This window comes from Danio rerio, chromosome 19, assembly GCF_049306965.1.
Source record: "Danio rerio strain Tuebingen ecotype United States chromosome 19, GRCz12tu, whole genome shotgun sequence".
In the NCBI taxonomy this organism is placed as follows: Eukaryota; Metazoa; Chordata; class Actinopteri; order Cypriniformes; family Danionidae; genus Danio; species Danio rerio.
In genome coordinates, this window is record NC_133194.1 from 51,656,638 (window position 1) to 51,725,288 (window position 68,651).

The 68,651-nt window shown below is 42.1% G+C and overlaps 9 long non-coding RNA genes across 18 annotated transcripts; all 9 read left to right on the plus strand.

Annotated features, from left to right (window-relative positions):
• Positions 1-9,481: 9,481 nt before the first annotated feature.
• On the plus strand, positions 9,482-11,180 carry LOC137489705 (uncharacterized). 2 transcript variants are annotated; one of them, XR_011009084.2, is made up of 2 exons: positions 9,482-9,620; positions 9,955-11,180. It is a non-coding gene; the product is annotated as an uncharacterized lncRNA (long non-coding RNA). The 2 variants fall into 2 exon arrangements; XR_011009085.2 differs by having other exon boundaries at positions 9,969-11,180.
• A 5,414-nt stretch (positions 11,181-16,594) lies between these two features.
• On the plus strand, positions 16,595-18,293 carry LOC141379203 (uncharacterized). Of its 2 annotated transcripts, none has more exons than XR_012395309.1 (2): positions 16,595-16,733; positions 17,068-18,293. It is a non-coding gene; the product is annotated as an uncharacterized lncRNA (long non-coding RNA). The 2 variants fall into 2 exon arrangements; XR_012395310.1 differs by having other exon boundaries at positions 17,082-18,293.
• Positions 18,294-23,707: 5,414 nt separating this feature from the next.
• LOC137489704 (uncharacterized) lies at positions 23,708-25,406 on the plus strand. Of its 2 annotated transcripts, none has more exons than XR_011009082.2 (2): positions 23,708-23,846; positions 24,181-25,406. It is a non-coding gene; the product is annotated as an uncharacterized lncRNA (long non-coding RNA). The 2 variants fall into 2 exon arrangements; XR_011009083.2 differs by having other exon boundaries at positions 24,195-25,406.
• A 5,414-nt stretch (positions 25,407-30,820) lies between these two features.
• LOC141379201 (uncharacterized) lies at positions 30,821-32,519 on the plus strand. 2 transcript variants are annotated; one of them, XR_012395305.1, is made up of 2 exons: positions 30,821-30,959; positions 31,294-32,519. It is a non-coding gene; the product is annotated as an uncharacterized lncRNA (long non-coding RNA). The 2 variants fall into 2 exon arrangements; XR_012395306.1 differs by having other exon boundaries at positions 31,308-32,519.
• Positions 32,520-37,933: 5,414 nt separating this feature from the next.
• On the plus strand, positions 37,934-39,632 carry LOC141379199 (uncharacterized). Of its 2 annotated transcripts, none has more exons than XR_012395301.1 (2): positions 37,934-38,072; positions 38,407-39,632. It is a non-coding gene; the product is annotated as an uncharacterized lncRNA (long non-coding RNA). The 2 variants fall into 2 exon arrangements; XR_012395302.1 differs by having other exon boundaries at positions 38,421-39,632.
• Positions 39,633-45,046: 5,414 nt separating this feature from the next.
• LOC141379202 (uncharacterized) lies at positions 45,047-46,745 on the plus strand. 2 transcript variants are annotated; one of them, XR_012395307.1, is made up of 2 exons: positions 45,047-45,185; positions 45,520-46,745. It is a non-coding gene; the product is annotated as an uncharacterized lncRNA (long non-coding RNA). The 2 variants fall into 2 exon arrangements; XR_012395308.1 differs by having other exon boundaries at positions 45,534-46,745.
• A 5,414-nt stretch (positions 46,746-52,159) lies between these two features.
• On the plus strand, positions 52,160-53,858 carry LOC141379198 (uncharacterized). 2 transcript variants are annotated; one of them, XR_012395299.1, is made up of 2 exons: positions 52,160-52,298; positions 52,633-53,858. It is a non-coding gene; the product is annotated as an uncharacterized lncRNA (long non-coding RNA). The 2 variants fall into 2 exon arrangements; XR_012395300.1 differs by having other exon boundaries at positions 52,647-53,858.
• Positions 53,859-59,272: 5,414 nt separating this feature from the next.
• On the plus strand, positions 59,273-60,971 carry LOC141379200 (uncharacterized). Of its 2 annotated transcripts, none has more exons than XR_012395303.1 (2): positions 59,273-59,411; positions 59,746-60,971. It is a non-coding gene; the product is annotated as an uncharacterized lncRNA (long non-coding RNA). The 2 variants fall into 2 exon arrangements; XR_012395304.1 differs by having other exon boundaries at positions 59,760-60,971.
• Positions 60,972-66,382: 5,411 nt separating this feature from the next.
• Positions 66,383-67,141, plus strand: LOC141379195 (uncharacterized). Of its 2 annotated transcripts, none has more exons than XR_012395293.1 (2): positions 66,383-66,521; positions 66,856-67,141. It is a non-coding gene; the product is annotated as an uncharacterized lncRNA (long non-coding RNA). The 2 variants fall into 2 exon arrangements; XR_012395294.1 differs by having other exon boundaries at positions 66,870-67,141.
• Positions 67,142-68,651: the final 1,510 nt, after the last annotated feature.

The following is a 68,651-nucleotide window of genomic DNA, read 5'->3' on the forward strand; positions in this document are numbered from 1 at the left end:
TTTAAATGAGTTTAGATGAAGCTTTGATCTATAGAAAGAAAAAAAAAGGCAATTTAATCTTAACTTAAAGATTAACCCTAACTCTTTGCTCACCTCCTGTGTCCTGTCCCATATGGACTGGTGATGGACTGAAGACTGGTGTGTGTGAAGCTGAAGGCCAGAAAGGCTGGGAGTGCAAGGCCTAAAAAGGCCAAACATCCTTGGGTTCCTCATTCCGAACTGTCAAGTAGAAAAATAGCAGCAAATATGGCCTAACATCGGTAGTAACTAAATTTAATGCGGATGAAACAGCCCTAACCAACCCCCACCCCTAAACAACAGTAAGCTTGGCATGTATTTGGATTATGTTCATACGTTTTATAAATTGAAACTGCTCTAACCCAACCAAAAGGAGTTTGATTATATGTATATTTTAATGTCAGATTATCTATTGGATCTTTCATATGCATTATGGTTTCATTTGTATCTACATCTTGGTCATCTGGATTCCCTTAGTGCAATCTTTGAAAACTATAATCCGTTTAACCATCTTTTTTTCTCTCTCTTCGAACACTAGCCTTATCTTGGATCAATGTCATCTACTTGGATACTATGTCACTTGAATCATCATTTATTCCCATCCACACACCAATCATGGATCTTTCACCAAGATTGTTCAATGTTCAGTTCTTTCTTGCATTCTTAACCAGCATTTTGAATCCTCTTCATCTACTTTTTTTGTAGACCAAAATATACCACTGTCTTACATGTAACACTAACCGCAATGGTTTCTTAACCAATCCTAAACAACTTAAGCAACAAATCATTTTTTAAAGCATTGAAGGGAAATTGGCTAAACCATGTCTACCCTTAAGTCAAACCTAATTGTATAACAACCTTCCCTCAAACTTAACCCTAAAACCAGATGTTTTGTAACTGAAGAACATAAAACTATTAACACACAACCCTAAACAAAATCTGGTCATTTCTTAAGTTGAGAACATTACCCCTACTGAACTACCCCAGTATACTGAATTAGTAGTTAATTATTAATATAATAATATTATAATATATAAATATTAATGTCAACTAGGGGTAGTCAACTAGGGGTAGTCAACTAGGGGTAGTCAACTAGGGGTAGTCAACTAGGGGTAGTCAACTAGGGGTAGTCAACTAGGGGTAGTCAACTAGGGGTAGTCAACTAGGGGTAGTCAACTAGGGGTAGTCAACTAGGGGTAGTCAACTAGGGGTAGTCAACTAGGGGTAGTCAACTAGGGGTAGTCAACTAGGGGTAGTCAACTAGGGGTAGTCAACTAGGGGTAGTCAACTAGGGGTAGTCAACTAGGGGTAGTCAACTAGGGGTAGTCAACTAGGGGTAGTCAACTAGGGGTAGTCAACTAGGGGTAGTCAACTAGGGGTAGTCAACTAGGGGTAGTCAACTAGGGGTAGTCAACTAGGGGTAGTCAACTAGGGGTAGTCAACTAGGGGTAGTCAACTAGGGGTAGTCAACTAGGGGTAGTCAACTAGGGGTAGTCAACTAGGGGTAGTCAACTAGGGGTAGTCAACTAGGGGTAGTCAACTAGGGGTAGTCAACTAGGGGTAGTCAACTAGGGGTAGTCAACTAGGGGTAGTCAACTAGGGGTAGTCAACTAGGGGTAGTCAACTAGGGGTAGTCAACTAGGGGTAGTCAACTAGGGGTAGTCAACTAGGGGTAGTCAACTAGGGGTAGTCAACTAGGGGTAGTCAACTAGGGGTAGTCAACTAGGGGTAGTCAACTAGGGGTAGTCAACTAGGGGTAGTCAACTAGGGGTAGTCAACTAGGGGTAGTCAACTAGGGGTAGTCAACTAGGGGTAGTCAACTAGGGGTAGTCAACTAGGGGTAGTCAACTAGGGGTAGTCAACTAGGGGTAGTCAACTAGGGGTAGTCAACTAGGGGTAGTCAACTAGGGGTAGTCAACTAGGGGTAGTCAACTAGGGGTAGTCAACTAGGGGTAGTCAACTAGGGGTAGTCAACTAGGGGTAGTCAACTAGGGGTAGTCAACTAGGGGTAGTCAACTAGGGGTAGTCAACTAGGGGTAGTCAACTAGGGGTAGTCAACTAGGGGTAGTCAACTAGGGGTAGTCAACTAGGGGTAGTCAACTAGGGGTAGTCAACTAGGGGTAGTCAACTAGGGGTAGTCAACTAGGGGTAGTCAACTAGGGGTAGTCAACTAGGGGTAGTCAACTAGGGGTAGTCAACTAGGGGTAGTCAACTAGGGGTAGTCAACTAGGGGTAGTCAACTAGGGGTAGTCAACTAGGGGTAGTCAACTAGGGGTAGTCAACTAGGGGTAGTCAACTAGGGGTAGTCAACTAGGGGTAGTCAACTAGGGGTAGTCAACTAGGGGTAGTCAACTAGGGGTAGTCAACTAGGGGTAGTCAACTAGGGGTAGTCAACTAGGGGTAGTCAACTAGGGGTAGTCAACTAGGGGTAGTCAACTAGGGGTAGTCAACTAGGGGTAGTCAACTAGGGGTAGTCAACTAGGGGTAGTCAACTAGGGGTAGTCAACTAGGGGTAGTCAACTAGGGGTAGTCAACTAGGGGTAGTCAACTAGGGGTAGTCAACTAGGGGTAGTCAACTAGGGGTAGTCAACTAGGGGTAGTCAACTAGGGGTAGTCAACTAGGGGTAGTCAACTAGGGGTAGTCAACTAGGGGTAGTCAACTAGGGGTAGTCAACTAGGGGTAGTCAACTAGGGGTAGTCAACTAGGGGTAGTCAACTAGGGGTAGTCAACTAGGGGTAGTCAACTAGGGGTAGTCAACTAGGGGTAGTCAACTAGGGGTAGTCAACTAGGGGTAGTCAACTAGGGGTAGTCAACTAGGGGTAGTCAACTAGGGGTAGTCAACTAGGGGTAGTCAACTAGGGGTAGTCAACTAGGGGTAGTCAACTAGGGGTAGTCAACTAGGGTTAGGGTTAGGGTTAGGGGAACGAAAAATCCAAAGGCCAGACTGTGTCCGGCCTTGGTTGTGCATTGTCCTACATTTCAACTGACCGCTTCGGATTCCATTTCGACTTCCTCCTTCGTCCAGACCCTCCTCCACTCCTGTTTCTCATTGTTGAATATCATGCTGTTTTATGTATTTTTTGTGAATAAATAAATAATTGTTTTATTTTTTGTTTTTTATTTTTTGATTACTTTGTTTATTTAATTTGTTTATTTGTTTAAAATTAGGTGTGTGTCTTTTATTTGTGTTTTTATTGTTTTATGTGTGCGTGTGTGTGCTTTTTTGTGTCCCTTCGTATATTTACTTTTGTGTTAAGATTCGAGTTAGGGTTTGTCGCGCCGTCCCCCGTGTTTGGGGTATGGTTCCTGTGATTTCAGGTCGTATTAAGAGGGGTTTTAGTGTCAGGGTTACTGACTTTAGGGTTAGGGTGAGTGTAGGGGTTGGGGTTGCATTTTAATTTTTGAAACTTAGGGTTAGTCGCGTAGTCCCCTGAGTCGCTGTGTTTTTAGGTATGATTCACGTAGTTCAGGGCTGCATAAAAATGAATTTTAATTTTAATGTTCAGAGCTGCATAAAAATGAATTTTAATTTTAATGTTAGGGTTACTGACCGTAGGGTTACTGACCGTAGGGTTCCTGGCCGTAGGGTTGGGGTGAGTGTTGGGGTTGCGTTTTGGTTTATGGGAATAGGGTTAGTGGTCGCGTCAGGGTTACCGTCTATGGGGTTGGGGTGAGTGTTGGTGTTGGGTTGTCGTAATCGAAAATTAGGGTTCATCCCGGAGCTCTCCGTGTTTTAGGTTTTGCTGTTTGTTTTTAGTTTTCATTTAGGCCCCTTGGATACACCGTGTCCAATCGCTTGATCCATATTCTTTCAAACCTTAACCTCTCCCGTAATGACCAAAAGGGGCTTGACTGTAAGGCGGTAACCCTGAGGGCTGAGAGTCCATGCATTACAAAATGCTTAACTAATAATTTGCGTTTTTCGATTTTGTTACGTATGTTGTATGTGTGTTGATATGTTCGTAATGAGAGTTGATTCTTAGTTTGTCCAACGTATTGTTTGTGGCATTTCGTACAATAAATTAAGTAGATGCAGTTGCATACCCCCGCCGATGTGTTGCGTTGTGTTTCGTAAATGTTTTTGTTTGTTTTGTTCTGGACCCACCGTCTCACCGTGTAGTGTTTGTGCGCTTCCGCTCTTGTCGGTTTTTGTTGTTGGCTGGTTTTGCTACTGACCAGTGTGTCTAGTAAGTTTTTGTTTCTCTTAAAGGCCGCGATTGGTCTGTGTTTCTGTATAAAACGTGTGGGTTCGATGAATTTGTTGAAGTTTTCTTTTGTTGCTCTATTAAGTTGTTTACTCTGTTGTGAGTAAAATGTGACGAGGGGGATTATTTTGTTGCGTGTGTTTGTTGTTGTTGTTGGGTTTGCGATAGATTGTTGAAATGTTTTGAAAATTTTCCGAAGGTATGTGCGTCCGTATCCCCGTTTTTTAAGTGCCTTAAAGAGGGTTTTAACTGCCATTTTAAAGTCTGTCTCTTGAGAAGATATTCTGTAAAATCTAAGGATTTGTGACTTGATTACTCCCCGAAATGTGTGCTTAGGGTGAAAGCTAGACTTGTGTAGTAGCGAGTGTGTGTCTGTGGGTTTGAAGTAAACTTTGTAGTCCAATTGGTTTTGTTTCTCAAATTTTGGTCCTTTGTATGTGACTACGTCCAAGAAGTTCACTTGTTGGTCGTTGATCTCAAACTTGATTGTGATGGAACTTTGATGATTGTTCAAGTGTGTTGTGAATCTTTGAAATTCCTCTCGGCCGTATGTCCATACTCCCCAAATATCGTCTAGGAATCTGTAATATGCGAATGGTTTTAAGGGAAAATTAGTTAGTGCGGAGTGCTCCCAAGCTGCCATGAATATGTTTGCGTAAGAGGGTGCGAATTTTTTGCCCATGGCGGTGCCCTTTGTTTGCAGATAGAATTTCGAGTTAAATTCAAAGTCGTTTTTGGTGAGATTGATTTCTAATAGTTTGATTATATACTCATCGGGTCTTTTGGGGTCCGGAAAACGCTTGAAGCAATCTTGCACAGCCGATATTCCGGCCTGTGTTTCGATGTTTGTGTAGAGACTGTCTATGTCGATAGTAAAAAGGAGGGCGTCCGTGGGGATTGTTAGATTTTTGGTCTTTTGTATGAAATCGTATGTGTCTCGTAAATAACTGGCGTGTCGCTGTGAGATGGGGTTTAAAAAATATTCTATATATTCGGCTGTATAGTATGATTCGCTATCACAGTCCGATACTATTGGACGGCCTGGTGGTATCTTATGTGGCCTACTCCAGTCTTTCGGGTCTTTGTGAATTTTGGGCAGTAGATAAAATCTCCTTGGCCTGGGAGTGCCCGATCCCATTAAATAAGTTTTTTGGTCCCCGCTGATAATCTTTTTTTCGCACATTTCTTCAAGTATTTCTTTGATTTCTAGTCTCGTTTGGGGGTATATGGGTTCGTTCAAGGGGCTATAGTGTTCTTGTTTGTTAAGTTGTCGATGCCCCTCCCATAAATAGTCCGTTTTGTCCATGAGTACGACCGCGTTTCCTTTGTCCGCAGGTTTGATTACCAACTGGTGATTGCCGTGTAGGTTTTTAATAGCTATTCTTTCATTCTTTGTGAGATTTTCTTCTTCTGACCGGCCCCAATCGAGATGTTTGTACGCGTAATAGTCTGCTTTGATCAATGAGTTGATTTGCGGGGGTAAACTGGATAGTGCTGGAGTCCAATCGGAGTTGTGCGTGAATGGTAGTTTCTGTTTTTGTCTTTTTTTGCCCTCAAAGTATACTTCTAATTTTATTCGTCTGTGATAAGTCTGTAAGCTATGTAATAATTCGATCTTTTGTGTGGTTCTTTTAGTTGAGGGAATGAACGAAAGGCCTTTCCGTAATGTTTCCGTTTGATCTTGGGTTAGTATTACCGTCGATAAATTGACTATGCGTTTGTCTGAGTCCCCTGTTGGGATATTTGGCCTTCCAAGTCTAAAAAATACATCCAGTGTTCTAAAAGTGCTCGGGCCGTACCGGCGGTCCAGTGGATCATGTCGTTCTCTACCCTGAAATCCCTGGATGGTAATGCTGATACATGATGAAGATTGTCCCTGATGTATTTGTTCATGGCCGTGAGATGTGCTTTTTCTTCTTCTGGTAGTGTTTGGCTAAAGTTAATGAGTGGTACGATGATCTCCGTGTGTGGTAAGCGAGCGCGTGCTGTTTTGTATGTTCTGAGTATTTCCTTTTCTGTGGTTGAGATGCACCTTTGTGTACGATTATTGATACCGAACGAGAGCATCAGTACTTCGGGTTCCATTGCGATCGTTGCTTTTTCCACCAAATAACCGGCGTGTTGGAATTTGGCTCCCGGGAAGCTATCCACCTGGAGCTCTACTATATCAAAAGACGGGATCCTTGCTACGTTAGAGTCGCCGATTATCACACATCTCTTTTTTAGGTTGAGGCTCCAGTCTATGTGTTTTTTGTCTGTCTTGATGTGTTTGTAAGGTCTGCCCACCGATTTTGGTGTGGAGGGGGTCACGAGTGTGTGTGTGTCCTTTCTTGGTGTGGCGAGCGCTGTCGATGTGTTCTCAGTGTCGTGTGTGGTATTTTCGGTTTCTTCGGTTCGTGTACTGTCTCTCTGTTCGTTTTCGGTCTCCAATGTAGGGGATGTTCTATGTGCTGCGTTGACTGTATATGTGGCGTAGTCGTCATCCGTTGAGTCCTCCGAGTATAAACTGGGGGAGGTGGCTCTGTCTACATGTGTAGTGGGAGGTCTTGTAGTCGCCGTCGTGTCTGAGGTGTGTCTAGACTGCCCAGTTGTGTCTTCCTTTTCGTTCGTTTTGTTCTTCTCGACAATTGTGTGTGTGCTAAGTTGTTCGTGGGTTGTTTTTGGCTGTTCGGTGGGGGCTTTTTGTTCGGCGGTCTGTTTGTTTTGTGGTGTTTCGATGTCCACCAAGAGGTCAGTGTTAAGTCTGCGTGCTGTTCTTTGTGGTAGTGGTTTTGTTGTGTGTATGATTGTAGGCGTAATGCCTGCTGGGGGTGCGAGTGGTGGGAATTCTTCGTCGAAAGACCAGTCGCCCCTGCTGGGAGGAGGGGCGGCTGGCGAAGTCTGTACATGTACGTGTTGTGCCCCTGATTTTGCCCTTGTCGCTGGCGGATCATCTTTACGTTTGTGTGTTCGTGCGTGCGTTTGATTTGTGTTTGGGGCTGGTGGATCTCCGTTTTCGGTGTCTCTCGATGTGTTGCGTTCGTTAGTTTCGGTAAGGAATGTTTCTATTTTTTCGAATGTTGTGGGTTGTATTTTATTTTGTAGGTTTTTGTTGGCCCATCTGGTCGCTATGTCGAGTGCGTGTGGCCAATCCGCTCTGTCGGTGTGCGCTATGAGCTCACGCTTCTTCTGTTGGATGAGGAGCTGGTAATGTTCTCGTAGGATAAGTTGTGTCGTGTACATCCAATTGCGTGCGTTGCCCGTCAATCTCTCGTTTACTCTTTCGTTGGGTAGTAATGGTTTAATCGTGGTGATCAGGTGTGTTTGCAGTCTTTTAAATGTGATGGGTGTGTCGCTTTCTTTTTGTACGTCAATGTTTTTTAATTGGTGTTCCAAGCGAAGGAGATCGTAAACCAGTTTAATCGTGTTTTTGAGCTTCGGTGTTGCGGGCGTATATGCAGATGGGGTAGGATCGCTCGGTTGTGTAAAATATCTCTGGGGTCTTGTTCGCGGTCCCTTTTGTGGCCGTTCTCTCTTGTTGTTTTGTTCGTTACGCCACCTTGGTGTATATTCTGTCCCGTTACCGTCCCTGGAGTAATGTTTGCGTTGAAGGGGACCGTCTGTGCGTGGAGTGTCATCGTGATAGTAAGTCGTTCTTTGTCTGTTTATGTTATGTGGAGTTTCGCGTCTCGTGAAGACCGGGCGAGGCGGTTGGGCGTTTCTGTTGTAGGGAACCCCCTGTGTGTCGTATTGAACGTTTCTGAATTGTCTTTGTCTCTGTGGGAAGTTTGTGTTTTTAGAGTGCGTGTTATTATTATTTCTGTATCTCCACGTATCGTTGTCTAATTCTACTCTATTTTCTTGTCTTTTGTATTGGGAATTTATAAATTGTCTTTCTCTGTATGGGAGTTCTGCGTTTTTGTAGTGATGTGTGTCACTTCTTGTGTATCTCCATGTGTCGTCGTCTTCACGTGTGATCAGTGCACGTGGTCTGATGTCTTGTCTAGGTTGGGTGTTGTTGTATTGTCTGTACTGATATGTGAAATTGTTGAAACGATGGTGCTCGTCTTGGGCCCCATCGTTTATCCATCTAGTATCTCTAGTAGTCCGGAAACGGACTGTTGGGTGGAAATCATTGTCATGAACACGGTGCGGGCCGGCGTGAACGTCCCACCGCAAGCGGTTGGTGTTCTCACTCCGTTGCTCGTGACTTTGATTTCGAGTACTTTGTTGTACTGCATTGTTCCTAGAAATATATTGGTGTGCTGTGTTAGTGGGATAATCCCAGATCCTAACTCGTTCTCTTGGAGTTAGTCTGGCTCTGTATTCATTAAAGTATCTGTACATCTTTTTTTGTTTTTTGAAAGCTTTGTAGTTTTCTATTTTTTTCTAAATATTTTTTCCTAATTCTATTTTCTAAATCTATAAGGAATTCCTAAAAATCGACGTTCAATGCGTAGCTACGTTTCGAAGTGTATATTTCTTCCTCAGGCTGTGTGCAAGAACGTCGGATTTGTATAGAAGATCAGTGTCTGTGAGTGTCCAAAGAGAGCAGCTTCACAAATGGTGAGCTGGTGAGTGTTCCCTCCCTATTTATAGTCCTGCTGTGAGGGAGAGGGGAGGGGGGAGTGGGGGAGTGGCTATGATCAGTGTGTGAGCTGGTTTGTTCAAATGGTGTTTTAATCGTATTTTAATGTGTATTTTTTGCTTTTAATATATTTAATCATCCTGTTGAAATAATTAAGCGTTTGTTTTGTTAGAAAAATTATTTGTTATGAGTATTTATTATCAAACTTATTTATTTGACTTCCTATGTGGTTTGGATGTTACTTCAAGTGTGTTTGTTCAAGTTGTTTTATAAGTAACTATTTAAGTCATATCTGCGTGGGTTTATTATTTTTATAAGTGTGTAAGGAGTAATTGTTGGTGTCCTTATGGAGTGTTTGTTATTTTGCTGAGTCATTTTGGGTCTAAAATGTTATGACAGGCTGTGTTATTCGAGATAAATTGTATTCCTCATTTTTAATCCTCTTATTAAATGAGTTGGATTATTTCTGTAAGATATAAATCAGTGTGTTGAATCGTCTTAAGCCTCAAATAATGTTAGCAATGTTATTAATTGTCAGATAATCCTGGTTTTTAAGTTGTGTTTGTATGGATTCCTTTGATCCTGCTTTAGATAAATGTTAGAAATGAATTGGCTGTGTTTGAAGTAGTTTTAAACGCGAGGGTGTGTGACGTCATCGTCGCGGTGCTTCCGCGATTTACTTCCTGTTTTGTTCGTGGCTCCGGTGACGTCATCATCTCGGCAAACTCCGTCTCTCTGCTTTGTTTTTCGAGCTGGAGTGATTGAATTAACTGGTATGCAGCCCTGTGAATTCCCCTGTTGATCCAGAGGTGTTGGGATAGGATGTTAGGTAAGTATTGTGTGTTTGTTTTGGATGTTAGTCTGAGAATCATGTAAAGTTGTGGATAAGTGTGCCCCTTTGTTTACAAATCGTCCTTTGAGTCTTTGTAACTAATGTTAGAGTGATGAGAGAGGAGGGGAGCTATTATGTATCAGATATTCTCTAAGTTTGTATCGAGTTTTCCTTTTTTGTATCATTATTCACTCCACTCTCTGTGGGGGATTTATATCTGTGTTGAGAGGATCTTGTATGTATGTATGAGTGTGTAGATATAGTCTGGGCTTACTTTTAATTAGGTTTTATGTGATGGGGACTGTATTAAGCATTAAAATTATGTTATTAGTTGTGTATTTACAGGACTGTGTCGTGGTGGAGAGTCGGATTTCGGGATTTCATCTCATCGGACCCAAAGTTCAGAGACGTGGCACGAGCTTGGTTAGGGGAACGAAAAATCCAAAGGCCAGACTGTGTCCGGCCTTGGTTGTGCATTGTCCTACATTTCAACTGACCGCTTCGGATTCCATTTCGACTTCCTCCTTCGTCCAGACCCTCCTCCACTCCTGTTTCTCATTGTTGAATATCATGCTGTTTTATGTATTTTTTGTGAATAAATAAATAATTGTTTTATTTTTTGTTTTTTATTTTTTGATTACTTTGTTTATTTAATTTGTTTATTTGTTTAAAATTAGGTGTGTGTCTTTTATTTGTGTTTTTATTGTTTTATGTGTGCGTGTGTGTGCTTTTTTGTGTCCCTTCGTATATTTACTTTTGTGTTAAGATTCGAGTTAGGGTTTGTCGCGCCGTCCCCCGTGTTTGGGGTATGGTTCCTGTGATTTCAGGTCGTATTAAGAGGGGTTTTAGTGTCAGGGTTACTGACTTTAGGGTTAGGGTGAGTGTAGGGGTTGGGGTTGCATTTTAATTTTTGAAACTTAGGGTTAGTCGCGTAGTCCCCTGAGTCGCTGTGTTTTTAGGTATGATTCACGTAGTTCAGGGCTGCATAAAAATGAATTTTAATTTTAATGTTCAGAGCTGCATAAAAATGAATTTTAATTTTAATGTTAGGGTTACTGACCGTAGGGTTACTGACCGTAGGGTTCCTGGCCGTAGGGTTGGGGTGAGTGTTGGGGTTGCGTTTTGGTTTATGGGAATAGGGTTAGTGGTCGCGTCAGGGTTACCGTCTATGGGGTTGGGGTGAGTGTTGGTGTTGGGTTGTCGTAATCGAAAATTAGGGTTCATCCCGGAGCTCTCCGTGTTTTAGGTTTTGCTGTTTGTTTTTAGTTTTCATTTAGGCCCCTTGGATACACCGTGTCCAATCGCTTGATCCATATTCTTTCAAACCTTAACCTCTCCCGTAATGACCAAAAGGGGCTTGACTGTAAGGCGGTAACCCTGAGGGCTGAGAGTCCATGCATTACAAAATGCTTAACTAATAATTTGCGTTTTTCGATTTTGTTACGTATGTTGTATGTGTGTTGATATGTTCGTAATGAGAGTTGATTCTTAGTTTGTCCAACGTATTGTTTGTGGCATTTCGTACAATAAATTAAGTAGATGCAGTTGCATACCCCCGCCGATGTGTTGCGTTGTGTTTCGTAAATGTTTTTGTTTGTTTTGTTCTGGACCCACCGTCTCACCGTGTAGTGTTTGTGCGCTTCCGCTCTTGTCGGTTTTTGTTGTTGGCTGGTTTTGCTACTGACCAGTGTGTCTAGTAAGTTTTTGTTTCTCTTAAAGGCCGCGATTGGTCTGTGTTTCTGTATAAAACGTGTGGGTTCGATGAATTTGTTGAAGTTTTCTTTTGTTGCTCTATTAAGTTGTTTACTCTGTTGTGAGTAAAATGTGACGAGGGGGATTATTTTGTTGCGTGTGTTTGTTGTTGTTGTTGGGTTTGCGATAGATTGTTGAAATGTTTTGAAAATTTTCCGAAGGTATGTGCGTCCGTATCCCCGTTTTTTAAGTGCCTTAAAGAGGGTTTTAACTGCCATTTTAAAGTCTGTCTCTTGAGAAGATATTCTGTAAAATCTAAGGATTTGTGACTTGATTACTCCCCGAAATGTGTGCTTAGGGTGAAAGCTAGACTTGTGTAGTAGCGAGTGTGTGTCTGTGGGTTTGAAGTAAACTTTGTAGTCCAATTGGTTTTGTTTCTCAAATTTTGGTCCTTTGTATGTGACTACGTCCAAGAAGTTCACTTGTTGGTCGTTGATCTCAAACTTGATTGTGATGGAACTTTGATGATTGTTCAAGTGTGTTGTGAATCTTTGAAATTCCTCTCGGCCGTATGTCCATACTCCCCAAATATCGTCTAGGAATCTGTAATATGCGAATGGTTTTAAGGGAAAATTAGTTAGTGCGGAGTGCTCCCAAGCTGCCATGAATATGTTTGCGTAAGAGGGTGCGAATTTTTTGCCCATGGCGGTGCCCTTTGTTTGCAGATAGAATTTCGAGTTAAATTCAAAGTCGTTTTTGGTGAGATTGATTTCTAATAGTTTGATTATATACTCATCGGGTCTTTTGGGGTCCGGAAAACGCTTGAAGCAATCTTGCACAGCCGATATTCCGGCCTGTGTTTCGATGTTTGTGTAGAGACTGTCTATGTCGATAGTAAAAAGGAGGGCGTCCGTGGGGATTGTTAGATTTTTGGTCTTTTGTATGAAATCGTATGTGTCTCGTAAATAACTGGCGTGTCGCTGTGAGATGGGGTTTAAAAAATATTCTATATATTCGGCTGTATAGTATGATTCGCTATCACAGTCCGATACTATTGGACGGCCTGGTGGTATCTTATGTGGCCTACTCCAGTCTTTCGGGTCTTTGTGAATTTTGGGCAGTAGATAAAATCTCCTTGGCCTGGGAGTGCCCGATCCCATTAAATAAGTTTTTTGGTCCCCGCTGATAATCTTTTTTTCGCACATTTCTTCAAGTATTTCTTTGATTTCTAGTCTCGTTTGGGGGTATATGGGTTCGTTCAAGGGGCTATAGTGTTCTTGTTTGTTAAGTTGTCGATGCCCCTCCCATAAATAGTCCGTTTTGTCCATGAGTACGACCGCGTTTCCTTTGTCCGCAGGTTTGATTACCAACTGGTGATTGCCGTGTAGGTTTTTAATAGCTATTCTTTCATTCTTTGTGAGATTTTCTTCTTCTGACCGGCCCCAATCGAGATGTTTGTACGCGTAATAGTCTGCTTTGATCAATGAGTTGATTTGCGGGGGTAAACTGGATAGTGCTGGAGTCCAATCGGAGTTGTGCGTGAATGGTAGTTTCTGTTTTTGTCTTTTTTTGCCCTCAAAGTATACTTCTAATTTTATTCGTCTGTGATAAGTCTGTAAGCTATGTAATAATTCGATCTTTTGTGTGGTTCTTTTAGTTGAGGGAATGAACGAAAGGCCTTTCCGTAATGTTTCCGTTTGATCTTGGGTTAGTATTACCGTCGATAAATTGACTATGCGTTTGTCTGAGTCCCCTGTTGGGATATTTGGCCTTCCAAGTCTAAAAAATACATCCAGTGTTCTAAAAGTGCTCGGGCCGTACCGGCGGTCCAGTGGATCATGTCGTTCTCTACCCTGAAATCCCTGGATGGTAATGCTGATACATGATGAAGATTGTCCCTGATGTATTTGTTCATGGCCGTGAGATGTGCTTTTTCTTCTTCTGGTAGTGTTTGGCTAAAGTTAATGAGTGGTACGATGATCTCCGTGTGTGGTAAGCGAGCGCGTGCTGTTTTGTATGTTCTGAGTATTTCCTTTTCTGTGGTTGAGATGCACCTTTGTGTACGATTATTGATACCGAACGAGAGCATCAGTACTTCGGGTTCCATTGCGATCGTTGCTTTTTCCACCAAATAACCGGCGTGTTGGAATTTGGCTCCCGGGAAGCTATCCACCTGGAGCTCTACTATATCAAAAGACGGGATCCTTGCTACGTTAGAGTCGCCGATTATCACACATCTCTTTTTTAGGTTGAGGCTCCAGTCTATGTGTTTTTTGTCTGTCTTGATGTGTTTGTAAGGTCTGCCCACCGATTTTGGTGTGGAGGGGGTCACGAGTGTGTGTGTGTCCTTTCTTGGTGTGGCGAGCGCTGTCGATGTGTTCTCAGTGTCGTGTGTGGTATTTTCGGTTTCTTCGGTTCGTGTACTGTCTCTCTGTTCGTTTTCGGTCTCCAATGTAGGGGATGTTCTATGTGCTGCGTTGACTGTATATGTGGCGTAGTCGTCATCCGTTGAGTCCTCCGAGTATAAACTGGGGGAGGTGGCTCTGTCTACATGTGTAGTGGGAGGTCTTGTAGTCGCCGTCGTGTCTGAGGTGTGTCTAGACTGCCCAGTTGTGTCTTCCTTTTCGTTCGTTTTGTTCTTCTCGACAATTGTGTGTGTGCTAAGTTGTTCGTGGGTTGTTTTTGGCTGTTCGGTGGGGGCTTTTTGTTCGGCGGTCTGTTTGTTTTGTGGTGTTTCGATGTCCACCAAGAGGTCAGTGTTAAGTCTGCGTGCTGTTCTTTGTGGTAGTGGTTTTGTTGTGTGTATGATTGTAGGCGTAATGCCTGCTGGGGGTGCGAGTGGTGGGAATTCTTCGTCGAAAGACCAGTCGCCCCTGCTGGGAGGAGGGGCGGCTGGCGAAGTCTGTACATGTACGTGTTGTGCCCCTGATTTTGCCCTTGTCGCTGGCGGATCATCTTTACGTTTGTGTGTTCGTGCGTGCGTTTGATTTGTGTTTGGGGCTGGTGGATCTCCGTTTTCGGTGTCTCTCGATGTGTTGCGTTCGTTAGTTTCGGTAAGGAATGTTTCTATTTTTTCGAATGTTGTGGGTTGTATTTTATTTTGTAGGTTTTTGTTGGCCCATCTGGTCGCTATGTCGAGTGCGTGTGGCCAATCCGCTCTGTCGGTGTGCGCTATGAGCTCACGCTTCTTCTGTTGGATGAGGAGCTGGTAATGTTCTCGTAGGATAAGTTGTGTCGTGTACATCCAATTGCGTGCGTTGCCCGTCAATCTCTCGTTTACTCTTTCGTTGGGTAGTAATGGTTTAATCGTGGTGATCAGGTGTGTTTGCAGTCTTTTAAATGTGATGGGTGTGTCGCTTTCTTTTTGTACGTCAATGTTTTTTAATTGGTGTTCCAAGCGAAGGAGATCGTAAACCAGTTTAATCGTGTTTTTGAGCTTCGGTGTTGCGGGCGTATATGCAGATGGGGTAGGATCGCTCGGTTGTGTAAAATATCTCTGGGGTCTTGTTCGCGGTCCCTTTTGTGGCCGTTCTCTCTTGTTGTTTTGTTCGTTACGCCACCTTGGTGTATATTCTGTCCCGTTACCGTCCCTGGAGTAATGTTTGCGTTGAAGGGGACCGTCTGTGCGTGGAGTGTCATCGTGATAGTAAGTCGTTCTTTGTCTGTTTATGTTATGTGGAGTTTCGCGTCTCGTGAAGACCGGGCGAGGCGGTTGGGCGTTTCTGTTGTAGGGAACCCCCTGTGTGTCGTATTGAACGTTTCTGAATTGTCTTTGTCTCTGTGGGAAGTTTGTGTTTTTAGAGTGCGTGTTATTATTATTTCTGTATCTCCACGTATCGTTGTCTAATTCTACTCTATTTTCTTGTCTTTTGTATTGGGAATTTATAAATTGTCTTTCTCTGTATGGGAGTTCTGCGTTTTTGTAGTGATGTGTGTCACTTCTTGTGTATCTCCATGTGTCGTCGTCTTCACGTGTGATCAGTGCACGTGGTCTGATGTCTTGTCTAGGTTGGGTGTTGTTGTATTGTCTGTACTGATATGTGAAATTGTTGAAACGATGGTGCTCGTCTTGGGCCCCATCGTTTATCCATCTAGTATCTCTAGTAGTCCGGAAACGGACTGTTGGGTGGAAATCATTGTCATGAACACGGTGCGGGCCGGCGTGAACGTCCCACCGCAAGCGGTTGGTGTTCTCACTCCGTTGCTCGTGACTTTGATTTCGAGTACTTTGTTGTACTGCATTGTTCCTAGAAATATATTGGTGTGCTGTGTTAGTGGGATAATCCCAGATCCTAACTCGTTCTCTTGGAGTTAGTCTGGCTCTGTATTCATTAAAGTATCTGTACATCTTTTTTTGTTTTTTGAAAGCTTTGTAGTTTTCTATTTTTTTCTAAATATTTTTTCCTAATTCTATTTTCTAAATCTATAAGGAATTCCTAAAAATCGACGTTCAATGCGTAGCTACGTTTCGAAGTGTATATTTCTTCCTCAGGCTGTGTGCAAGAACGTCGGATTTGTATAGAAGATCAGTGTCTGTGAGTGTCCAAAGAGAGCAGCTTCACAAATGGTGAGCTGGTGAGTGTTCCCTCCCTATTTATAGTCCTGCTGTGAGGGAGAGGGGAGGGGGGAGTGGGGGAGTGGCTATGATCAGTGTGTGAGCTGGTTTGTTCAAATGGTGTTTTAATCGTATTTTAATGTGTATTTTTTGCTTTTAATATATTTAATCATCCTGTTGAAATAATTAAGCGTTTGTTTTGTTAGAAAAATTATTTGTTATGAGTATTTATTATCAAACTTATTTATTTGACTTCCTATGTGGTTTGGATGTTACTTCAAGTGTGTTTGTTCAAGTTGTTTTATAAGTAACTATTTAAGTCATATCTGCGTGGGTTTATTATTTTTATAAGTGTGTAAGGAGTAATTGTTGGTGTCCTTATGGAGTGTTTGTTATTTTGCTGAGTCATTTTGGGTCTAAAATGTTATGACAGGCTGTGTTATTCGAGATAAATTGTATTCCTCATTTTTAATCCTCTTATTAAATGAGTTGGATTATTTCTGTAAGATATAAATCAGTGTGTTGAATCGTCTTAAGCCTCAAATAATGTTAGCAATGTTATTAATTGTCAGATAATCCTGGTTTTTAAGTTGTGTTTGTATGGATTCCTTTGATCCTGCTTTAGATAAATGTTAGAAATGAATTGGCTGTGTTTGAAGTAGTTTTAAACGCGAGGGTGTGTGACGTCATCGTCGCGGTGCTTCCGCGATTTACTTCCTGTTTTGTTCGTGGCTCCGGTGACGTCATCATCTCGGCAAACTCCGTCTCTCTGCTTTGTTTTTCGAGCTGGAGTGATTGAATTAACTGGTATGCAGCCCTGTGAATTCCCCTGTTGATCCAGAGGTGTTGGGATAGGATGTTAGGTAAGTATTGTGTGTTTGTTTTGGATGTTAGTCTGAGAATCATGTAAAGTTGTGGATAAGTGTGCCCCTTTGTTTACAAATCGTCCTTTGAGTCTTTGTAACTAATGTTAGAGTGATGAGAGAGGAGGGGAGCTATTATGTATCAGATATTCTCTAAGTTTGTATCGAGTTTTCCTTTTTTGTATCATTATTCACTCCACTCTCTGTGGGGGATTTATATCTGTGTTGAGAGGATCTTGTATGTATGTATGAGTGTGTAGATATAGTCTGGGCTTACTTTTAATTAGGTTTTATGTGATGGGGACTGTATTAAGCATTAAAATTATGTTATTAGTTGTGTATTTACAGGACTGTGTCGTGGTGGAGAGTCGGATTTCGGGATTTCATCTCATCGGACCCAAAGTTCAGAGACGTGGCACGAGCTTGGTTAGGGGAACGAAAAATCCAAAGGCCAGACTGTGTCCGGCCTTGGTTGTGCATTGTCCTACATTTCAACTGACCGCTTCGGATTCCATTTCGACTTCCTCCTTCGTCCAGACCCTCCTCCACTCCTGTTTCTCATTGTTGAATATCATGCTGTTTTATGTATTTTTTGTGAATAAATAAATAATTGTTTTATTTTTTGTTTTTTATTTTTTGATTACTTTGTTTATTTAATTTGTTTATTTGTTTAAAATTAGGTGTGTGTCTTTTATTTGTGTTTTTATTGTTTTATGTGTGCGTGTGTGTGCTTTTTTGTGTCCCTTCGTATATTTACTTTTGTGTTAAGATTCGAGTTAGGGTTTGTCGCGCCGTCCCCCGTGTTTGGGGTATGGTTCCTGTGATTTCAGGTCGTATTAAGAGGGGTTTTAGTGTCAGGGTTACTGACTTTAGGGTTAGGGTGAGTGTAGGGGTTGGGGTTGCATTTTAATTTTTGAAACTTAGGGTTAGTCGCGTAGTCCCCTGAGTCGCTGTGTTTTTAGGTATGATTCACGTAGTTCAGGGCTGCATAAAAATGAATTTTAATTTTAATGTTCAGAGCTGCATAAAAATGAATTTTAATTTTAATGTTAGGGTTACTGACCGTAGGGTTACTGACCGTAGGGTTCCTGGCCGTAGGGTTGGGGTGAGTGTTGGGGTTGCGTTTTGGTTTATGGGAATAGGGTTAGTGGTCGCGTCAGGGTTACCGTCTATGGGGTTGGGGTGAGTGTTGGTGTTGGGTTGTCGTAATCGAAAATTAGGGTTCATCCCGGAGCTCTCCGTGTTTTAGGTTTTGCTGTTTGTTTTTAGTTTTCATTTAGGCCCCTTGGATACACCGTGTCCAATCGCTTGATCCATATTCTTTCAAACCTTAACCTCTCCCGTAATGACCAAAAGGGGCTTGACTGTAAGGCGGTAACCCTGAGGGCTGAGAGTCCATGCATTACAAAATGCTTAACTAATAATTTGCGTTTTTCGATTTTGTTACGTATGTTGTATGTGTGTTGATATGTTCGTAATGAGAGTTGATTCTTAGTTTGTCCAACGTATTGTTTGTGGCATTTCGTACAATAAATTAAGTAGATGCAGTTGCATACCCCCGCCGATGTGTTGCGTTGTGTTTCGTAAATGTTTTTGTTTGTTTTGTTCTGGACCCACCGTCTCACCGTGTAGTGTTTGTGCGCTTCCGCTCTTGTCGGTTTTTGTTGTTGGCTGGTTTTGCTACTGACCAGTGTGTCTAGTAAGTTTTTGTTTCTCTTAAAGGCCGCGATTGGTCTGTGTTTCTGTATAAAACGTGTGGGTTCGATGAATTTGTTGAAGTTTTCTTTTGTTGCTCTATTAAGTTGTTTACTCTGTTGTGAGTAAAATGTGACGAGGGGGATTATTTTGTTGCGTGTGTTTGTTGTTGTTGTTGGGTTTGCGATAGATTGTTGAAATGTTTTGAAAATTTTCCGAAGGTATGTGCGTCCGTATCCCCGTTTTTTAAGTGCCTTAAAGAGGGTTTTAACTGCCATTTTAAAGTCTGTCTCTTGAGAAGATATTCTGTAAAATCTAAGGATTTGTGACTTGATTACTCCCCGAAATGTGTGCTTAGGGTGAAAGCTAGACTTGTGTAGTAGCGAGTGTGTGTCTGTGGGTTTGAAGTAAACTTTGTAGTCCAATTGGTTTTGTTTCTCAAATTTTGGTCCTTTGTATGTGACTACGTCCAAGAAGTTCACTTGTTGGTCGTTGATCTCAAACTTGATTGTGATGGAACTTTGATGATTGTTCAAGTGTGTTGTGAATCTTTGAAATTCCTCTCGGCCGTATGTCCATACTCCCCAAATATCGTCTAGGAATCTGTAATATGCGAATGGTTTTAAGGGAAAATTAGTTAGTGCGGAGTGCTCCCAAGCTGCCCTGAATATGTTTGCGTAAGAGGGTGCGAATTTTTTGCCCATGGCGGTGCCCTTTGTTTGCAGATAGAATTTCGAGTTAAATTCAAAGTCGTTTTTGGTGAGATTGATTTCTAATAGTTTGATTATATACTCATCGGGTCTTTTGGGGTCCGGAAAACGCTTGAAGCAATCTTGCACAGCCGATATTCCGGCCTGTGTTTCGATGTTTGTGTAGAGACTGTCTATGTCGATAGTAAAAAGGAGGGCGTCCGTGGGGATTGTTAGATTTTTGGTCTTTTGTATGAAATCGTATGTGTCTCGTAAATAACTGGCGTGTCGCTGTGAGATGGGGTTTAAAAAATATTCTATATATTCGGCTGTATAGTATGATTCGCTATCACAGTCCGATACTATTGGACGGCCTGGTGGTATCTTATGTGGCCTACTCCAGTCTTTCGGGTCTTTGTGAATTTTGGGCAGTAGATAAAATCTCCTTGGCCTGGGAGTGCCCGATCCCATTAAATAAGTTTTTTGGTCCCCGCTGATAATCTTTTTTTCGCACATTTCTTCAAGTATTTCTTTGATTTCTAGTCTCGTTTGGGGGTATATGGGTTCGTTCAAGGGGCTATAGTGTTCTTGTTTGTTAAGTTGTCGATGCCCCTCCCATAAATAGTCCGTTTTGTCCATGAGTACGACCGCGTTTCCTTTGTCCGCAGGTTTGATTACCAACTGGTGATTGCCGTGTAGGTTTTTAATAGCTATTCTTTCATTCTTTGTGAGATTTTCTTCTTCTGACCGGCCCCAATCGAGATGTTTGTACGCGTAATAGTCTGCTTTGATCAATGAGTTGATTTGCGGGGGTAAACTGGATAGTGCTGGAGTCCAATCGGAGTTGTGCGTGAATGGTAGTTTCTGTTTTTGTCTTTTTTTGCCCTCAAAGTATACTTCTAATTTTATTCGTCTGTGATAAGTCTGTAAGCTATGTAATAATTCGATCTTTTGTGTGGTTCTTTTAGTTGAGGGAATGAACGAAAGGCCTTTCCGTAATGTTTCCGTTTGATCTTGGGTTAGTATTACCGTCGATAAATTGACTATGCGTTTGTCTGAGTCCCCTGTTGGGATATTTGGCCTTCCAAGTCTAAAAAATACATCCAGTGTTCTAAAAGTGCTCGGGCCGTACCGGCGGTCCAGTGGATCATGTCGTTCTCTACCCTGAAATCCCTGGATGGTAATGCTGATACATGATGAAGATTGTCCCTGATGTATTTGTTCATGGCCGTGAGATGTGCTTTTTCTTCTTCTGGTAGTGTTTGGCTAAAGTTAATGAGTGGTACGATGATCTCCGTGTGTGGTAAGCGAGCGCGTGCTGTTTTGTATGTTCTGAGTATTTCCTTTTCTGTGGTTGAGATGCACCTTTGTGTACGATTATTGATACCGAACGAGAGCATCAGTACTTCGGGTTCCATTGCGATCGTTGCTTTTTCCACCAAATAACCGGCGTGTTGGAATTTGGCTCCCGGGAAGCTATCCACCTGGAGCTCTACTATATCAAAAGACGGGATCCTTGCTACGTTAGAGTCGCCGATTATCACACATCTCTTTTTTAGGTTGAGGCTCCAGTCTATGTGTTTTTTGTCTGTCTTGATGTGTTTGTAAGGTCTGCCCACCGATTTTGGTGTGGAGGGGGTCACGAGTGTGTGTGTGTCCTTTCTTGGTGTGGCGAGCGCTGTCGATGTGTTCTCAGTGTCGTGTGTGGTATTTTCGGTTTCTTCGGTTCGTGTACTGTCTCTCTGTTCGTTTTCGGTCTCCAATGTAGGGGATGTTCTATGTGCTGCGTTGACTGTATATGTGGCGTAGTCGTCATCCGTTGAGTCCTCCGAGTATAAACTGGGGGAGGTGGCTCTGTCTACATGTGTAGTGGGAGGTCTTGTAGTCGCCGTCGTGTCTGAGGTGTGTCTAGACTGCCCAGTTGTGTCTTCCTTTTCGTTCGTTTTGTTCTTCTCGACAATTGTGTGTGTGCTAAGTTGTTCGTGGGTTGTTTTTGGCTGTTCGGTGGGGGCTTTTTGTTCGGCGGTCTGTTTGTTTTGTGGTGTTTCGATGTCCACCAAGAGGTCAGTGTTAAGTCTGCGTGCTGTTCTTTGTGGTAGTGGTTTTGTTGTGTGTATGATTGTAGGCGTAATGCCTGCTGGGGGTGCGAGTGGTGGGAATTCTTCGTCGAAAGACCAGTCGCCCCTGCTGGGAGGAGGGGCGGCTGGCGAAGTCTGTACATGTACGTGTTGTGCCCCTGATTTTGCCCTTGTCGCTGGCGGATCATCTTTACGTTTGTGTGTTCGTGCGTGCGTTTGATTTGTGTTTGGGGCTGGTGGATCTCCGTTTTCGGTGTCTCTCGATGTGTTGCGTTCGTTAGTTTCGGTAAGGAATGTTTCTATTTTTTCGAATGTTGTGGGTTGTATTTTATTTTGTAGGTTTTTGTTGGCCCATCTGGTCGCTATGTCGAGTGCGTGTGGCCAATCCGCTCTGTCGGTGTGCGCTATGAGCTCACGCTTCTTCTGTTGGATGAGGAGCTGGTAATGTTCTCGTAGGATAAGTTGTGTCGTGTACATCCAATTGCGTGCGTTGCCCGTCAATCTCTCGTTTACTCTTTCGTTGGGTAGTAATGGTTTAATCGTGGTGATCAGGTGTGTTTGCAGTCTTTTAAATGTGATGGGTGTGTCGCTTTCTTTTTGTACGTCAATGTTTTTTAATTGGTGTTCCAAGCGAAGGAGATCGTAAACCAGTTTAATCGTGTTTTTGAGCTTCGGTGTTGCGGGCGTATATGCAGATGGGGTAGGATCGCTCGGTTGTGTAAAATATCTCTGGGGTCTTGTTCGCGGTCCCTTTTGTGGCCGTTCTCTCTTGTTGTTTTGTTCGTTACGCCACCTTGGTGTATATTCTGTCCCGTTACCGTCCCTGGAGTAATGTTTGCGTTGAAGGGGACCGTCTGTGCGTGGAGTGTCATCGTGATAGTAAGTCGTTCTTTGTCTGTTTATGTTATGTGGAGTTTCGCGTCTCGTGAAGACCGGGCGAGGCGGTTGGGCGTTTCTGTTGTAGGGAACCCCCTGTGTGTCGTATTGAACGTTTCTGAATTGTCTTTGTCTCTGTGGGAAGTTTGTGTTTTTAGAGTGCGTGTTATTATTATTTCTGTATCTCCACGTATCGTTGTCTAATTCTACTCTATTTTCTTGTCTTTTGTATTGGGAATTTATAAATTGTCTTTCTCTGTATGGGAGTTCTGCGTTTTTGTAGTGATGTGTGTCACTTCTTGTGTATCTCCATGTGTCGTCGTCTTCACGTGTGATCAGTGCACGTGGTCTGATGTCTTGTCTAGGTTGGGTGTTGTTGTATTGTCTGTACTGATATGTGAAATTGTTGAAACGATGGTGCTCGTCTTGGGCCCCATCGTTTATCCATCTAGTATCTCTAGTAGTCCGGAAACGGACTGTTGGGTGGAAATCATTGTCATGAACACGGTGCGGGCCGGCGTGAACGTCCCACCGCAAGCGGTTGGTGTTCTCACTCCGTTGCTCGTGACTTTGATTTCGAGTACTTTGTTGTACTGCATTGTTCCTAGAAATATATTGGTGTGCTGTGTTAGTGGGATAATCCCAGATCCTAACTCGTTCTCTTGGAGTTAGTCTGGCTCTGTATTCATTAAAGTATCTGTACATCTTTTTTTGTTTTTTGAAAGCTTTGTAGTTTTCTATTTTTTTCTAAATATTTTTTCCTAATTCTATTTTCTAAATCTATAAGGAATTCCTAAAAATCGACGTTCAATGCGTAGCTACGTTTCGAAGTGTATATTTCTTCCTCAGGCTGTGTGCAAGAACGTCGGATTTGTATAGAAGATCAGTGTCTGTGAGTGTCCAAAGAGAGCAGCTTCACAAATGGTGAGCTGGTGAGTGTTCCCTCCCTATTTATAGTCCTGCTGTGAGGGAGAGGGGAGGGGGGAGTGGGGGAGTGGCTATGATCAGTGTGTGAGCTGGTTTGTTCAAATGGTGTTTTAATCGTATTTTAATGTGTATTTTTTGCTTTTAATATATTTAATCATCCTGTTGAAATAATTAAGCGTTTGTTTTGTTAGAAAAATTATTTGTTATGAGTATTTATTATCAAACTTATTTATTTGACTTCCTATGTGGTTTGGATGTTACTTCAAGTGTGTTTGTTCAAGTTGTTTTATAAGTAACTATTTAAGTCATATCTGCGTGGGTTTATTATTTTTATAAGTGTGTAAGGAGTAATTGTTGGTGTCCTTATGGAGTGTTTGTTATTTTGCTGAGTCATTTTGGGTCTAAAATGTTATGACAGGCTGTGTTATTCGAGATAAATTGTATTCCTCATTTTTAATCCTCTTATTAAATGAGTTGGATTATTTCTGTAAGATATAAATCAGTGTGTTGAATCGTCTTAAGCCTCAAATAATGTTAGCAATGTTATTAATTGTCAGATAATCCTGGTTTTTAAGTTGTGTTTGTATGGATTCCTTTGATCCTGCTTTAGATAAATGTTAGAAATGAATTGGCTGTGTTTGAAGTAGTTTTAAACGCGAGGGTGTGTGACGTCATCGTCGCGGTGCTTCCGCGATTTACTTCCTGTTTTGTTCGTGGCTCCGGTGACGTCATCATCTCGGCAAACTCCGTCTCTCTGCTTTGTTTTTCGAGCTGGAGTGATTGAATTAACTGGTATGCAGCCCTGTGAATTCCCCTGTTGATCCAGAGGTGTTGGGATAGGATGTTAGGTAAGTATTGTGTGTTTGTTTTGGATGTTAGTCTGAGAATCATGTAAAGTTGTGGATAAGTGTGCCCCTTTGTTTACAAATCGTCCTTTGAGTCTTTGTAACTAATGTTAGAGTGATGAGAGAGGAGGGGAGCTATTATGTATCAGATATTCTCTAAGTTTGTATCGAGTTTTCCTTTTTTGTATCATTATTCACTCCACTCTCTGTGGGGGATTTATATCTGTGTTGAGAGGATCTTGTATGTATGTATGAGTGTGTAGATATAGTCTGGGCTTACTTTTAATTAGGTTTTATGTGATGGGGACTGTATTAAGCATTAAAATTATGTTATTAGTTGTGTATTTACAGGACTGTGTCGTGGTGGAGAGTCGGATTTCGGGATTTCATCTCATCGGACCCAAAGTTCAGAGACGTGGCACGAGCTTGGTTAGGGGAACGAAAAATCCAAAGGCCAGACTGTGTCCGGCCTTGGTTGTGCATTGTCCTACATTTCAACTGACCGCTTCGGATTCCATTTCGACTTCCTCCTTCGTCCAGACCCTCCTCCACTCCTGTTTCTCATTGTTGAATATCATGCTGTTTTATGTATTTTTTGTGAATAAATAAATAATTGTTTTATTTTTTGTTTTTTATTTTTTGATTACTTTGTTTATTTAATTTGTTTATTTGTTTAAAATTAGGTGTGTGTCTTTTATTTGTGTTTTTATTGTTTTATGTGTGCGTGTGTGTGCTTTTTTGTGTCCCTTCGTATATTTACTTTTGTGTTAAGATTCGAGTTAGGGTTTGTCGCGCCGTCCCCCGTGTTTGGGGTATGGTTCCTGTGATTTCAGGTCGTATTAAGAGGGGTTTTAGTGTCAGGGTTACTGACTTTAGGGTTAGGGTGAGTGTAGGGGTTGGGGTTGCATTTTAATTTTTGAAACTTAGGGTTAGTCGCGTAGTCCCCTGAGTCGCTGTGTTTTTAGGTATGATTCACGTAGTTCAGGGCTGCATAAAAATGAATTTTAATTTTAATGTTCAGAGCTGCATAAAAATGAATTTTAATTTTAATGTTAGGGTTACTGACCGTAGGGTTACTGACCGTAGGGTTCCTGGCCGTAGGGTTGGGGTGAGTGTTGGGGTTGCGTTTTGGTTTATGGGAATAGGGTTAGTGGTCGCGTCAGGGTTACCGTCTATGGGGTTGGGGTGAGTGTTGGTGTTGGGTTGTCGTAATCGAAAATTAGGGTTCATCCCGGAGCTCTCCGTGTTTTAGGTTTTGCTGTTTGTTTTTAGTTTTCATTTAGGCCCCTTGGATACACCGTGTCCAATCGCTTGATCCATATTCTTTCAAACCTTAACCTCTCCCGTAATGACCAAAAGGGGCTTGACTGTAAGGCGGTAACCCTGAGGGCTGAGAGTCCATGCATTACAAAATGCTTAACTAATAATTTGCGTTTTTCGATTTTGTTACGTATGTTGTATGTGTGTTGATATGTTCGTAATGAGAGTTGATTCTTAGTTTGTCCAACGTATTGTTTGTGGCATTTCGTACAATAAATTAAGTAGATGCAGTTGCATACCCCCGCCGATGTGTTGCGTTGTGTTTCGTAAATGTTTTTGTTTGTTTTGTTCTGGACCCACCGTCTCACCGTGTAGTGTTTGTGCGCTTCCGCTCTTGTCGGTTTTTGTTGTTGGCTGGTTTTGCTACTGACCAGTGTGTCTAGTAAGTTTTTGTTTCTCTTAAAGGCCGCGATTGGTCTGTGTTTCTGTATAAAACGTGTGGGTTCGATGAATTTGTTGAAGTTTTCTTTTGTTGCTCTATTAAGTTGTTTACTCTGTTGTGAGTAAAATGTGACGAGGGGGATTATTTTGTTGCGTGTGTTTGTTGTTGTTGTTGGGTTTGCGATAGATTGTTGAAATGTTTTGAAAATTTTCCGAAGGTATGTGCGTCCGTATCCCCGTTTTTTAAGTGCCTTAAAGAGGGTTTTAACTGCCATTTTAAAGTCTGTCTCTTGAGAAGATATTCTGTAAAATCTAAGGATTTGTGACTTGATTACTCCCCGAAATGTGTGCTTAGGGTGAAAGCTAGACTTGTGTAGTAGCGAGTGTGTGTCTGTGGGTTTGAAGTAAACTTTGTAGTCCAATTGGTTTTGTTTCTCAAATTTTGGTCCTTTGTATGTGACTACGTCCAAGAAGTTCACTTGTTGGTCGTTGATCTCAAACTTGATTGTGATGGAACTTTGATGATTGTTCAAGTGTGTTGTGAATCTTTGAAATTCCTCTCGGCCGTATGTCCATACTCCCCAAATATCGTCTAGGAATCTGTAATATGCGAATGGTTTTAAGGGAAAATTAGTTAGTGCGGAGTGCTCCCAAGCTGCCMTGAATATGTTTGCGTAAGAGGGTGCGAATTTTTTGCCCATGGCGGTGCCCTTTGTTTGCAGATAGAATTTCGAGTTAAATTCAAAGTCGTTTTTGGTGAGATTGATTTCTAATAGTTTGATTATATACTCATCGGGTCTTTTGGGGTCCGGAAAACGCTTGAAGCAATCTTGCACAGCCGATATTCCGGCCTGTGTTTCGATGTTTGTGTAGAGACTGTCTATGTCGATAGTAAAAAGGAGGGCGTCCGTGGGGATTGTTAGATTTTTGGTCTTTTGTATGAAATCGTATGTGTCTCGTAAATAACTGGCGTGTCGCTGTGAGATGGGGTTTAAAAAATATTCTATATATTCGGCTGTATAGTATGATTCGCTATCACAGTCCGATACTATTGGACGGCCTGGTGGTATCTTATGTGGCCTACTCCAGTCTTTCGGGTCTTTGTGAATTTTGGGCAGTAGATAAAATCTCCTTGGCCTGGGAGTGCCCGATCCCATTAAATAAGTTTTTTGGTCCCCGCTGATAATCTTTTTTTCGCACATTTCTTCAAGTATTTCTTTGATTTCTAGTCTCGTTTGGGGGTATATGGGTTCGTTCAAGGGGCTATAGTGTTCTTGTTTGTTAAGTTGTCGATGCCCCTCCCATAAATAGTCCGTTTTGTCCATGAGTACGACCGCGTTTCCTTTGTCCGCAGGTTTGATTACCAACTGGTGATTGCCGTGTAGGTTTTTAATAGCTATTCTTTCATTCTTTGTGAGATTTTCTTCTTCTGACCGGCCCCAATCGAGATGTTTGTACGCGTAATAGTCTGCTTTGATCAATGAGTTGATTTGCGGGGGTAAACTGGATAGTGCTGGAGTCCAATCGGAGTTGTGCGTGAATGGTAGTTTCTGTTTTTGTCTTTTTTTGCCCTCAAAGTATACTTCTAATTTTATTCGTCTGTGATAAGTCTGTAAGCTATGTAATAATTCGATCTTTTGTGTGGTTCTTTTAGTTGAGGGAATGAACGAAAGGCCTTTCCGTAATGTTTCCGTTTGATCTTGGGTTAGTATTACCGTCGATAAATTGACTATGCGTTTGTCTGAGTCCCCTGTTGGGATATTTGGCCTTCCAAGTCTAAAAAATACATCCAGTGTTCTAAAAGTGCTCGGGCCGTACCGGCGGTCCAGTGGATCATGTCGTTCTCTACCCTGAAATCCCTGGATGGTAATGCTGATACATGATGAAGATTGTCCCTGATGTATTTGTTCATGGCCGTGAGATGTGCTTTTTCTTCTTCTGGTAGTGTTTGGCTAAAGTTAATGAGTGGTACGATGATCTCCGTGTGTGGTAAGCGAGCGCGTGCTGTTTTGTATGTTCTGAGTATTTCCTTTTCTGTGGTTGAGATGCACCTTTGTGTACGATTATTGATACCGAACGAGAGCATCAGTACTTCGGGTTCCATTGCGATCGTTGCTTTTTCCACCAAATAACCGGCGTGTTGGAATTTGGCTCCCGGGAAGCTATCCACCTGGAGCTCTACTATATCAAAAGACGGGATCCTTGCTACGTTAGAGTCGCCGATTATCACACATCTCTTTTTTAGGTTGAGGCTCCAGTCTATGTGTTTTTTGTCTGTCTTGATGTGTTTGTAAGGTCTGCCCACCGATTTTGGTGTGGAGGGGGTCACGAGTGTGTGTGTGTCCTTTCTTGGTGTGGCGAGCGCTGTCGATGTGTTCTCAGTGTCGTGTGTGGTATTTTCGGTTTCTTCGGTTCGTGTACTGTCTCTCTGTTCGTTTTCGGTCTCCAATGTAGGGGATGTTCTATGTGCTGCGTTGACTGTATATGTGGCGTAGTCGTCATCCGTTGAGTCCTCCGAGTATAAACTGGGGGAGGTGGCTCTGTCTACATGTGTAGTGGGAGGTCTTGTAGTCGCCGTCGTGTCTGAGGTGTGTCTAGACTGCCCAGTTGTGTCTTCCTTTTCGTTCGTTTTGTTCTTCTCGACAATTGTGTGTGTGCTAAGTTGTTCGTGGGTTGTTTTTGGCTGTTCGGTGGGGGCTTTTTGTTCGGCGGTCTGTTTGTTTTGTGGTGTTTCGATGTCCACCAAGAGGTCAGTGTTAAGTCTGCGTGCTGTTCTTTGTGGTAGTGGTTTTGTTGTGTGTATGATTGTAGGCGTAATGCCTGCTGGGGGTGCGAGTGGTGGGAATTCTTCGTCGAAAGACCAGTCGCCCCTGCTGGGAGGAGGGGCGGCTGGCGAAGTCTGTACATGTACGTGTTGTGCCCCTGATTTTGCCCTTGTCGCTGGCGGATCATCTTTACGTTTGTGTGTTCGTGCGTGCGTTTGATTTGTGTTTGGGGCTGGTGGATCTCCGTTTTCGGTGTCTCTCGATGTGTTGCGTTCGTTAGTTTCGGTAAGGAATGTTTCTATTTTTTCGAATGTTGTGGGTTGTATTTTATTTTGTAGGTTTTTGTTGGCCCATCTGGTCGCTATGTCGAGTGCGTGTGGCCAATCCGCTCTGTCGGTGTGCGCTATGAGCTCACGCTTCTTCTGTTGGATGAGGAGCTGGTAATGTTCTCGTAGGATAAGTTGTGTCGTGTACATCCAATTGCGTGCGTTGCCCGTCAATCTCTCGTTTACTCTTTCGTTGGGTAGTAATGGTTTAATCGTGGTGATCAGGTGTGTTTGCAGTCTTTTAAATGTGATGGGTGTGTCGCTTTCTTTTTGTACGTCAATGTTTTTTAATTGGTGTTCCAAGCGAAGGAGATCGTAAACCAGTTTAATCGTGTTTTTGAGCTTCGGTGTTGCGGGCGTATATGCAGATGGGGTAGGATCGCTCGGTTGTGTAAAATATCTCTGGGGTCTTGTTCGCGGTCCCTTTTGTGGCCGTTCTCTCTTGTTGTTTTGTTCGTTACGCCACCTTGGTGTATATTCTGTCCCGTTACCGTCCCTGGAGTAATGTTTGCGTTGAAGGGGACCGTCTGTGCGTGGAGTGTCATCGTGATAGTAAGTCGTTCTTTGTCTGTTTATGTTATGTGGAGTTTCGCGTCTCGTGAAGACCGGGCGAGGCGGTTGGGCGTTTCTGTTGTAGGGAACCCCCTGTGTGTCGTATTGAACGTTTCTGAATTGTCTTTGTCTCTGTGGGAAGTTTGTGTTTTTAGAGTGCGTGTTATTATTATTTCTGTATCTCCACGTATCGTTGTCTAATTCTACTCTATTTTCTTGTCTTTTGTATTGGGAATTTATAAATTGTCTTTCTCTGTATGGGAGTTCTGCGTTTTTGTAGTGATGTGTGTCACTTCTTGTGTATCTCCATGTGTCGTCGTCTTCACGTGTGATCAGTGCACGTGGTCTGATGTCTTGTCTAGGTTGGGTGTTGTTGTATTGTCTGTACTGATATGTGAAATTGTTGAAACGATGGTGCTCGTCTTGGGCCCCATCGTTTATCCATCTAGTATCTCTAGTAGTCCGGAAACGGACTGTTGGGTGGAAATCATTGTCATGAACACGGTGCGGGCCGGCGTGAACGTCCCACCGCAAGCGGTTGGTGTTCTCACTCCGTTGCTCGTGACTTTGATTTCGAGTACTTTGTTGTACTGCATTGTTCCTAGAAATATATTGGTGTGCTGTGTTAGTGGGATAATCCCAGATCCTAACTCGTTCTCTTGGAGTTAGTCTGGCTCTGTATTCATTAAAGTATCTGTACATCTTTTTTTGTTTTTTGAAAGCTTTGTAGTTTTCTATTTTTTTCTAAATATTTTTTCCTAATTCTATTTTCTAAATCTATAAGGAATTCCTAAAAATCGACGTTCAATGCGTAGCTACGTTTCGAAGTGTATATTTCTTCCTCAGGCTGTGTGCAAGAACGTCGGATTTGTATAGAAGATCAGTGTCTGTGAGTGTCCAAAGAGAGCAGCTTCACAAATGGTGAGCTGGTGAGTGTTCCCTCCCTATTTATAGTCCTGCTGTGAGGGAGAGGGGAGGGGGGAGTGGGGGAGTGGCTATGATCAGTGTGTGAGCTGGTTTGTTCAAATGGTGTTTTAATCGTATTTTAATGTGTATTTTTTGCTTTTAATATATTTAATCATCCTGTTGAAATAATTAAGCGTTTGTTTTGTTAGAAAAATTATTTGTTATGAGTATTTATTATCAAACTTATTTATTTGACTTCCTATGTGGTTTGGATGTTACTTCAAGTGTGTTTGTTCAAGTTGTTTTATAAGTAACTATTTAAGTCATATCTGCGTGGGTTTATTATTTTTATAAGTGTGTAAGGAGTAATTGTTGGTGTCCTTATGGAGTGTTTGTTATTTTGCTGAGTCATTTTGGGTCTAAAATGTTATGACAGGCTGTGTTATTCGAGATAAATTGTATTCCTCATTTTTAATCCTCTTATTAAATGAGTTGGATTATTTCTGTAAGATATAAATCAGTGTGTTGAATCGTCTTAAGCCTCAAATAATGTTAGCAATGTTATTAATTGTCAGATAATCCTGGTTTTTAAGTTGTGTTTGTATGGATTCCTTTGATCCTGCTTTAGATAAATGTTAGAAATGAATTGGCTGTGTTTGAAGTAGTTTTAAACGCGAGGGTGTGTGACGTCATCGTCGCGGTGCTTCCGCGATTTACTTCCTGTTTTGTTCGTGGCTCCGGTGACGTCATCATCTCGGCAAACTCCGTCTCTCTGCTTTGTTTTTCGAGCTGGAGTGATTGAATTAACTGGTATGCAGCCCTGTGAATTCCCCTGTTGATCCAGAGGTGTTGGGATAGGATGTTAGGTAAGTATTGTGTGTTTGTTTTGGATGTTAGTCTGAGAATCATGTAAAGTTGTGGATAAGTGTGCCCCTTTGTTTACAAATCGTCCTTTGAGTCTTTGTAACTAATGTTAGAGTGATGAGAGAGGAGGGGAGCTATTATGTATCAGATATTCTCTAAGTTTGTATCGAGTTTTCCTTTTTTGTATCATTATTCACTCCACTCTCTGTGGGGGATTTATATCTGTGTTGAGAGGATCTTGTATGTATGTATGAGTGTGTAGATATAGTCTGGGCTTACTTTTAATTAGGTTTTATGTGATGGGGACTGTATTAAGCATTAAAATTATGTTATTAGTTGTGTATTTACAGGACTGTGTCGTGGTGGAGAGTCGGATTTCGGGATTTCATCTCATCGGACCCAAAGTTCAGAGACGTGGCACGAGCTTGGTTAGGGGAACGAAAAATCCAAAGGCCAGACTGTGTCCGGCCTTGGTTGTGCATTGTCCTACATTTCAACTGACCGCTTCGGATTCCATTTCGACTTCCTCCTTCGTCCAGACCCTCCTCCACTCCTGTTTCTCATTGTTGAATATCATGCTGTTTTATGTATTTTTTGTGAATAAATAAATAATTGTTTTATTTTTTGTTTTTTATTTTTTGATTACTTTGTTTATTTAATTTGTTTATTTGTTTAAAATTAGGTGTGTGTCTTTTATTTGTGTTTTTATTGTTTTATGTGTGCGTGTGTGTGCTTTTTTGTGTCCCTTCGTATATTTACTTTTGTGTTAAGATTCGAGTTAGGGTTTGTCGCGCCGTCCCCCGTGTTTGGGGTATGGTTCCTGTGATTTCAGGTCGTATTAAGAGGGGTTTTAGTGTCAGGGTTACTGACTTTAGGGTTAGGGTGAGTGTAGGGGTTGGGGTTGCATTTTAATTTTTGAAACTTAGGGTTAGTCGCGTAGTCCCCTGAGTCGCTGTGTTTTTAGGTATGATTCACGTAGTTCAGGGCTGCATAAAAATGAATTTTAATTTTAATGTTCAGAGCTGCATAAAAATGAATTTTAATTTTAATGTTAGGGTTACTGACCGTAGGGTTACTGACCGTAGGGTTCCTGGCCGTAGGGTTGGGGTGAGTGTTGGGGTTGCGTTTTGGTTTATGGGAATAGGGTTAGTGGTCGCGTCAGGGTTACCGTCTATGGGGTTGGGGTGAGTGTTGGTGTTGGGTTGTCGTAATCGAAAATTAGGGTTCATCCCGGAGCTCTCCGTGTTTTAGGTTTTGCTGTTTGTTTTTAGTTTTCATTTAGGCCCCTTGGATACACCGTGTCCAATCGCTTGATCCATATTCTTTCAAACCTTAACCTCTCCCGTAATGACCAAAAGGGGCTTGACTGTAAGGCGGTAACCCTGAGGGCTGAGAGTCCATGCATTACAAAATGCTTAACTAATAATTTGCGTTTTTCGATTTTGTTACGTATGTTGTATGTGTGTTGATATGTTCGTAATGAGAGTTGATTCTTAGTTTGTCCAACGTATTGTTTGTGGCATTTCGTACAATAAATTAAGTAGATGCAGTTGCATACCCCCGCCGATGTGTTGCGTTGTGTTTCGTAAATGTTTTTGTTTGTTTTGTTCTGGACCCACCGTCTCACCGTGTAGTGTTTGTGCGCTTCCGCTCTTGTCGGTTTTTGTTGTTGGCTGGTTTTGCTACTGACCAGTGTGTCTAGTAAGTTTTTGTTTCTCTTAAAGGCCGCGATTGGTCTGTGTTTCTGTATAAAACGTGTGGGTTCGATGAATTTGTTGAAGTTTTCTTTTGTTGCTCTATTAAGTTGTTTACTCTGTTGTGAGTAAAATGTGACGAGGGGGATTATTTTGTTGCGTGTGTTTGTTGTTGTTGTTGGGTTTGCGATAGATTGTTGAAATGTTTTGAAAATTTTCCGAAGGTATGTGCGTCCGTATCCCCGTTTTTTAAGTGCCTTAAAGAGGGTTTTAACTGCCATTTTAAAGTCTGTCTCTTGAGAAGATATTCTGTAAAATCTAAGGATTTGTGACTTGATTACTCCCCGAAATGTGTGCTTAGGGTGAAAGCTAGACTTGTGTAGTAGCGAGTGTGTGTCTGTGGGTTTGAAGTAAACTTTGTAGTCCAATTGGTTTTGTTTCTCAAATTTTGGTCCTTTGTATGTGACTACGTCCAAGAAGTTCACTTGTTGGTCGTTGATCTCAAACTTGATTGTGATGGAACTTTGATGATTGTTCAAGTGTGTTGTGAATCTTTGAAATTCCTCTCGGCCGTATGTCCATACTCCCCAAATATCGTCTAGGAATCTGTAATATGCGAATGGTTTTAAGGGAAAATTAGTTAGTGCGGAGTGCTCCCAAGCTGCCATGAATATGTTTGCGTAAGAGGGTGCGAATTTTTTGCCCATGGCGGTGCCCTTTGTTTGCAGATAGAATTTCGAGTTAAATTCAAAGTCGTTTTTGGTGAGATTGATTTCTAATAGTTTGATTATATACTCATCGGGTCTTTTGGGGTCCGGAAAACGCTTGAAGCAATCTTGCACAGCCGATATTCCGGCCTGTGTTTCGATGTTTGTGTAGAGACTGTCTATGTCGATAGTAAAAAGGAGGGCGTCCGTGGGGATTGTTAGATTTTTGGTCTTTTGTATGAAATCGTATGTGTCTCGTAAATAACTGGCGTGTCGCTGTGAGATGGGGTTTAAAAAATATTCTATATATTCGGCTGTATAGTATGATTCGCTATCACAGTCCGATACTATTGGACGGCCTGGTGGTATCTTATGTGGCCTACTCCAGTCTTTCGGGTCTTTGTGAATTTTGGGCAGTAGATAAAATCTCCTTGGCCTGGGAGTGCCCGATCCCATTAAATAAGTTTTTTGGTCCCCGCTGATAATCTTTTTTTCGCACATTTCTTCAAGTATTTCTTTGATTTCTAGTCTCGTTTGGGGGTATATGGGTTCGTTCAAGGGGCTATAGTGTTCTTGTTTGTTAAGTTGTCGATGCCCCTCCCATAAATAGTCCGTTTTGTCCATGAGTACGACCGCGTTTCCTTTGTCCGCAGGTTTGATTACCAACTGGTGATTGCCGTGTAGGTTTTTAATAGCTATTCTTTCATTCTTTGTGAGATTTTCTTCTTCTGACCGGCCCCAATCGAGATGTTTGTACGCGTAATAGTCTGCTTTGATCAATGAGTTGATTTGCGGGGGTAAACTGGATAGTGCTGGAGTCCAATCGGAGTTGTGCGTGAATGGTAGTTTCTGTTTTTGTCTTTTTTTGCCCTCAAAGTATACTTCTAATTTTATTCGTCTGTGATAAGTCTGTAAGCTATGTAATAATTCGATCTTTTGTGTGGTTCTTTTAGTTGAGGGAATGAACGAAAGGCCTTTCCGTAATGTTTCCGTTTGATCTTGGGTTAGTATTACCGTCGATAAATTGACTATGCGTTTGTCTGAGTCCCCTGTTGGGATATTTGGCCTTCCAAGTCTAAAAAATACATCCAGTGTTCTAAAAGTGCTCGGGCCGTACCGGCGGTCCAGTGGATCATGTCGTTCTCTACCCTGAAATCCCTGGATGGTAATGCTGATACATGATGAAGATTGTCCCTGATGTATTTGTTCATGGCCGTGAGATGTGCTTTTTCTTCTTCTGGTAGTGTTTGGCTAAAGTTAATGAGTGGTACGATGATCTCCGTGTGTGGTAAGCGAGCGCGTGCTGTTTTGTATGTTCTGAGTATTTCCTTTTCTGTGGTTGAGATGCACCTTTGTGTACGATTATTGATACCGAACGAGAGCATCAGTACTTCGGGTTCCATTGCGATCGTTGCTTTTTCCACCAAATAACCGGCGTGTTGGAATTTGGCTCCCGGGAAGCTATCCACCTGGAGCTCTACTATATCAAAAGACGGGATCCTTGCTACGTTAGAGTCGCCGATTATCACACATCTCTTTTTTAGGTTGAGGCTCCAGTCTATGTGTTTTTTGTCTGTCTTGATGTGTTTGTAAGGTCTGCCCACCGATTTTGGTGTGGAGGGGGTCACGAGTGTGTGTGTGTCCTTTCTTGGTGTGGCGAGCGCTGTCGATGTGTTCTCAGTGTCGTGTGTGGTATTTTCGGTTTCTTCGGTTCGTGTACTGTCTCTCTGTTCGTTTTCGGTCTCCAATGTAGGGGATGTTCTATGTGCTGCGTTGACTGTATATGTGGCGTAGTCGTCATCCGTTGAGTCCTCCGAGTATAAACTGGGGGAGGTGGCTCTGTCTACATGTGTAGTGGGAGGTCTTGTAGTCGCCGTCGTGTCTGAGGTGTGTCTAGACTGCCCAGTTGTGTCTTCCTTTTCGTTCGTTTTGTTCTTCTCGACAATTGTGTGTGTGCTAAGTTGTTCGTGGGTTGTTTTTGGCTGTTCGGTGGGGGCTTTTTGTTCGGCGGTCTGTTTGTTTTGTGGTGTTTCGATGTCCACCAAGAGGTCAGTGTTAAGTCTGCGTGCTGTTCTTTGTGGTAGTGGTTTTGTTGTGTGTATGATTGTAGGCGTAATGCCTGCTGGGGGTGCGAGTGGTGGGAATTCTTCGTCGAAAGACCAGTCGCCCCTGCTGGGAGGAGGGGCGGCTGGCGAAGTCTGTACATGTACGTGTTGTGCCCCTGATTTTGCCCTTGTCGCTGGCGGATCATCTTTACGTTTGTGTGTTCGTGCGTGCGTTTGATTTGTGTTTGGGGCTGGTGGATCTCCGTTTTCGGTGTCTCTCGATGTGTTGCGTTCGTTAGTTTCGGTAAGGAATGTTTCTATTTTTTCGAATGTTGTGGGTTGTATTTTATTTTGTAGGTTTTTGTTGGCCCATCTGGTCGCTATGTCGAGTGCGTGTGGCCAATCCGCTCTGTCGGTGTGCGCTATGAGCTCACGCTTCTTCTGTTGGATGAGGAGCTGGTAATGTTCTCGTAGGATAAGTTGTGTCGTGTACATCCAATTGCGTGCGTTGCCCGTCAATCTCTCGTTTACTCTTTCGTTGGGTAGTAATGGTTTAATCGTGGTGATCAGGTGTGTTTGCAGTCTTTTAAATGTGATGGGTGTGTCGCTTTCTTTTTGTACGTCAATGTTTTTTAATTGGTGTTCCAAGCGAAGGAGATCGTAAACCAGTTTAATCGTGTTTTTGAGCTTCGGTGTTGCGGGCGTATATGCAGATGGGGTAGGATCGCTCGGTTGTGTAAAATATCTCTGGGGTCTTGTTCGCGGTCCCTTTTGTGGCCGTTCTCTCTTGTTGTTTTGTTCGTTACGCCACCTTGGTGTATATTCTGTCCCGTTACCGTCCCTGGAGTAATGTTTGCGTTGAAGGGGACCGTCTGTGCGTGGAGTGTCATCGTGATAGTAAGTCGTTCTTTGTCTGTTTATGTTATGTGGAGTTTCGCGTCTCGTGAAGACCGGGCGAGGCGGTTGGGCGTTTCTGTTGTAGGGAACCCCCTGTGTGTCGTATTGAACGTTTCTGAATTGTCTTTGTCTCTGTGGGAAGTTTGTGTTTTTAGAGTGCGTGTTATTATTATTTCTGTATCTCCACGTATCGTTGTCTAATTCTACTCTATTTTCTTGTCTTTTGTATTGGGAATTTATAAATTGTCTTTCTCTGTATGGGAGTTCTGCGTTTTTGTAGTGATGTGTGTCACTTCTTGTGTATCTCCATGTGTCGTCGTCTTCACGTGTGATCAGTGCACGTGGTCTGATGTCTTGTCTAGGTTGGGTGTTGTTGTATTGTCTGTACTGATATGTGAAATTGTTGAAACGATGGTGCTCGTCTTGGGCCCCATCGTTTATCCATCTAGTATCTCTAGTAGTCCGGAAACGGACTGTTGGGTGGAAATCATTGTCATGAACACGGTGCGGGCCGGCGTGAACGTCCCACCGCAAGCGGTTGGTGTTCTCACTCCGTTGCTCGTGACTTTGATTTCGAGTACTTTGTTGTACTGCATTGTTCCTAGAAATATATTGGTGTGCTGTGTTAGTGGGATAATCCCAGATCCTAACTCGTTCTCTTGGAGTTAGTCTGGCTCTGTATTCATTAAAGTATCTGTACATCTTTTTTTGTTTTTTGAAAGCTTTGTAGTTTTCTATTTTTTTCTAAATATTTTTTCCTAATTCTATTTTCTAAATCTATAAGGAATTCCTAAAAATCGACGTTCAATGCGTAGCTACGTTTCGAAGTGTATATTTCTTCCTCAGGCTGTGTGCAAGAACGTCGGATTTGTATAGAAGATCAGTGTCTGTGAGTGTCCAAAGAGAGCAGCTTCACAAATGGTGAGCTGGTGAGTGTTCCCTCCCTATTTATAGTCCTGCTGTGAGGGAGAGGGGAGGGGGGAGTGGGGGAGTGGCTATGATCAGTGTGTGAGCTGGTTTGTTCAAATGGTGTTTTAATCGTATTTTAATGTGTATTTTTTGCTTTTAATATATTTAATCATCCTGTTGAAATAATTAAGCGTTTGTTTTGTTAGAAAAATTATTTGTTATGAGTATTTATTATCAAACTTATTTATTTGACTTCCTATGTGGTTTGGATGTTACTTCAAGTGTGTTTGTTCAAGTTGTTTTATAAGTAACTATTTAAGTCATATCTGCGTGGGTTTATTATTTTTATAAGTGTGTAAGGAGTAATTGTTGGTGTCCTTATGGAGTGTTTGTTATTTTGCTGAGTCATTTTGGGTCTAAAATGTTATGACAGGCTGTGTTATTCGAGATAAATTGTATTCCTCATTTTTAATCCTCTTATTAAATGAGTTGGATTATTTCTGTAAGATATAAATCAGTGTGTTGAATCGTCTTAAGCCTCAAATAATGTTAGCAATGTTATTAATTGTCAGATAATCCTGGTTTTTAAGTTGTGTTTGTATGGATTCCTTTGATCCTGCTTTAGATAAATGTTAGAAATGAATTGGCTGTGTTTGAAGTAGTTTTAAACGCGAGGGTGTGTGACGTCATCGTCGCGGTGCTTCCGCGATTTACTTCCTGTTTTGTTCGTGGCTCCGGTGACGTCATCATCTCGGCAAACTCCGTCTCTCTGCTTTGTTTTTCGAGCTGGAGTGATTGAATTAACTGGTATGCAGCCCTGTGAATTCCCCTGTTGATCCAGAGGTGTTGGGATAGGATGTTAGGTAAGTATTGTGTGTTTGTTTTGGATGTTAGTCTGAGAATCATGTAAAGTTGTGGATAAGTGTGCCCCTTTGTTTACAAATCGTCCTTTGAGTCTTTGTAACTAATGTTAGAGTGATGAGAGAGGAGGGGAGCTATTATGTATCAGATATTCTCTAAGTTTGTATCGAGTTTTCCTTTTTTGTATCATTATTCACTCCACTCTCTGTGGGGGATTTATATCTGTGTTGAGAGGATCTTGTATGTATGTATGAGTGTGTAGATATAGTCTGGGCTTACTTTTAATTAGGTTTTATGTGATGGGGACTGTATTAAGCATTAAAATTATGTTATTAGTTGTGTATTTACAGGACTGTGTCGTGGTGGAGAGTCGGATTTCGGGATTTCATCTCATCGGACCCAAAGTTCAGAGACGTGGCACGAGCTTGGTTAGGGGAACGAAAAATCCAAAGGCCAGACTGTGTCCGGCCTTGGTTGTGCATTGTCCTACATTTCAACTGACCGCTTCGGATTCCATTTCGACTTCCTCCTTCGTCCAGACCCTCCTCCACTCCTGTTTCTCATTGTTGAATATCATGCTGTTTTATGTATTTTTTGTGAATAAATAAATAATTGTTTTATTTTTTGTTTTTTATTTTTTGATTACTTTGTTTATTTAATTTGTTTATTTGTTTAAAATTAGGTGTGTGTCTTTTATTTGTGTTTTTATTGTTTTATGTGTGCGTGTGTGTGCTTTTTTGTGTCCCTTCGTATATTTACTTTTGTGTTAAGATTCGAGTTAGGGTTTGTCGCGCCGTCCCCCGTGTTTGGGGTATGGTTCCTGTGATTTCAGGTCGTATTAAGAGGGGTTTTAGTGTCAGGGTTACTGACTTTAGGGTTAGGGTGAGTGTAGGGGTTGGGGTTGCATTTTAATTTTTGAAACTTAGGGTTAGTCGCGTAGTCCCCTGAGTCGCTGTGTTTTTAGGTATGATTCACGTAGTTCAGGGCTGCATAAAAATGAATTTTAATTTTAATGTTCAGAGCTGCATAAAAATGAATTTTAATTTTAATGTTAGGGTTACTGACCGTAGGGTTACTGACCGTAGGGTTCCTGGCCGTAGGGTTGGGGTGAGTGTTGGGGTTGCGTTTTGGTTTATGGGAATAGGGTTAGTGGTCGCGTCAGGGTTACCGTCTATGGGGTTGGGGTGAGTGTTGGTGTTGGGTTGTCGTAATCGAAAATTAGGGTTCATCCCGGAGCTCTCCGTGTTTTAGGTTTTGCTGTTTGTTTTTAGTTTTCATTTAGGCCCCTTGGATACACCGTGTCCAATCGCTTGATCCATATTCTTTCAAACCTTAACCTCTCCCGTAATGACCAAAAGGGGCTTGACTGTAAGGCGGTAACCCTGAGGGCTGAGAGTCCATGCATTACAAAATGCTTAACTAATAATTTGCGTTTTTCGATTTTGTTACGTATGTTGTATGTGTGTTGATATGTTCGTAATGAGAGTTGATTCTTAGTTTGTCCAACGTATTGTTTGTGGCATTTCGTACAATAAATTAAGTAGATGCAGTTGCATACCCCCGCCGATGTGTTGCGTTGTGTTTCGTAAATGTTTTTGTTTGTTTTGTTCTGGACCCACCGTCTCACCGTGTAGTGTTTGTGCGCTTCCGCTCTTGTCGGTTTTTGTTGTTGGCTGGTTTTGCTACTGACCAGTGTGTCTAGTAAGTTTTTGTTTCTCTTAAAGGCCGCGATTGGTCTGTGTTTCTGTATAAAACGTGTGGGTTCGATGAATTTGTTGAAGTTTTCTTTTGTTGCTCTATTAAGTTGTTTACTCTGTTGTGAGTAAAATGTGACGAGGGGGATTATTTTGTTGCGTGTGTTTGTTGTTGTTGTTGGGTTTGCGATAGATTGTTGAAATGTTTTGAAAATTTTCCGAAGGTATGTGCGTCCGTATCCCCGTTTTTTAAGTGCCTTAAAGAGGGTTTTAACTGCCATTTTAAAGTCTGTCTCTTGAGAAGATATTCTGTAAAATCTAAGGATTTGTGACTTGATTACTCCCCGAAATGTGTGCTTAGGGTGAAAGCTAGACTTGTGTAGTAGCGAGTGTGTGTCTGTGGGTTTGAAGTAAACTTTGTAGTCCAATTGGTTTTGTTTCTCAAATTTTGGTCCTTTGTATGTGACTACGTCCAAGAAGTTCACTTGTTGGTCGTTGATCTCAAACTTGATTGTGATGGAACTTTGATGATTGTTCAAGTGTGTTGTGAATCTTTGAAATTCCTCTCGGCCGTATGTCCATACTCCCCAAATATCGTCTAGGAATCTGTAATATGCGAATGGTTTTAAGGGAAAATTAGTTAGTGCGGAGTGCTCCCAAGCTGCCATGAATATGTTTGCGTAAGAGGGTGCGAATTTTTTGCCCATGGCGGTGCCCTTTGTTTGCAGATAGAATTTCGAGTTAAATTCAAAGTCGTTTTTGGTGAGATTGATTTCTAATAGTTTGATTATATACTCATCGGGTCTTTTGGGGTCCGGAAAACGCTTGAAGCAATCTTGCACAGCCGATATTCCGGCCTGTGTTTCGATGTTTGTGTAGAGACTGTCTATGTCGATAGTAAAAAGGAGGGCGTCCGTGGGGATTGTTAGATTTTTGGTCTTTTGTATGAAATCGTATGTGTCTCGTAAATAACTGGCGTGTCGCTGTGAGATGGGGTTTAAAAAATATTCTATATATTCGGCTGTATAGTATGATTCGCTATCACAGTCCGATACTATTGGACGGCCTGGTGGTATCTTATGTGGCCTACTCCAGTCTTTCGGGTCTTTGTGAATTTTGGGCAGTAGATAAAATCTCCTTGGCCTGGGAGTGCCCGATCCCATTAAATAAGTTTTTTGGTCCCCGCTGATAATCTTTTTTTCGCACATTTCTTCAAGTATTTCTTTGATTTCTAGTCTCGTTTGGGGGTATATGGGTTCGTTCAAGGGGCTATAGTGTTCTTGTTTGTTAAGTTGTCGATGCCCCTCCCATAAATAGTCCGTTTTGTCCATGAGTACGACCGCGTTTCCTTTGTCCGCAGGTTTGATTACCAACTGGTGATTGCCGTGTAGGTTTTTAATAGCTATTCTTTCATTCTTTGTGAGATTTTCTTCTTCTGACCGGCCCCAATCGAGATGTTTGTACGCGTAATAGTCTGCTTTGATCAATGAGTTGATTTGCGGGGGTAAACTGGATAGTGCTGGAGTCCAATCGGAGTTGTGCGTGAATGGTAGTTTCTGTTTTTGTCTTTTTTTGCCCTCAAAGTATACTTCTAATTTTATTCGTCTGTGATAAGTCTGTAAGCTATGTAATAATTCGATCTTTTGTGTGGTTCTTTTAGTTGAGGGAATGAACGAAAGGCCTTTCCGTAATGTTTCCGTTTGATCTTGGGTTAGTATTACCGTCGATAAATTGACTATGCGTTTGTCTGAGTCCCCTGTTGGGATATTTGGCCTTCCAAGTCTAAAAAATACATCCAGTGTTCTAAAAGTGCTCGGGCCGTACCGGCGGTCCAGTGGATCATGTCGTTCTCTACCCTGAAATCCCTGGATGGTAATGCTGATACATGATGAAGATTGTCCCTGATGTATTTGTTCATGGCCGTGAGATGTGCTTTTTCTTCTTCTGGTAGTGTTTGGCTAAAGTTAATGAGTGGTACGATGATCTCCGTGTGTGGTAAGCGAGCGCGTGCTGTTTTGTATGTTCTGAGTATTTCCTTTTCTGTGGTTGAGATGCACCTTTGTGTACGATTATTGATACCGAACGAGAGCATCAGTACTTCGGGTTCCATTGCGATCGTTGCTTTTTCCACCAAATAACCGGCGTGTTGGAATTTGGCTCCCGGGAAGCTATCCACCTGGAGCTCTACTATATCAAAAGACGGGATCCTTGCTACGTTAGAGTCGCCGATTATCACACATCTCTTTTTTAGGTTGAGGCTCCAGTCTATGTGTTTTTTGTCTGTCTTGATGTGTTTGTAAGGTCTGCCCACCGATTTTGGTGTGGAGGGGGTCACGAGTGTGTGTGTGTCCTTTCTTGGTGTGGCGAGCGCTGTCGATGTGTTCTCAGTGTCGTGTGTGGTATTTTCGGTTTCTTCGGTTCGTGTACTGTCTCTCTGTTCGTTTTCGGTCTCCAATGTAGGGGATGTTCTATGTGCTGCGTTGACTGTATATGTGGCGTAGTCGTCATCCGTTGAGTCCTCCGAGTATAAACTGGGGGAGGTGGCTCTGTCTACATGTGTAGTGGGAGGTCTTGTAGTCGCCGTCGTGTCTGAGGTGTGTCTAGACTGCCCAGTTGTGTCTTCCTTTTCGTTCGTTTTGTTCTTCTCGACAATTGTGTGTGTGCTAAGTTGTTCGTGGGTTGTTTTTGGCTGTTCGGTGGGGGCTTTTTGTTCGGCGGTCTGTTTGTTTTGTGGTGTTTCGATGTCCACCAAGAGGTCAGTGTTAAGTCTGCGTGCTGTTCTTTGTGGTAGTGGTTTTGTTGTGTGTATGATTGTAGGCGTAATGCCTGCTGGGGGTGCGAGTGGTGGGAATTCTTCGTCGAAAGACCAGTCGCCCCTGCTGGGAGGAGGGGCGGCTGGCGAAGTCTGTACATGTACGTGTTGTGCCCCTGATTTTGCCCTTGTCGCTGGCGGATCATCTTTACGTTTGTGTGTTCGTGCGTGCGTTTGATTTGTGTTTGGGGCTGGTGGATCTCCGTTTTCGGTGTCTCTCGATGTGTTGCGTTCGTTAGTTTCGGTAAGGAATGTTTCTATTTTTTCGAATGTTGTGGGTTGTATTTTATTTTGTAGGTTTTTGTTGGCCCATCTGGTCGCTATGTCGAGTGCGTGTGGCCAATCCGCTCTGTCGGTGTGCGCTATGAGCTCACGCTTCTTCTGTTGGATGAGGAGCTGGTAATGTTCTCGTAGGATAAGTTGTGTCGTGTACATCCAATTGCGTGCGTTGCCCGTCAATCTCTCGTTTACTCTTTCGTTGGGTAGTAATGGTTTAATCGTGGTGATCAGGTGTGTTTGCAGTCTTTTAAATGTGATGGGTGTGTCGCTTTCTTTTTGTACGTCAATGTTTTTTAATTGGTGTTCCAAGCGAAGGAGATCGTAAACCAGTTTAATCGTGTTTTTGAGCTTCGGTGTTGCGGGCGTATATGCAGATGGGGTAGGATCGCTCGGTTGTGTAAAATATCTCTGGGGTCTTGTTCGCGGTCCCTTTTGTGGCCGTTCTCTCTTGTTGTTTTGTTCGTTACGCCACCTTGGTGTATATTCTGTCCCGTTACCGTCCCTGGAGTAATGTTTGCGTTGAAGGGGACCGTCTGTGCGTGGAGTGTCATCGTGATAGTAAGTCGTTCTTTGTCTGTTTATGTTATGTGGAGTTTCGCGTCTCGTGAAGACCGGGCGAGGCGGTTGGGCGTTTCTGTTGTAGGGAACCCCCTGTGTGTCGTATTGAACGTTTCTGAATTGTCTTTGTCTCTGTGGGAAGTTTGTGTTTTTAGAGTGCGTGTTATTATTATTTCTGTATCTCCACGTATCGTTGTCTAATTCTACTCTATTTTCTTGTCTTTTGTATTGGGAATTTATAAATTGTCTTTCTCTGTATGGGAGTTCTGCGTTTTTGTAGTGATGTGTGTCACTTCTTGTGTATCTCCATGTGTCGTCGTCTTCACGTGTGATCAGTGCACGTGGTCTGATGTCTTGTCTAGGTTGGGTGTTGTTGTATTGTCTGTACTGATATGTGAAATTGTTGAAACGATGGTGCTCGTCTTGGGCCCCATCGTTTATCCATCTAGTATCTCTAGTAGTCCGGAAACGGACTGTTGGGTGGAAATCATTGTCATGAACACGGTGCGGGCCGGCGTGAACGTCCCACCGCAAGCGGTTGGTGTTCTCACTCCGTTGCTCGTGACTTTGATTTCGAGTACTTTGTTGTACTGCATTGTTCCTAGAAATATATTGGTGTGCTGTGTTAGTGGGATAATCCCAGATCCTAACTCGTTCTCTTGGAGTTAGTCTGGCTCTGTATTCATTAAAGTATCTGTACATCTTTTTTTGTTTTTTGAAAGCTTTGTAGTTTTCTATTTTTTTCTAAATATTTTTTCCTAATTCTATTTTCTAAATCTATAAGGAATTCCTAAAAATCGACGTTCAATGCGTAGCTACGTTTCGAAGTGTATATTTCTTCCTCAGGCTGTGTGCAAGAACGTCGGATTTGTATAGAAGATCAGTGTCTGTGAGTGTCCAAAGAGAGCAGCTTCACAAATGGTGAGCTGGTGAGTGTTCCCTCCCTATTTATAGTCCTGCTGTGAGGGAGAGGGGAGGGGGGAGTGGGGGAGTGGCTATGATCAGTGTGTGAGCTGGTTTGTTCAAATGGTGTTTTAATCGTATTTTAATGTGTATTTTTTGCTTTTAATATATTTAATCATCCTGTTGAAATAATTAAGCGTTTGTTTTGTTAGAAAAATTATTTGTTATGAGTATTTATTATCAAACTTATTTATTTGACTTCCTATGTGGTTTGGATGTTACTTCAAGTGTGTTTGTTCAAGTTGTTTTATAAGTAACTATTTAAGTCATATCTGCGTGGGTTTATTATTTTTATAAGTGTGTAAGGAGTAATTGTTGGTGTCCTTATGGAGTGTTTGTTATTTTGCTGAGTCATTTTGGGTCTAAAATGTTATGACAGGCTGTGTTATTCGAGATAAATTGTATTCCTCATTTTTAATCCTCTTATTAAATGAGTTGGATTATTTCTGTAAGATATAAATCAGTGTGTTGAATCGTCTTAAGCCTCAAATAATGTTAGCAATGTTATTAATTGTCAGATAATCCTGGTTTTTAAGTTGTGTTTGTATGGATTCCTTTGATCCTGCTTTAGATAAATGTTAGAAATGAATTGGCTGTGTTTGAAGTAGTTTTAAACGCGAGGGTGTGTGACGTCATCGTCGCGGTGCTTCCGCGATTTACTTCCTGTTTTGTTCGTGGCTCCGGTGACGTCATCATCTCGGCAAACTCCGTCTCTCTGCTTTGTTTTTCGAGCTGGAGTGATTGAATTAACTGGTATGCAGCCCTGTGAATTCCCCTGTTGATCCAGAGGTGTTGGGATAGGATGTTAGGTAAGTATTGTGTGTTTGTTTTGGATGTTAGTCTGAGAATCATGTAAAGTTGTGGATAAGTGTGCCCCTTTGTTTACAAATCGTCCTTTGAGTCTTTGTAACTAATGTTAGAGTGATGAGAGAGGAGGGGAGCTATTATGTATCAGATATTCTCTAAGTTTGTATCGAGTTTTCCTTTTTTGTATCATTATTCACTCCACTCTCTGTGGGGGATTTATATCTGTGTTGAGAGGATCTTGTATGTATGTATGAGTGTGTAGATATAGTCTGGGCTTACTTTTAATTAGGTTTTATGTGATGGGGACTGTATTAAGCATTAAAATTATGTTATTAGTTGTGTATTTACAGGACTGTGTCGTGGTGGAGAGTCGGATTTCGGGATTTCATCTCATCGGACCCAAAGTTCAGAGACGTGGCACGAGCTTGGTTAGGGGAACGAAAAATCCAAAGGCCAGACTGTGTCCGGCCTTGGTTGTGCATTGTCCTACATTTCAACTGACCGCTTCGGATTCCATTTCGACTTCCTCCTTCGTCCAGACCCTCCTCCACTCCTGTTTCTCATTGTTGAATATCATGCTGTTTTATGTATTTTTTGTGAATAAATAAATAATTGTTTTATTTTTTGTTTTTTATTTTTTGATTACTTTGTTTATTTAATTTGTTTATTTGTTTAAAATTAGGTGTGTGTCTTTTATTTGTGTTTTTATTGTTTTATGTGTGCGTGTGTGTGCTTTTTTGTGTCCCTTCGTATATTTACTTTTGTGTTAAGATTCGAGTTAGGGTTTGTCGCGCCGTCCCCCGTGTTTGGGGTATGGTTCCTGTGATTTCAGGTCGTATTAAGAGGGGTTTTAGTGTCAGGGTTACTGACTTTAGGGTTAGGGTGAGTGTAGGGGTTGGGGTTGCATTTTAATTTTTGAAACTTAGGGTTAGTCGCGTAGTCCCCTGAGTCGCTGTGTTTTTAGGTATGATTCACGTAGTTCAGGGCTGCATAAAAATGAATTTTAATTTTAATGTTCAGAGCTGCATAAAAATGAATTTTAATTTTAATGTTAGGGTTACTGACCGTAGGGTTACTGACCGTAGGGTTCCTGGCCGTAGGGTTGGGGTGAGTGTTGGGGTTGCGTTTTGGTTTATGGGAATAGGGTTAGTGGTCGCGTCAGGGTTACCGTCTATGGGGTTGGGGTGAGTGTTGGTGTTGGGTTGTCGTAATCGAAAATTAGGGTTCATCCCGGAGCTCTCCGTGTTTTAGGTTTTGCTGTTTGTTTTTAGTTTTCATTTAGGCCCCTTGGATACACCGTGTCCAATCGCTTGATCCATATTCTTTCAAACCTTAACCTCTCCCGTAATGACCAAAAGGGGCTTGACTGTAAGGCGGTAACCCTGAGGGCTGAGAGTCCATGCATTACAAAATGCTTAACTAATAATTTGCGTTTTTCGATTTTGTTACGTATGTTGTATGTGTGTTGATATGTTCGTAATGAGAGTTGATTCTTAGTTTGTCCAACGTATTGTTTGTGGCATTTCGTACAATAAATTAAGTAGATGCAGTTGCATACCCCCGCCGATGTGTTGCGTTGTGTTTCGTAAATGTTTTTGTTTGTTTTGTTCTGGACCCACCGTCTCACCGTGTAGTGTTTGTGCGCTTCCGCTCTTGTCGGTTTTTGTTGTTGGCTGGTTTTGCTACTGACCAGTGTGTCTAGTAAGTTTTTGTTTCTCTTAAAGGCCGCGATTGGTCTGTGTTTCTGTATAAAACGTGTGGGTTCGATGAATTTGTTGAAGTTTTCTTTTGTTGCTCTATTAAGTTGTTTACTCTGTTGTGAGTAAAATGTGACGAGGGGGATTATTTTGTTGCGTGTGTTTGTTGTTGTTGTTGGGTTTGCGATAGATTGTTGAAATGTTTTGAAAATTTTCCGAAGGTATGTGCGTCCGTATCCCCGTTTTTTAAGTGCCTTAAAGAGGGTTTTAACTGCCATTTTAAAGTCTGTCTCTTGAGAAGATATTCTGTAAAATCTAAGGATTTGTGACTTGATTACTCCCCGAAATGTGTGCTTAGGGTGAAAGCTAGACTTGTGTAGTAGCGAGTGTGTGTCTGTGGGTTTGAAGTAAACTTTGTAGTCCAATTGGTTTTGTTTCTCAAATTTTGGTCCTTTGTATGTGACTACGTCCAAGAAGTTCACTTGTTGGTCGTTGATCTCAAACTTGATTGTGATGGAACTTTGATGATTGTTCAAGTGTGTTGTGAATCTTTGAAATTCCTCTCGGCCGTATGTCCATACTCCCCAAATATCGTCTAGGAATCTGTAATATGCGAATGGTTTTAAGGGAAAATTAGTTAGTGCGGAGTGCTCCCAAGCTGCCATGAATATGTTTGCGTAAGAGGGTGCGAATTTTTTGCCCATGGCGGTGCCCTTTGTTTGCAGATAGAATTTCGAGTTAAATTCAAAGTCGTTTTTGGTGAGATTGATTTCTAATAGTTTGATTATATACTCATCGGGTCTTTTGGGGTCCGGAAAACGCTTGAAGCAATCTTGCACAGCCGATATTCCGGCCTGTGTTTCGATGTTTGTGTAGAGACTGTCTATGTCGATAGTAAAAAGGAGGGCGTCCGTGGGGATTGTTAGATTTTTGGTCTTTTGTATGAAATCGTATGTGTCTCGTAAATAACTGGCGTGTCGCTGTGAGATGGGGTTTAAAAAATATTCTATATATTCGGCTGTATAGTATGATTCGCTATCACAGTCCGATACTATTGGACGGCCTGGTGGTATCTTATGTGGCCTACTCCAGTCTTTCGGGTCTTTGTGAATTTTGGGCAGTAGATAAAATCTCCTTGGCCTGGGAGTGCCCGATCCCATTAAATAAGTTTTTTGGTCCCCGCTGATAATCTTTTTTTCGCACATTTCTTCAAGTATTTCTTTGATTTCTAGTCTCGTTTGGGGGTATATGGGTTCGTTCAAGGGGCTATAGTGTTCTTGTTTGTTAAGTTGTCGATGCCCCTCCCATAAATAGTCCGTTTTGTCCATGAGTACGACCGCGTTTCCTTTGTCCGCAGGTTTGATTACCAACTGGTGATTGCCGTGTAGGTTTTTAATAGCTATTCTTTCATTCTTTGTGAGATTTTCTTCTTCTGACCGGCCCCAATCGAGATGTTTGTACGCGTAATAGTCTGCTTTGATCAATGAGTTGATTTGCGGGGGTAAACTGGATAGTGCTGGAGTCCAATCGGAGTTGTGCGTGAATGGTAGTTTCTGTTTTTGTCTTTTTTTGCCCTCAAAGTATACTTCTAATTTTATTCGTCTGTGATAAGTCTGTAAGCTATGTAATAATTCGATCTTTTGTGTGGTTCTTTTAGTTGAGGGAATGAACGAAAGGCCTTTCCGTAATGTTTCCGTTTGATCTTGGGTTAGTATTACCGTCGATAAATTGACTATGCGTTTGTCTGAGTCCCCTGTTGGGATATTTGGCCTTCCAAGTCTAAAAAATACATCCAGTGTTCTAAAAGTGCTCGGGCCGTACCGGCGGTCCAGTGGATCATGTCGTTCTCTACCCTGAAATCCCTGGATGGTAATGCTGATACATGATGAAGATTGTCCCTGATGTATTTGTTCATGGCCGTGAGATGTGCTTTTTCTTCTTCTGGTAGTGTTTGGCTAAAGTTAATGAGTGGTACGATGATCTCCGTGTGTGGTAAGCGAGCGCGTGCTGTTTTGTATGTTCTGAGTATTTCCTTTTCTGTGGTTGAGATGCACCTTTGTGTACGATTATTGATACCGAACGAGAGCATCAGTACTTCGGGTTCCATTGCGATCGTTGCTTTTTCCACCAAATAACCGGCGTGTTGGAATTTGGCTCCCGGGAAGCTATCCACCTGGAGCTCTACTATATCAAAAGACGGGATCCTTGCTACGTTAGAGTCGCCGATTATCACACATCTCTTTTTTAGGTTGAGGCTCCAGTCTATGTGTTTTTTGTCTGTCTTGATGTGTTTGTAAGGTCTGCCCACCGATTTTGGTGTGGAGGGGGTCACGAGTGTGTGTGTGTCCTTTCTTGGTGTGGCGAGCGCTGTCGATGTGTTCTCAGTGTCGTGTGTGGTATTTTCGGTTTCTTCGGTTCGTGTACTGTCTCTCTGTTCGTTTTCGGTCTCCAATGTAGGGGATGTTCTATGTGCTGCGTTGACTGTATATGTGGCGTAGTCGTCATCCGTTGAGTCCTCCGAGTATAAACTGGGGGAGGTGGCTCTGTCTACATGTGTAGTGGGAGGTCTTGTAGTCGCCGTCGTGTCTGAGGTGTGTCTAGACTGCCCAGTTGTGTCTTCCTTTTCGTTCGTTTTGTTCTTCTCGACAATTGTGTGTGTGCTAAGTTGTTCGTGGGTTGTTTTTGGCTGTTCGGTGGGGGCTTTTTGTTCGGCGGTCTGTTTGTTTTGTGGTGTTTCGATGTCCACCAAGAGGTCAGTGTTAAGTCTGCGTGCTGTTCTTTGTGGTAGTGGTTTTGTTGTGTGTATGATTGTAGGCGTAATGCCTGCTGGGGGTGCGAGTGGTGGGAATTCTTCGTCGAAAGACCAGTCGCCCCTGCTGGGAGGAGGGGCGGCTGGCGAAGTCTGTACATGTACGTGTTGTGCCCCTGATTTTGCCCTTGTCGCTGGCGGATCATCTTTACGTTTGTGTGTTCGTGCGTGCGTTTGATTTGTGTTTGGGGCTGGTGGATCTCCGTTTTCGGTGTCTCTCGATGTGTTGCGTTCGTTAGTTTCGGTAAGGAATGTTTCTATTTTTTCGAATGTTGTGGGTTGTATTTTATTTTGTAGGTTTTTGTTGGCCCATCTGGTCGCTATGTCGAGTGCGTGTGGCCAATCCGCTCTGTCGGTGTGCGCTATGAGCTCACGCTTCTTCTGTTGGATGAGGAGCTGGTAATGTTCTCGTAGGATAAGTTGTGTCGTGTACATCCAATTGCGTGCGTTGCCCGTCAATCTCTCGTTTACTCTTTCGTTGGGTAGTAATGGTTTAATCGTGGTGATCAGGTGTGTTTGCAGTCTTTTAAATGTGATGGGTGTGTCGCTTTCTTTTTGTACGTCAATGTTTTTTAATTGGTGTTCCAAGCGAAGGAGATCGTAAACCAGTTTAATCGTGTTTTTGAGCTTCGGTGTTGCGGGCGTATATGCAGATGGGGTAGGATCGCTCGGTTGTGTAAAATATCTCTGGGGTCTTGTTCGCGGTCCCTTTTGTGGCCGTTCTCTCTTGTTGTTTTGTTCGTTACGCCACCTTGGTGTATATTCTGTCCCGTTACCGTCCCTGGAGTAATGTTTGCGTTGAAGGGGACCGTCTGTGCGTGGAGTGTCATCGTGATAGTAAGTCGTTCTTTGTCTGTTTATGTTATGTGGAGTTTCGCGTCTCGTGAAGACCGGGCGAGGCGGTTGGGCGTTTCTGTTGTAGGGAACCCCCTGTGTGTCGTATTGAACGTTTCTGAATTGTCTTTGTCTCTGTGGGAAGTTTGTGTTTTTAGAGTGCGTGTTATTATTATTTCTGTATCTCCACGTATCGTTGTCTAATTCTACTCTATTTTCTTGTCTTTTGTATTGGGAATTTATAAATTGTCTTTCTCTGTATGGGAGTTCTGCGTTTTTGTAGTGATGTGTGTCACTTCTTGTGTATCTCCATGTGTCGTCGTCTTCACGTGTGATCAGTGCACGTGGTCTGATGTCTTGTCTAGGTTGGGTGTTGTTGTATTGTCTGTACTGATATGTGAAATTGTTGAAACGATGGTGCTCGTCTTGGGCCCCATCGTTTATCCATCTAGTATCTCTAGTAGTCCGGAAACGGACTGTTGGGTGGAAATCATTGTCATGAACACGGTGCGGGCCGGCGTGAACGTCCCACCGCAAGCGGTTGGTGTTCTCACTCCGTTGCTCGTGACTTTGATTTCGAGTACTTTGTTGTACTGCATTGTTCCTAGAAATATATTGGTGTGCTGTGTTAGTGGGATAATCCCAGATCCTAACTCGTTCTCTTGGAGTTAGTCTGGCTCTGTATTCATTAAAGTATCTGTACATCTTTTTTTGTTTTTTGAAAGCTTTGTAGTTTTCTATTTTTTTCTAAATATTTTTTCCTAATTCTATTTTCTAAATCTATAAGGAATTCCTAAAAATCGACGTTCAATGCGTAGCTACGTTTCGAAGTGTATATTTCTTCCTCAGGCTGTGTGCAAGAACGTCGGATTTGTATAGAAGATCAGTGTCTGTGAGTGTCCAAAGAGAGCAGCTTCACAAATGGTGAGCTGGTGAGTGTTCCCTCCCTATTTATAGTCCTGCTGTGAGGGAGAGGGGAGGGGGGAGTGGGGGAGTGGCTATGATCAGTGTGTGAGCTGGTTTGTTCAAATGGTGTTTTAATCGTATTTTAATGTGTATTTTTTGCTTTTAATATATTTAATCATCCTGTTGAAATAATTAAGCGTTTGTTTTGTTAGAAAAATTATTTGTTATGAGTATTTATTATCAAACTTATTTATTTGACTTCCTATGTGGTTTGGATGTTACTTCAAGTGTGTTTGTTCAAGTTGTTTTATAAGTAACTATTTAAGTCATATCTGCGTGGGTTTATTATTTTTATAAGTGTGTAAGGAGTAATTGTTGGTGTCCTTATGGAGTGTTTGTTATTTTGCTGAGTCATTTTGGGTCTAAAATGTTATGACAGGCTGTGTTATTCGAGATAAATTGTATTCCTCATTTTTAATCCTCTTATTAAATGAGTTGGATTATTTCTGTAAGATATAAATCAGTGTGTTGAATCGTCTTAAGCCTCAAATAATGTTAGCAATGTTATTAATTGTCAGATAATCCTGGTTTTTAAGTTGTGTTTGTATGGATTCCTTTGATCCTGCTTTAGATAAATGTTAGAAATGAATTGGCTGTGTTTGAAGTAGTTTTAAACGCGAGGGTGTGTGACGTCATCGTCGCGGTGCTTCCGCGATTTACTTCCTGTTTTGTTCGTGGCTCCGGTGACGTCATCATCTCGGCAAACTCCGTCTCTCTGCTTTGTTTTTCGAGCTGGAGTGATTGAATTAACTGGTATGCAGCCCTGTGAATTCCCCTGTTGATCCAGAGGTGTTGGGATAGGATGTTAGGTAAGTATTGTGTGTTTGTTTTGGATGTTAGTCTGAGAATCATGTAAAGTTGTGGATAAGTGTGCCCCTTTGTTTACAAATCGTCCTTTGAGTCTTTGTAACTAATGTTAGAGTGATGAGAGAGGAGGGGAGCTATTATGTATCAGATATTCTCTAAGTTTGTATCGAGTTTTCCTTTTTTGTATCATTATTCACTCCACTCTCTGTGGGGGATTTATATCTGTGTTGAGAGGATCTTGTATGTATGTATGAGTGTGTAGATATAGTCTGGGCTTACTTTTAATTAGGTTTTATGTGATGGGGACTGTATTAAGCATTAAAATTATGTTATTAGTTGTGTATTTACAGGACTGTGTCGTGGTGGAGAGTCGGATTTCGGGATTTCATCTCATCGGACCCAAAGTTCAGAGACGTGGCACGAGCTTGGTTAGGGGAACGAAAAATCCAAAGGCCAGACTGTGTCCGGCCTTGGTTGTGCATTGTCCTACATTTCAACTGACCGCTTCGGATTCCATTTCGACTTCCTCCTTCGTCCAGACCCTCCTCCACTCCTGTTTCTCATTGTTGAATATCATGCTGTTTTATGTATTTTTTGTGAATAAATAAATAATTGTTTTATTTTTTGTTTTTTATTTTTTGATTACTTTGTTTATTTAATTTGTTTATTTGTTTAAAATTAGGTGTGTGTCTTTTATTTGTGTTTTTATTGTTTTATGTGTGCGTGTGTGTGCTTTTTTGTGTCCCTTCGTATATTTACTTTTGTGTTAAGATTCGAGTTAGGGTTTGTCGCGCCGTCCCCCGTGTTTGGGGTATGGTTCCTGTGATTTCAGGTCGTATTAAGAGGGGTTTTAGTGTCAGGGTTACTGACTTTAGGGTTAGGGTGAGTGTAGGGGTTGGGGTTGCATTTTAATTTTTGAAACTTAGGGTTAGTCGCGTAGTCCCCTGAGTCGCTGTGTTTTTAGGTATGATTCACGTAGTTCAGGGCTGCATAAAAATGAATTTTAATTTTAATGTTCAGAGCTGCATAAAAATGAATTTTAATTTTAATGTTAGGGTTACTGACCGTAGGGTTACTGACCGTAGGGTTCCTGGCCGTAGGGTTGGGGTGAGTGTTGGGGTTGCGTTTTGGTTTATGGGAATAGGGTTAGTGGTCGCGTCAGGGTTACCGTCTATGGGGTTGGGGTGAGTGTTGGTGTTGGGTTGTCGTAATCGAAAATTAGGGTTCATCCCGGAGCTCTCCGTGTTTTAGGTTTTGCTGTTTGTTTTTAGTTTTCATTTAGGCCCCTTGGATACACCGTGTCCAATCGCTTGATCCATATTCTTTCAAACCTTAACCTCTCCCGTAATGACCAAAAGGGGCTTGACTGTAAGGCGGTAACCCTGAGGGCTGAGAGTCCATGCATTACAAAATGCTTAACTAATAATTTGCGTTTTTCGATTTTGTTACGTATGTTGTATGTGTGTTGATATGTTCGTAATGAGAGTTGATTCTTAGTTTGTCCAACGTATTGTTTGTGGCATTTCGTACAATAAATTAAGTAGATGCAGTTGCATACCCCCGCCGATGTGTTGCGTTGTGTTTCGTAAATGTTTTTGTTTGTTTTGTTCTGGACCCACCGTCTCACCGTGTAGTGTTTGTGCGCTTCCGCTCTTGTCGGTTTTTGTTGTTGGCTGGTTTTGCTACTGACCAGTGTGTCTAGTAAGTTTTTGTTTCTCTTAAAGGCCGCGATTGGTCTGTGTTTCTGTATAAAACGTGTGGGTTCGATGAATTTGTTGAAGTTTTCTTTTGTTGCTCTATTAAGTTGTTTACTCTGTTGTGAGTAAAATGTGACGAGGGGGATTATTTTGTTGCGTGTGTTTGTTGTTGTTGTTGGGTTTGCGATAGATTGTTGAAATGTTTTGAAAATTTTCCGAAGGTATGTGCGTCCGTATCCCCGTTTTTTAAGTGCCTTAAAGAGGGTTTTAACTGCCATTTTAAAGTCTGTCTCTTGAGAAGATATTCTGTAAAATCTAAGGATTTGTGACTTGATTACTCCCCGAAATGTGTGCTTAGGGTGAAAGCTAGACTTGTGTAGTAGCGAGTGTGTGTCTGTGGGTTTGAAGTAAACTTTGTAGTCCAATTGGTTTTGTTTCTCAAATTTTGGTCCTTTGTATGTGACTACGTCCAAGAAGTTCACTTGTTGGTCGTTGATCTCAAACTTGATTGTGATGGAACTTTGATGATTGTTCAAGTGTGTTGTGAATCTTTGAAATTCCTCTCGGCCGTATGTCCATACTCCCCAAATATCGTCTAGGAATCTGTAATATGCGAATGGTTTTAAGGGAAAATTAGTTAGTGCGGAGTGCTCCCAAGCTGCCATGAATATGTTTGCGTAAGAGGGTGCGAATTTTTTGCCCATGGCGGTGCCCTTTGTTTGCAGATAGAATTTCGAGTTAAATTCAAAGTCGTTTTTGGTGAGATTGATTTCTAATAGTTTGATTATATACTCATCGGGTCTTTTGGGGTCCGGAAAACGCTTGAAGCAATCTTGCACAGCCGATATTCCGGCCTGTGTTTCGATGTTTGTGTAGAGACTGTCTATGTCGATAGTAAAAAGGAGGGCGTCCGTGGGGATTGTTAGATTTTTGGTCTTTTGTATGAAATCGTATGTGTCTCGTAAATAACTGGCGTGTCGCTGTGAGATGGGGTTTAAAAAATATTCTATATATTCGGCTGTATAGTATGATTCGCTATCACAGTCCGATACTATTGGACGGCCTGGTGGTATCTTATGTGGCCTACTCCAGTCTTTCGGGTCTTTGTGAATTTTGGGCAGTAGATAAAATCTCCTTGGCCTGGGAGTGCCCGATCCCATTAAATAAGTTTTTTGGTCCCCGCTGATAATCTTTTTTTCGCACATTTCTTCAAGTATTTCTTTGATTTCTAGTCTCGTTTGGGGGTATATGGGTTCGTTCAAGGGGCTATAGTGTTCTTGTTTGTTAAGTTGTCGATGCCCCTCCCATAAATAGTCCGTTTTGTCCATGAGTACGACCGCGTTTCCTTTGTCCGCAGGTTTGATTACCAACTGGTGATTGCCGTGTAGGTTTTTAATAGCTATTCTTTCATTCTTTGTGAGATTTTCTTCTTCTGACCGGCCCCAATCGAGATGTTTGTACGCGTAATAGTCTGCTTTGATCAATGAGTTGATTTGCGGGGGTAAACTGGATAGTGCTGGAGTCCAATCGGAGTTGTGCGTGAATGGTAGTTTCTGTTTTTGTCTTTTTTTGCCCTCAAAGTATACTTCTAATTTTATTCGTCTGTGATAAGTCTGTAAGCTATGTAATAATTCGATCTTTTGTGTGGTTCTTTTAGTTGAGGGAATGAACGAAAGGCCTTTCCGTAATGTTTCCGTTTGATCTTGGGTTAGTATTACCGTCGATAAATTGACTATGCGTTTGTCTGAGTCCCCTGTTGGGATATTTGGCCTTCCAAGTCTAAAAAATACATCCAGTGTTCTAAAAGTGCTCGGGCCGTACCGGCGGTCCAGTGGATCATGTCGTTCTCTACCCTGAAATCCCTGGATGGTAATGCTGATACATGATGAAGATTGTCCCTGATGTATTTGTTCATGGCCGTGAGATGTGCTTTTTCTTCTTCTGGTAGTGTTTGGCTAAAGTTAATGAGTGGTACGATGATCTCCGTGTGTGGTAAGCGAGCGCGTGCTGTTTTGTATGTTCTGAGTATTTCCTTTTCTGTGGTTGAGATGCACCTTTGTGTACGATTATTGATACCGAACGAGAGCATCAGTACTTCGGGTTCCATTGCGATCGTTGCTTTTTCCACCAAATAACCGGCGTGTTGGAATTTGGCTCCCGGGAAGCTATCCACCTGGAGCTCTACTATATCAAAAGACGGGATCCTTGCTACGTTAGAGTCGCCGATTATCACACATCTCTTTTTTAGGTTGAGGCTCCAGTCTATGTGTTTTTTGTCTGTCTTGATGTGTTTGTAAGGTCTGCCCACCGATTTTGGTGTGGAGGGGGTCACGAGTGTGTGTGTGTCCTTTCTTGGTGTGGCGAGCGCTGTCGATGTGTTCTCAGTGTCGTGTGTGGTATTTTCGGTTTCTTCGGTTCGTGTACTGTCTCTCTGTTCGTTTTCGGTCTCCAATGTAGGGGATGTTCTATGTGCTGCGTTGACTGTATATGTGGCGTAGTCGTCATCCGTTGAGTCCTCCGAGTATAAACTGGGGGAGGTGGCTCTGTCTACATGTGTAGTGGGAGGTCTTGTAGTCGCCGTCGTGTCTGAGGTGTGTCTAGACTGCCCAGTTGTGTCTTCCTTTTCGTTCGTTTTGTTCTTCTCGACAATTGTGTGTGTGCTAAGTTGTTCGTGGGTTGTTTTTGGCTGTTCGGTGGGGGCTTTTTGTTCGGCGGTCTGTTTGTTTTGTGGTGTTTCGATGTCCACCAAGAGGTCAGTGTTAAGTCTGCGTGCTGTTCTTTGTGGTAGTGGTTTTGTTGTGTGTATGATTGTAGGCGTAATGCCTGCTGGGGGTGCGAGTGGTGGGAATTCTTCGTCGAAAGACCAGTCGCCCCTGCTGGGAGGAGGGGCGGCTGGCGAAGTCTGTACATGTACGTGTTGTGCCCCTGATTTTGCCCTTGTCGCTGGCGGATCATCTTTACGTTTGTGTGTTCGTGCGTGCGTTTGATTTGTGTTTGGGGCTGGTGGATCTCCGTTTTCGGTGTCTCTCGATGTGTTGCGTTCGTTAGTTTCGGTAAGGAATGTTTCTATTTTTTCGAATGTTGTGGGTTGTATTTTATTTTGTAGGTTTTTGTTGGCCCATCTGGTCGCTATGTCGAGTGCGTGTGGCCAATCCGCTCTGTCGGTGTGCGCTATGAGCTCACGCTTCTTCTGTTGGATGAGGAGCTGGTAATGTTCTCGTAGGATAAGTTGTGTCGTGTACATCCAATTGCGTGCGTTGCCCGTCAATCTCTCGTTTACTCTTTCGTTGGGTAGTAATGGTTTAATCGTGGTGATCAGGTGTGTTTGCAGTCTTTTAAATGTGATGGGTGTGTCGCTTTCTTTTTGTACGTCAATGTTTTTTAATTGGTGTTCCAAGCGAAGGAGATCGTAAACCAGTTTAATCGTGTTTTTGAGCTTCGGTGTTGCGGGCGTATATGCAGATGGGGTAGGATCGCTCGGTTGTGTAAAATATCTCTGGGGTCTTGTTCGCGGTCCCTTTTGTGGCCGTTCTCTCTTGTTGTTTTGTTCGTTACGCCACCTTGGTGTATATTCTGTCCCGTTACCGTCCCTGGAGTAATGTTTGCGTTGAAGGGGACCGTCTGTGCGTGGAGTGTCATCGTGATAGTAAGTCGTTCTTTGTCTGTTTATGTTATGTGGAGTTTCGCGTCTCGTGAAGACCGGGCGAGGCGGTTGGGCGTTTCTGTTGTAGGGAACCCCCTGTGTGTCGTATTGAACGTTTCTGAATTGTCTTTGTCTCTGTGGGAAGTTTGTGTTTTTAGAGTGCGTGTTATTATTATTTCTGTATCTCCACGTATCGTTGTCTAATTCTACTCTATTTTCTTGTCTTTTGTATTGGGAATTTATAAATTGTCTTTCTCTGTATGGGAGTTCTGCGTTTTTGTAGTGATGTGTGTCACTTCTTGTGTATCTCCATGTGTCGTCGTCTTCACGTGTGATCAGTGCACGTGGTCTGATGTCTTGTCTAGGTTGGGTGTTGTTGTATTGTCTGTACTGATATGTGAAATTGTTGAAACGATGGTGCTCGTCTTGGGCCCCATCGTTTATCCATCTAGTATCTCTAGTAGTCCGGAAACGGACTGTTGGGTGGAAATCATTGTCATGAACACGGTGCGGGCCGGCGTGAACGTCCCACCGCAAGCGGTTGGTGTTCTCACTCCGTTGCTCGTGACTTTGATTTCGAGTACTTTGTTGTACTGCATTGTTCCTAGAAATATATTGGTGTGCTGTGTTAGTGGGATAATCCCAGATCCTAACTCGTTCTCTTGGAGTTAGTCTGGCTCTGTATTCATTAAAGTATCTGTACATCTTTTTTTGTTTTTTGAAAGCTTTGTAGTTTTCTATTTTTTTCTAAATATTTTTTCCTAATTCTATTTTCTAAATCTATAAGGAATTCCTAAAAATCGACGTTCAATGCGTAGCTACGTTTCGAAGTGTATATTTCTTCCTCAGGCTGTGTGCAAGAACGTCGGATTTGTATAGAAGATCAGTGTCTGTGAGTGTCCAAAGAGAGCAGCTTCACAAATGGTGAGCTGGTGAGTGTTCCCTCCCTATTTATAGTCCTGCTGTGAGGGAGAGGGGAGGGGGGAGTGGGGGAGTGGCTATGATCAGTGTGTGAGCTGGTTTGTTCAAATGGTGTTTTAATCGTATTTTAATGTGTATTTTTTGCTTTTAATATATTTAATCATCCTGTTGAAATAATTAAGCGTTTGTTTTGTTAGAAAAATTATTTGTTATGAGTATTTATTATCAAACTTATTTATTTGACTTCCTATGTGGTTTGGATGTTACTTCAAGTGTGTTTGTTCAAGTTGTTTTATAAGTAACTATTTAAGTCATATCTGCGTGGGTTTATTATTTTTATAAGTGTGTAAGGAGTAATTGTTGGTGTCCTTATGGAGTGTTTGTTATTTTGCTGAGTCATTTTGGGTCTAAAATGTTATGACAGGCTGTGTTATTCGAGATAAATTGTATTCCTCATTTTTAATCCTCTTATTAAATGAGTTGGATTATTTCTGTAAGATATAAATCAGTGTGTTGAATCGTCTTAAGCCTCAAATAATGTTAGCAATGTTATTAATTGTCAGATAATCCTGGTTTTTAAGTTGTGTTTGTATGGATTCCTTTGATCCTGCTTTAGATAAATGTTAGAAATGAATTGGCTGTGTTTGAAGTAGTTTTAAACGCGAGGGTGTGTGACGTCATCGTCGCGGTGCTTCCGCGATTTACTTCCTGTTTTGTTCGTGGCTCCGGTGACGTCATCATCTCGGCAAACTCCGTCTCTCTGCTTTGTTTTTCGAGCTGGAGTGATTGAATTAACTGGTATGCAGCCCTGTGAATTCCCCTGTTGATCCAGAGGTGTTGGGATAGGATGTTAGGTAAGTATTGTGTGTTTGTTTTGGATGTTAGTCTGAGAATCATGTAAAGTTGTGGATAAGTGTGCCCCTTTGTTTACAAATCGTCCTTTGAGTCTTTGTAACTAATGTTAGAGTGATGAGAGAGGAGGGGAGCTATTATGTATCAGATATTCTCTAAGTTTGTATCGAGTTTTCCTTTTTTGTATCATTATTCACTCCACTCTCTGTGGGGGATTTATATCTGTGTTGAGAGGATCTTGTATGTATGTATGAGTGTGTAGATATAGTCTGGGCTTACTTTTAATTAGGTTTTATGTGATGGGGACTGTATTAAGCATTAAAATTATGTTATTAGTTGTGTATTTACAGGACTGTGTCGTGGTGGAGAGTCGGATTTCGGGATTTCATCTCATCGGACCCAAAGTTCAGAGACGTGGCACGAGCTTGGTTAGGGGAACGAAAAATCCAAAGGCCAGACTGTGTCCGGCCTTGGTTGTGCATTGTCCTACATTTCAACTGACCGCTTCGGATTCCATTTCGACTTCCTCCTTCGTCCAGACCCTCCTCCACTCCTGTTTCTCATTGTTGAATATCATGCTGTTTTATGTATTTTTTGTGAATAAATAAATAATTGTTTTATTTTTTGTTTTTTATTTTTTGATTACTTTGTTTATTTAATTTGTTTATTTGTTTAAAATTAGGTGTGTGTCTTTTATTTGTGTTTTTATTGTTTTATGTGTGCGTGTGTGTGCTTTTTTGTGTCCCTTCGTATATTTACTTTTGTGTTAAGATTCGAGTTAGGGTTTGTCGCGCCGTCCCCCGTGTTTGGGGTATGGTTCCTGTGATTTCAGGTCGTATTAAGAGGGGTTTTAGTGTCAGGGTTACTGACTTTAGGGTTAGGGTGAGTGTAGGGGTTGGGGTTGCATTTTAATTTTTGAAACTTAGGGTTAGTCGCGTAGTCCCCTGAGTCGCTGTGTTTTTAGGTATGATTCACGTAGTTCAGGGCTGCATAAAAATGAATTTTAATTTTAATGTTCAGAGCTGCATAAAAATGAATTTTAATTTTAATGTTAGGGTTACTGACCGTAGGGTTACTGACCGTAGGGTTCCTGGCCGTAGGGTTGGGGTGAGTGTTGGGGTTGCGTTTTGGTTTATGGGAATAGGGTTAGTGGTCGCGTCAGGGTTACCGTCTATGGGGTTGGGGTGAGTGTTGGTGTTGGGTTGTCGTAATCGAAAATTAGGGTTCATCCCGGAGCTCTCCGTGTTTTAGGTTTTGCTGTTTGTTTTTAGTTTTCATTTAGGCCCCTTGGATACACCGTGTCCAATCGCTTGATCCATATTCTTTCAAACCTTAACCTCTCCCGTAATGACCAAAAGGGGCTTGACTGTAAGGCGGTAACCCTGAGGGCTGAGAGTCCATGCATTACAAAATGCTTAACTAATAATTTGCGTTTTTCGATTTTGTTACGTATGTTGTATGTGTGTTGATATGTTCGTAATGAGAGTTGATTCTTAGTTTGTCCAACGTATTGTTTGTGGCATTTCGTACAATAAATTAAGTAGATGCAGTTGCATACCCCCGCCGATGTGTTGCGTTGTGTTTCGTAAATGTTTTTGTTTGTTTTGTTCTGGACCCACCGTCTCACCGTGTAGTGTTTGTGCGCTTCCGCTCTTGTCGGTTTTTGTTGTTGGCTGGTTTTGCTACTGACCAGTGTGTCTAGTAAGTTTTTGTTTCTCTTAAAGGCCGCGATTGGTCTGTGTTTCTGTATAAAACGTGTGGGTTCGATGAATTTGTTGAAGTTTTCTTTTGTTGCTCTATTAAGTTGTTTACTCTGTTGTGAGTAAAATGTGACGAGGGGGATTATTTTGTTGCGTGTGTTTGTTGTTGTTGTTGGGTTTGCGATAGATTGTTGAAATGTTTTGAAAATTTTCCGAAGGTATGTGCGTCCGTATCCCCGTTTTTTAAGTGCCTTAAAGAGGGTTTTAACTGCCATTTTAAAGTCTGTCTCTTGAGAAGATATTCTGTAAAATCTAAGGATTTGTGACTTGATTACTCCCCGAAATGTGTGCTTAGGGTGAAAGCTAGACTTGTGTAGTAGCGAGTGTGTGTCTGTGGGTTTGAAGTAAACTTTGTAGTCCAATTGGTTTTGTTTCTCAAATTTTGGTCCTTTGTATGTGACTACGTCCAAGAAGTTCACTTGTTGGTCGTTGATCTCAAACTTGATTGTGATGGAACTTTGATGATTGTTCAAGTGTGTTGTGAATCTTTGAAATTCCTCTCGGCCGTATGTCCATACTCCCCAAATATCGTCTAGGAATCTGTAATATGCGAATGGTTTTAAGGGAAAATTAGTTAGTGCGGAGTGCTCCCAAGCTGCCATGAATATGTTTGCGTAAGAGGGTGCGAATTTTTTGCCCATGGCGGTGCCCTTTGTTTGCAGATAGAATTTCGAGTTAAATTCAAAGTCGTTTTTGGTGAGATTGATTTCTAATAGTTTGATTATATACTCATCGGGTCTTTTGGGGTCCGGAAAACGCTTGAAGCAATCTTGCACAGCCGATATTCCGGCCTGTGTTTCGATGTTTGTGTAGAGACTGTCTATGTCGATAGTAAAAAGGAGGGCGTCCGTGGGGATTGTTAGATTTTTGGTCTTTTGTATGAAATCGTATGTGTCTCGTAAATAACTGGCGTGTCGCTGTGAGATGGGGTTTAAAAAATATTCTATATATTCGGCTGTATAGTATGATTCGCTATCACAGTCCGATACTATTGGACGGCCTGGTGGTATCTTATGTGGCCTACTCCAGTCTTTCGGGTCTTTGTGAATTTTGGGCAGTAGATAAAATCTCCTTGGCCTGGGAGTGCCCGATCCCATTAAATAAGTTTTTTGGTCCCCGCTGATAATCTTTTTTTCGCACATTTCTTCAAGTATTTCTTTGATTTCTAGTCTCGTTTGGGGGTATATGGGTTCGTTCAAGGGGCTATAGTGTTCTTGTTTGTTAAGTTGTCGATGCCCCTCCCATAAATAGTCCGTTTTGTCCATGAGTACGACCGCGTTTCCTTTGTCCGCAGGTTTGATTACCAACTGGTGATTGCCGTGTAGGTTTTTAATAGCTATTCTTTCATTCTTTGTGAGATTTTCTTCTTCTGACCGGCCCCAATCGAGATGTTTGTACGCGTAATAGTCTGCTTTGATCAATGAGTTGATTTGCGGGGGTAAACTGGATAGTGCTGGAGTCCAATCGGAGTTGTGCGTGAATGGTAGTTTCTGTTTTTGTCTTTTTTTGCCCTCAAAGTATACTTCTAATTTTATTCGTCTGTGATAAGTCTGTAAGCTATGTAATAATTCGATCTTTTGTGTGGTTCTTTTAGTTGAGGGAATGAACGAAAGGCCTTTCCGTAATGTTTCCGTTTGATCTTGGGTTAGTATTACCGTCGATAAATTGACTATGCGTTTGTCTGAGTCCCCTGTTGGGATATTTGGCCTTCCAAGTCTAAAAAATACATCCAGTGTTCTAAAAGTGCTCGGGCCGTACCGGCGGTCCAGTGGATCATGTCGTTCTCTACCCTGAAATCCCTGGATGGTAATGCTGATACATGATGAAGATTGTCCCTGATGTATTTGTTCATGGCCGTGAGATGTGCTTTTTCTTCTTCTGGTAGTGTTTGGCTAAAGTTAATGAGTGGTACGATGATCTCCGTGTGTGGTAAGCGAGCGCGTGCTGTTTTGTATGTTCTGAGTATTTCCTTTTCTGTGGTTGAGATGCACCTTTGTGTACGATTATTGATACCGAACGAGAGCATCAGTACTTCGGGTTCCATTGCGATCGTTGCTTTTTCCACCAAATAACCGGCGTGTTGGAATTTGGCTCCCGGGAAGCTATCCACCTGGAGCTCTACTATATCAAAAGACGGGATCCTTGCTACGTTAGAGTCGCCGATTATCACACATCTCTTTTTTAGGTTGAGGCTCCAGTCTATGTGTTTTTTGTCTGTCTTGATGTGTTTGTAAGGTCTGCCCACCGATTTTGGTGTGGAGGGGGTCACGAGTGTGTGTGTGTCCTTTCTTGGTGTGGCGAGCGCTGTCGATGTGTTCTCAGTGTCGTGTGTGGTATTTTCGGTTTCTTCGGTTCGTGTACTGTCTCTCTGTTCGTTTTCGGTCTCCAATGTAGGGGATGTTCTATGTGCTGCGTTGACTGTATATGTGGCGTAGTCGTCATCCGTTGAGTCCTCCGAGTATAAACTGGGGGAGGTGGCTCTGTCTACATGTGTAGTGGGAGGTCTTGTAGTCGCCGTCGTGTCTGAGGTGTGTCTAGACTGCCCAGTTGTGTCTTCCTTTTCGTTCGTTTTGTTCTTCTCGACAATTGTGTGTGTGCTAAGTTGTTCGTGGGTTGTTTTTGGCTGTTCGGTGGGGGCTTTTTGTTCGGCGGTCTGTTTGTTTTGTGGTGTTTCGATGTCCACCAAGAGGTCAGTGTTAAGTCTGCGTGCTGTTCTTTGTGGTAGTGGTTTTGTTGTGTGTATGATTGTAGGCGTAATGCCTGCTGGGGGTGCGAGTGGTGGGAATTCTTCGTCGAAAGACCAGTCGCCCCTGCTGGGAGGAGGGGCGGCTGGCGAAGTCTGTACATGTACGTGTTGTGCCCCTGATTTTGCCCTTGTCGCTGGCGGATCATCTTTACGTTTGTGTGTTCGTGCGTGCGTTTGATTTGTGTTTGGGGCTGGTGGATCTCCGTTTTCGGTGTCTCTCGATGTGTTGCGTTCGTTAGTTTCGGTAAGGAATGTTTCTATTTTTTCGAATGTTGTGGGTTGTATTTTATTTTGTAGGTTTTTGTTGGCCCATCTGGTCGCTATGTCGAGTGCGTGTGGCCAATCCGCTCTGTCGGTGTGCGCTATGAGCTCACGCTTCTTCTGTTGGATGAGGAGCTGGTAATGTTCTCGTAGGATAAGTTGTGTCGTGTACATCCAATTGCGTGCGTTGCCCGTCAATCTCTCGTTTACTCTTTCGTTGGGTAGTAATGGTTTAATCGTGGTGATCAGGTGTGTTTGCAGTCTTTTAAATGTGATGGGTGTGTCGCTTTCTTTTTGTACGTCAATGTTTTTTAATTGGTGTTCCAAGCGAAGGAGATCGTAAACCAGTTTAATCGTGTTTTTGAGCTTCGGTGTTGCGGGCGTATATGCAGATGGGGTAGGATCGCTCGGTTGTGTAAAATATCTCTGGGGTCTTGTTCGCGGTCCCTTTTGTGGCCGTTCTCTCTTGTTGTTTTGTTCGTTACGCCACCTTGGTGTATATTCTGTCCCGTTACCGTCCCTGGAGTAATGTTTGCGTTGAAGGGGACCGTCTGTGCGTGGAGTGTCATCGTGATAGTAAGTCGTTCTTTGTCTGTTTATGTTATGTGGAGTTTCGCGTCTCGTGAAGACCGGGCGAGGCGGTTGGGCGTTTCTGTTGTAGGGAACCCCCTGTGTGTCGTATTGAACGTTTCTGAATTGTCTTTGTCTCTGTGGGAAGTTTGTGTTTTTAGAGTGCGTGTTATTATTTCTGTATCTCCACGTATCGTTGTCTAATTCTACTCTATTTTCTTGTCTTTTGTATTGGGAATTTATAAATTGTCTTTCTCTGTATGGGAGTTCTGCGTTTTTGTAGTGATGTGTGTCACTTCTTGTGTATCTCCATGTGTCGTCGTCTTCACGTGTGATCAGTGCACGTGGTCTGATGTCTTGTCTAGGTTGGGTGTTGTTGTATTGTCTGTACTGATATGTGAAATTGTTGAAACGATGGTGCTCGTCTTGGGCCCCATCGTTTATCCATCTAGTATCTCTAGTAGTCCGGAAACGGACTGTTGGGTGGAAATCATTGTCATGAACACGGTGCGGGCCGGCGTGAACGTCCCACCGCAAGCGGTTGGTGTTCTCACTCCGTTGCTCGTGACTTTGATTTCGAGTACTTTGTTGTACTGCATTGTTCCTAGAAATATATTGGTGTGCTGTGTTAGTGGGATAATCCCAGATCCTAACTCGTTCTCTTGGAGTTAGTCTGGCTCTGTATTCATTAAAGTATCTGTACATCTTTTTTTGTTTTTTGAAAGCTTTGTAGTTTTCTATTTTTTTCTAAATATTTTTTCCTAATTCTATTTTCTAAATCTATAAGGAATTCCTAAAAATCGACGTTCAATGCGTAGCTACGTTTCGAAGTGTATATTTCTTCCTCAGGCTGTGTGCAAGAACGTCGGATTTGTATAGAAGATCAGTGTCTGTGAGTGTCCAAAGAGAGCAGCTTCACAAATGGTGAGCTGGTGAGTGTTCCCTCCCTATTTATAGTCCTGCTGTGAGGGAGAGGGGAGGGGGGAGTGGGGGAGTGGCTATGATCAGTGTGTGAGCTGGTTTGTTCAAATGGTGTTTTAATCGTATTTTAATGTGTATTTTTTGCTTTTAATATATTTAATCATCCTGTTGAAATAATTAAGCGTTTGTTTTGTTAGAAAAATTATTTGTTATGAGTATTTATTATCAAACTTATTTATTTGACTTCCTATGTGGTTTGGATGTTACTTCAAGTGTGTTTGTTCAAGTTGTTTTATAAGTAACTATTTAAGTCATATCTGCGTGGGTTTATTATTTTTATAAGTGTGTAAGGAGTAATTGTTGGTGTCCTTATGGAGTGTTTGTTATTTTGCTGAGTCATTTTGGGTCTAAAATGTTATGACAGGCTGTGTTATTCGAGATAAATTGTATTCCTCATTTTTAATCCTCTTATTAAATGAGTTGGATTATTTCTGTAAGATATAAATCAGTGTGTTGAATCGTCTTAAGCCTCAAATAATGTTAGCAATGTTATTAATTGTCAGATAATCCTGGTTTTTAAGTTGTGTTTGTATGGATTCCTTTGATCCTGCTTTAGATAAATGTTAGAAATGAATTGGCTGTGTTTGAAGTAGTTTTAAACGCGAGGGTGTGTGACGTCATCGTCGCGGTGCTTCCGCGATTTACTTCCTGTTTTGTTCGTGGCTCCGGTGACGTCATCATCTCGGCAAACTCCGTCTCTCTGCTTTGTTTTTCGAGCTGGAGTGATTGAATTAACTGGTATGCAGCCCTGTGAATTCCCCTGTTGATCCAGAGGTGTTGGGATAGGATGTTAGGTAAGTATTGTGTGTTTGTTTTGGATGTTAGTCTGAGAATCATGTAAAGTTGTGGATAAGTGTGCCCCTTTGTTTACAAATCGTCCTTTGAGTCTTTGTAACTAATGTTAGAGTGATGAGAGAGGAGGGGAGCTATTATGTATCAGATATTCTCTAAGTTTGTATCGAGTTTTCCTTTTTTGTATCATTATTCACTCCACTCTCTGTGGGGGATTTATATCTGTGTTGAGAGGATCTTGTATGTATGTATGAGTGTGTAGATATAGTCTGGGCTTACTTTTAATTAGGTTTTATGTGATGGGGACTGTATTAAGCATTAAAATTATGTTATTAGTTGTGTATTTACAGGACTGTGTCGTGGTGGAGAGTCGGATTTCGGGATTTCATCTCATCGGACCCAAAGTTCAGAGACGTGGCACGAGCTTGGTTAGGGGAACGAAAAATCCAAAGGCCAGACTGTGTCCGGCCTTGGTTGTGCATTGTCCTACATTTCAACTGACCGCTTCGGATTCCATTTCGACTTCCTCCTTCGTCCAGACCCTCCTCCACTCCTGTTTCTCATTGTTGAATATCATGCTGTTTTATGTATTTTTTGTGAATAAATAAATAATTGTTTTATTTTTTGTTTTTTATTTTTTGATTACTTTGTTTATTTAATTTGTTTATTTGTTTAAAATTAGGTGTGTGTCTTTTATTTGTGTTTTTATTGTTTTATGTGTGCGTGTGTGTGCTTTTTTGTGTCCCTTCGTATATTTACTTTTGTGTTAAGATTCGAGTTAGGGTTTGTCGCGCCGTCCCCCGTGTTTGGGGTATGGTTCCTGTGATTTCAGGTCGTATTAAGAGGGGTTTTAGTGTCAGGGTTACTGACTTTAGGGTTAGGGTGAGTGTAGGGGTTGGGGTTGCATTTTAATTTTTGAAACTTAGGGTTAGTCGCGTAGTCCCCTGAGTCGCTGTGTTTTTAGGTATGATTCACGTAGTTCAGGGCTGCATAAAAATGAATTTTAATTTTAATGTTCAGAGCTGCATAAAAATGAATTTTAATTTTAATGTTAGGGTTACTGACCGTAGGGTTACTGACCGTAGGGTTCCTGGCCGTAGGGTTGGGGTGAGTGTTGGGGTTGCGTTTTGGTTTATGGGAATAGGGTTAGTGGTCGCGTCAGGGTTACCGTCTATGGGGTTGGGGTGAGTGTTGGTGTTGGGTTGTCGTAATCGAAAATTAGGGTTCATCCCGGAGCTCTCCGTGTTTTAGGTTTTGCTGTTTGTTTTTAGTTTTCATTTAGGCCCCTTGGATACACCGTGTCCAATCGCTTGATCCATATTCTTTCAAACCTTAACCTCTCCCGTAATGACCAAAAGGGGCTTGACTGTAAGGCGGTAACCCTGAGGGCTGAGAGTCCATGCATTACAAAATGCTTAACTAATAATTTGCGTTTTTCGATTTTGTTACGTATGTTGTATGTGTGTTGATATGTTCGTAATGAGAGTTGATTCTTAGTTTGTCCAACGTATTGTTTGTGGCATTTCGTACAATAAATTAAGTAGATGCAGTTGCATACCCCCGCCGATGTGTTGCGTTGTGTTTCGTAAATGTTTTTGTTTGTTTTGTTCTGGACCCACCGTCTCACCGTGTAGTGTTTGTGCGCTTCCGCTCTTGTCGGTTTTTGTTGTTGGCTGGTTTTGCTACTGACCAGTGTGTCTAGTAAGTTTTTGTTTCTCTTAAAGGCCGCGATTGGTCTGTGTTTCTGTATAAAACGTGTGGGTTCGATGAATTTGTTGAAGTTTTCTTTTGTTGCTCTATTAAGTTGTTTACTCTGTTGTGAGTAAAATGTGACGAGGGGGATTATTTTGTTGCGTGTGTTTGTTGTTGTTGTTGGGTTTGCGATAGATTGTTGAAATGTTTTGAAAATTTTCCGAAGGTATGTGCGTCCGTATCCCCGTTTTTTAAGTGCCTTAAAGAGGGTTTTAACTGCCATTTTAAAGTCTGTCTCTTGAGAAGATATTCTGTAAAATCTAAGGATTTGTGACTTGATTACTCCCCGAAATGTGTGCTTAGGGTGAAAGCTAGACTTGTGTAGTAGCGAGTGTGTGTCTGTGGGTTTGAAGTAAACTTTGTAGTCCAATTGGTTTTGT